Raw genomic sequence first — 66254 nt, 5'->3', positions numbered from 1 at the left:
AATAGGTCATGTATATAATTTGATCTCATGATTTTATATCTCATTCATAAGTCATTAATTTATTTGTTTTTTAACTTAGTATGATATTTTCCTATTTGTTTATACTTGATCTCATATATTTGTATTTTCATGATTAAAAGATCACTAAGTACCAATAGCCAATCATTTTTCTTCTTATATTTATGCGAGTCTTGGTTCATTTCCACAATTTATGATCAATCCTTCGATGATGTAGAATTCAGGTTATTTTAACTTTTGGGTCTTTTTCACACGGGATTTGAAATATTAAGAGTAGAACCATGATAATGTAAATTAGGTAGGAAGCAATGTGGACTGCAACCAAGCCATAAAATGTCCAATACGTTTCTAAAATTTTTAATTTTATGCCCCTACAAGTTTTGTTTTGTTTTATTTTCAAAGTAACGTGATGTGTAAGCTTCAAAGTGCTCATGCTCACCTATCTCATTCATATTCACAAATTATTATTATTATTATTATTGCAAAATCTTTGAAGAAGTCACTTCTCTTCATGTTGGAGAATTGTAGAAGAAGCCATTGACAACAAAATCATGAATGTTCTTAAGCTACAAATTAAACTTGACACCATTGGCACTTTTCTAATACAATTTCGCGGCTCCCACACAAAAATAGTCTTAGGGGAGTGGTCAATTATGTGGCTACAATGATGAACTCAGGGAAAATTATTGAGACATATAAGATCAAAGGTGTATCAAATTAAAGCCTTAGTTATGACTAGTGATGTATAATCAACTATAATATATAATATTAATTTTAATTGGAGTTGTAGAACCGATGGTTACGATTTGAAAAATATTATAATTAATATAGGGAGACATGATGCCATGGGTGGTCCAATCCGATCGGTTATATAAAATATCATTTGATGAAAAGACTAATATGTGATATAACATAAGAATCTCCTTAAATATTTTTCTATTTTTAAATAAAATTATAATTTATTGATAGGCTCAATTTCAATTGCAAAGTCAAAAACAAATTACCCATGAAAAAAAGTGTTTTAATCATGACTTTTAATACTAATTTGTTAAAAAAGTTGTTCATCATAACTTTTAAGACTAATTTGTGCATGGCAATCAAATGCTTAAAAGAAAAGTTGTCTAACCTTTTATAAGATTCATGTGAGTTTGAAAAGTGAAGTTGATGCCTTTTTTTGTAAAATTCATGTATCTTGATTAAAAAAAGTTGCTAAAAGATTAATGGAGTTGGTTAAGATAAAAACAAAAAAGAATAAACAATTAAAAATTAACATATTTCTTAATTTACCTTTACTACTTTGTATTTGTGGAAAATCTTATTCGATAATTTTTTTAATTCTTAGGCATCAGAAGTGTGGATAATATTGAATAACTAATTTTCCTAAAAGCTTAGAATTGCCCCATACCCATACATGAGAATTTGGATTCATATTCAATAAAGAATTACAAAGAGTGAGATGAAAACAAATGTGAGAAACAAACATACAAATTACAAATAGATGACTTGAATCACAATCTTTTGTCAAATCAAGTTCTGATACTACGTTAAATAACCAATTTTCCTAAAAGTTTAATCTTATAGGATTTAAGTTCAATATGCATATTATGCCTCCTTATCAGATAATATATTTTTTAAAAAAAAATAGCGGTATGTGATATGACGTGCATAAATTTCAATGGAAGTTATTAAGAAAATGCAATGAAACATCAAATACAAACAGGTGTAGAGCTTCATATATAGTCATCAACTGAAAAAAGAACTGAAAATGTGGGTGTACCCTTGATGCTCTTTTTGCTGTCTTTGAACTGAAAATGTGTCTATGACCATCCCAAATAATTGTCAAGAACATACACCAACACCAAGGATAATGGGTAAAGCAGGAAGGCCATCAAGCTTGTCCAAAGAGGGAAAGTTGTACGGGTACCAGCAAAGACTCCCATCAGTATGCATACTATCAGAATAATCAGCACCTCAGATGCGAAGTCCCATGTCAACTGGCGAAAGTAGATGAGACCCAAGAAGACAGACAAGCTAAGGATGTTGCCCATTGTCACTGACCCATAAATCTGCAGAAAGGAACTCAATGGTTATGGAGTAGGCCATTATTACGCCTAATTTTAAGGTTGAGAAGAGGAGAAGCAAACCTCAGAAAATGTTAAAGAAGCAGTCCTCAACTTCTTTCTGCTGGCAAAGATCATGGCTGATACTGCTTCACTGGAGCTAGCAAAAGGAAGAACAACAAATGAGACAAAGAAAGAAGGGATGCTTGTAGCAGTGGAGAAGTTGTCAACAGCATCAACAAGGGGATCGGCAAATATAGCAGCAACAACTGTGCCCAAAAGCAAAATGGCTACTGCTTTAGAGGCATTCCACTTGGGATTTTTAATGCTCTCCACTTCCTCCTCTTCATTCTGATCCTCCAACTTCTCCTGCTCCTCTCTTGTTCGCTGCATATGCATTTTAAGGATGTCATAATACTAAGTTACAAACATTCGGGACTGGATAAAGAAAAACTTGACCCTTGACCATGACATACCAGATTGAAGTCATTTATATATCTTGTTGACAGGGAATTACTGCCATCACTTCCAGCATGAATTGCTGAACGCTTAGCCTTAGTAAGCCATCTTGACATTCCTCTGACAAACTCATTCATATCAATTTGGGAATCCCCCGTTGTATCAAAATCTTTCATTACACTTCTCACAGTTTCATCAATATCCAAATCCGCTGCATCAAACTGGATCCCTATTATCAGGGCTCTTATATCAGTAACAGAGAGGTACCCATTCGAATTTACATCAATTGTCTCAAATAACCTGCCATCATATCCATGAATTAAAGGGTATATTGAGAGAATCAAGGTTGATTAATTTTCAAGATTCCAGTCATGATTTTGTTAAGTATTTGTGCTTCCCTTCAGGCCTAAGTAGTTTGTTAATAAGATCTCATTCAGTTAATTTATGTGCAGATTCCCATAGTGCCTAATTCAGTGAAGTGGCCAAGAGACAGATTCAACTCAAAAGTGCAACAAAGACTGACTTTTTTATAGCTTCTGTATTAGGTTCACCGTTATTAGTGAAGAGCCTTCCCAGGATATGGGACTTCAAATGTTTTAAAATTCCCGACATTAGATGTTTATGCTTTGCATATGCAAGTCTTCTCTTCTGAATCCTAGGCTGAAAGACCTGCAATGGTGTTGATTGGAAAAACGCAAAGAAGCTCAGACAACAAAGGATTTGGTTACTGAAAAAATAGACATCTTTCAACAAGAAGCAACAAGGGAATGTATATAAATCCAAGTAGATGAACATATACCTGATAAAGGCAATATGAAAGCAATAACGAAAGAGATACAATGAGTGAAATCAAGACTGTTAATCGAGCTTGCGAAGTTGTATGGAGAAGTTGTGATATTTGGACTATAATGAAAGGAATAACAGATATAACCATGATCCGAGCCGCATAGCTGGCCCAGATATCAGTACTAACACCTGAACCTGAAAAGACCAGATAAAAAATAAAAAAAAAACACACACACACACACATTATGTATCAGGATCATTATCAGAAAATTTTGTATTAACTTCTGTAATTCTGAAGTCTTGTTTAATTACTCTTTCAATTGAAAAGTTCATCCAGTAAATAGTTCATGACTGATCAATAAATGGCCAAATGCAGAGGCTTATAAGTGAATGAAGTTGAGGGAATTACCAGTTAAGCTGAATCCTCTGGTGTCTTTCAAATCAGTAGCCACTGAATTTTCAATGTCACACTTGCCAACTATGATGCAAGATCCCCATAGTATTGTCAGAAGCATAACAGTTGATCCAGCTAGCAAGCCCATACCAATTGAGACCTGACTTTGAGCTGTTTCTTTGCTTCCAGATAGCCCAGATGCTTCAGAAACACAAAAGTTTCACAACAAAAAAGTCAATAGAAGTATGATTAATTAGACTACATAATGATAGTCATCGACTGTGTGCAAACACGTTGTTGAATTTATTGAATAGTATGAAGAAAGTCTATGAAAATTAACAATTGGCAATAACAATTGTGAATTAACCGAAAACCTGGACTTGGGGTAGCAGCTATTTTGGATCTGTTTTGTTTTTAGTTCCAGTTAAGTTTGCCCTCAGATGGATCATTGAGTCTTTTATCAATATCCTCACACTATTTCACGCCATTTGGCCATTTGTAAACAACTGATTTTTTCCTACTAATACAGACTGCTAAAGGTATTAATACTATTAGCTTTATTTGGTTGCATAGAATTGGAATCCAATTCCCCTAAACCCCACAATCCAAAAATAAACAACTGAATAAAAGAAAATAGAAGGAAAACCCATGGTAAAAACAAGGATTTGAATTCCAAATTGTCCGAATCTGCAGAACCAAGAACAACCCAAATCTTCCAAAAATCTAGGAGATGTGTAGCCCTTAGTCCTAGCTGATATCATTGTAGGCAACTTGAATCAGTTTTGGAAAAAAAAAAATTCATCTATCACATGTGACCAGTCCATTTTGTGCATTAAGACTTACAGAGGGTAGATATTTATATATTAAGAAATCAAATATTCCAATCGTATTTACTTGCTTACTATTAATAATTGCACCCATCAGGATAATTGACTAAGGAATAAGAAGAATAAGTTTATTGAAGTTATCTTAGATCTGATAATGGAGTTAGTAAGGTTGAACTTTCTTTGTTGGCAATAAAAAATAAAAGAGATAAGCACATGCCCATGGAATATTTTTCTTATATTTGCTGACATCTTTGTAAACTTTTGCCAGTTGTATCGTGATGTCCATGCATTAATACTTTTCATACATGTGTTTTTCTTGACAACTTGGAACTTATGTCAATGGTTTTAGGTATAGAAAAGTTGCAGAAAGAGAGCAAGTGGGATTATATATATATATAGATATGTCTTGGGCCCTCTTGCCATGGTTCCAAAAATCAGAACTCAAGTTAGACAAGGTACCCAAATTGAATTGAGAAAAAATAATGTTTACAATTCAACCTATTGGTCAAGAACACAGACCAGAATGAAGAGAAAAGCAAATGAGATCAGTTTTATCAATTTGGGCGGGAAAAGTGAATGATGAATCAAAAGGGTATGATGGATTTCAAGCTTACCAAGGATGATAACAGCATCAGGAAAAGCACTGAGCACAGGCAGGAAAAGCCCACCAATAATTCCAGGACCAAGAATTCCCAGCAGAATCTCACTTCCATCAGACAAAAACTTGGCTGCAATAAACATCAAGTAACCATACACAAGGATTAGGAAGATGTTTCCCAGCACAGTGGTCGTGCATGGCAGGAATCCATATGTCTGGTGACAGCTATCTGATGAAGCCCAATTCTTAAAAACAACAAATGCTGATTGCTGAACCTCTCCAACTCCATCAGAGACCAGACCATAGGCAGAGTTATCTGCAACCCCCTGACCCTTTCCGCCATTGATCAGCATCATGAGAAAGAGAAAAGCTAGAAGAAAGAGAGTATGCTTCTTTGCCATGGCTGAACTTGGCTTTGTGATCAGAAGCTAATATGTTAGGTGTCTTCTTGTTCTTTTCCACATTGCCTTAAAACATGCCTCATGCTTGGAGAACTTGTAGGTGAGGAAGAACAGGTGGTATTGGGAAATTTAAAATGGGAGGCTTGAGTCAAGTCAATGGAAGAGGTTTTACAGATATGGGGAAAAAATATCAATAGAGAAAAGAACAAAAAATTACACAAAACAAAGTCAATCCTAGGTATGGTATCACATCATGTGGTGAATGAGTTAATGACACACCAATATATCATACCATATCAAATCTATAGTACCATTTGTCATATGGTTGTTTAGCCCAGATTTCATGTGCCTTTGAATTTTACCAATTACATTTATATGACACTCATGCAATATTTTTGTTATTCTTTTATTTTTATAAAATTGTATGTTCATGAAATAATGAGTAAGAGATAGAGAGGGGGTGTTTTCAAATATAGGGCGTTGTTTAGCTCTACTCGAAATAAATTTGATACTATTTATTTAAAAGTCAAAATCAATTAGTTACTTAGTACGGTATCAATTAGGAGCGATTTCATGTAATTCTAAGTTGTTAATTAACATTTGTGTGATTTTATTTTTTTTAAAAGCATGACATTGTTGAGCTTTAGTCGAGGTAAACTTGATGTTAAATTTTGATTAAGATTAATCGTGTTTATATCATGTTAATCCCCTTAACCCATTCTCAATTGAATCCTTTTAACTCAAACACAACTTATGAATTTAATTCATCGGGTCTATTTTAACATGATTATAACTCAACCAATAATATAGTACTATTATGATTCAACCCATCACCCATTTATTCTTATATATGGTAATAAATTTTAAGATTAAAAATAAGGTTGTTATTAATAAGTTATATTAATTTTATTAATTTTTTAGAAACCATTTAAAAAATAAATTAATTTACAAATTATCTAAATTTAGAGTTTGAATGAGTTGCATGAGTCAAAATCATATTAATTGTATCATACTTATATTTGGATTATTAGTTTTGTATCAAGCTAATATAGTTTAATTTAACCTTGTCAAATAATTTGTCCTACCTATGTAATAAATAATTCATATTTGTGTTTAAAAAAAACTAATATTATTATTAACTGAATTAATTAAAAAAAATTAATTTGATATAAAATTTGCAACATGACTTAGAATTTGTTTAATAGTATTTTTAAAAAATATTTTAACATAAAAAATAAAGTATTTTTGGAGAAAAATCATATAGTTTTCAAAAATTAGAAAATCACTTATAATAGCTTATTGATGATTCACCCAAAAACACTTCTAAAGAAGGCATTTTAACTAAAAACACCTCAAATATAAATGTTTTCAAAGACACCCTTAATTACCATTCTTCCTATTAGTGCCAAGTTTTGTAAGAAGGCATGAATTTAAATATTTGTTCTTATTTATTTATTTTCCTATTTATTAATGAAACTTACATGTGAGCCAAAAATAAAGAGCACATGGAATCCATAATCTATCGGTTTCTGATTTTTTATAGTGTTTTACTATATAACTCTTATACGAATAATAATATTGTCAAAAATATAAACTTAAATACTATTTAATTATTAAACATGTAATGCATCGTATATCTTATTGAACCCATTTAATAATCAAGTCATTCTATTTAATAATTAGGTTAAGTTAGGTCTTATATATGTTTATATGATTAATGTCTCAATTAAATATGTGTTATGATTTATTATACTTATTTTTAAAAAAAATCAAATATAGGTTAAATAATTTAAAAATATAATTAAGTTAATAGTAAGATTATTATATGGATCAATTCTCAATGAGATTGATTTAAAAATTACTTATTTATTAAACAAGTGATGTAAATTAATTTGAATTTAATTTAAACTCATTTATATTCAATCTAAATTCACGAAAAGCTTGTCATGTTAAACTTTGCCACCCCTAATCAATAGAGAAGATATCTTTTTATCCATGGCTCCTTAAGTATTTAATGGCTTACGAAATTAAGGAGGAAAATTAATACCAATAAATGACATAACAAAATAAAAATAATAGGAAGTTAGATATGGTACAATGAAAGTGGAAATTGGAAACAAAAATTGTAAATTGACCATCTTGACCCTCCTACAAAAAGAGCAGAGATACTAGAACTGGGAAGGCCAATCGCTGGTAGGCTCTTGCTCACTTCCTTTGATGGTGAATTTCAGAGTGGGGAAACCAACGGTAAAACCATCACGCCAATCACCATGTCCTCTCCTTCCGATTCTCAGGGTCCAGAAGAGGCTCTCATCACCCAAAACCCTAACATGCCCGCTGAACAACATCCACAATCTCAAGCTCAAGCTCTCTCCCCTAAAACCCTAACCCTAGAAATCGCCGATCCCCAAAACCCTGAACCAACTGAACAGCCACACCCTCAACACCAGCAAATCTCTATCGAAGATGATCAAGATGACCCAGAAGGTACGTCTCCTTCTTCTTCATCAATTTCCGTTTCACACATCACCATCACCATCCCCGACTCATCTACCCCTCAAAATCCTCCTCTCACCACGCCCACCAATGCTCGCCGTTCACTCAAGCGCAAGAAGGGAGCTCAGCACAAGCGACGTACTGCTCTTGAAAAATTTCAGCAGCAGAAACTTGGTGCACTTATTAAAACCCTAAATCCGATCCCCTTTGTGCCTAATAAAACCCTAGATTTTTCCAAGCACGAGTCGCTGCTTAATCGTCTTGGGTTGTGGGAATTTGTTCATATTGAGTTTGATCAGACCATTCGCACAGATCTTCTTGCGCAGTTGATTGCAAATTATACGCAGAGTGCGAGAGGCAGTGTTGTTAATGGGGTTAAGATTAAGGTCAATAGGGCTGATCTTGCTCGGGCGATGAAGTTGCCGGTGAAGAAGGAGAAGGTCAGTGCATCGTCGGAGGGTGTCTTGGAGGCTCCGGCGGCAGAGGAGGCGATTGGGTTTATTGAGGATTTGGTCTCAAATTGGGTGCTTTTACACGAGGATACGTGGATGATGCCAACGGAGGTTTTGACTTGGACGCGGGTGATTAAGGAGGGGCACCCGGAGAAGGTAGATTGGGCGGGGTTGATATGGTTTATGGTGGAGAAGGAGTTGCATGCAGAAGAATTGGTGAATTGTTACTATGCTTCACATTTGCAGTGTTTGATAAGAGCACAAAAGGAGGAGCTTTTGAGGACAGAGGCTAAGGATGAGGTTGAAGTGAAGGAGGAAGAGGATGGTGGTGATGTGGAGATGGGTGAGGAGGGTGATTTTCCAGATCGTGAAGCAGATGATGAAGATGTGAAGATGGATGAAGATGTGAAGTTGGATGAAGAGGTGAAGATGGATGAAAATGTGAAAATGGATGAAGATGTGAAGATGGATAAAGATGTGAAGGTGGATGAGTATGTGAAGTTGGGTGAGGATGTGCAGGTGGATGAAGATGTGAAGGTGGATGAAGATGTGAAGGTGGGTGAGGATGTGAAGGTGGATGAAGATGTGAAGGTGGATGAAGATGTGAAGGTGGATGAAGATTTGAAGACTGTGGGCTTGGATGATATTCAAGGACATGAATTGGAGGAACATAATATTGAATTACGTTTGGGTCAAGATGGTGTTGGGAAGGAAAAGGTAAAGGATGAGGACAATATGGATTTTGAAGAGTGCAAGGAGCAAGAACCTGGGCAGTGGTTCTTGGACGGGAAGAATGATGATAATGAACCATATTTGCGTCATTGTACTCTTGATGACCTTAAGGGTTCAGTTTGTGATGAGGAAAGGAAACACGAAGTAGATGAAGAAGAAGGAGAAGGAGAAGAGGAAGAAGAGCAGGATCGTGGTTTTAATCTTTCACCAAAATGTGACAATTTAGCTGGTCTACCCTCGGAGAACCTTATTCACACAATGGAAGCATCACAAGTTCCTTTTAATTCATCAATGCAGCTTCGTGATCATTCTTCCATGGAGCTTCTCTCATCAAGGGCTGAAGCAAATATGATTCCAGGGGGTCCATCCATTTTCAGTAACTCTAGCAAGAGAGATATCAGCCATGAACATGATATTTCTCATCAATCTCTAAATAGTAGTCATAAGAGGTTGAGGAGTGACTTTGACATGTGTATGGAGCAAATAGAGCATTGGATGGGAAAGGCCAAGATGCTTCATCAGGCAAAAGAACAAGCTTTTGCTGAATCAAGTATGAATCAGCAATTCTTAATGGGTGAGCTGCAACAGCGAGACCACCTGATTGAACTTTTGCAGAAAGCCAAGTTTGAGGAGTTTCAGAAAAGAGAAGTGGAAACATACCGGCGGGATCGTGAACTTTTTGTGATGGGAAATCTCTTAGAGAGCTATAGGAAGGCTTTAAGAGAAACACAGCGGGCATTTTCTGAATATAGAGCACACTGTCCACTGCCTGATGAGCCACTTTACAGTGATGTTGGTGAGACAGGGGGTGTTGTTCTGAGCACCATGGAATTGGAAAAACAACATCGGAGGCAGGAAGAAGAATATAGGATGAACTGTTTGCTGGTGGAACAAAAGATTAAGGACTTTGAGGTTGTGTGGTTCAACAAATTGGAATTGCATCTGAATGTGGTTCATATGCTTGATAGCAGGTTGATGGATGCTGAGAAGAATGTAAAACTTCTCAAGGAATCATATGCTAAACGGAAGGTTTCAGAAACATCAGAACCTGCTCCAAAAGAATGATAAATCGTCTAAAAGGTTTTTCCTTTTGGAAGTTATCAAAATGTCAGTGAAGGACAAATCATAATTGTAAGTCCTCTTTAGATTTTGGTGTAGCTTTTTGTATCCTTGTATAATATATGTGATGCTGCATTCAAAATATTGCTGAACTACAGACCAACACGTAACTGTACTACTAACTGGAAATTTGGTTTATGGTCTCTGCTGATCTTTTGTCTTTTATCAGTCATATTTCCTTTCCTGGACCATATTATCATATACATTTGAAACTGAAATGCAAGTGTGCCTTGGCCTCCTCTGTGTGTCTGTGGATTATGGTCAACTTGTGGATTCTATTAGGAGTCCATTTGGTCATTTACTGATTGGAATATTATGGAGAGCAAATATCTTTCAACTTTATATTAAGTTCTCTAAAAGCTAATCCAAGTGTATAGTACAGATTCAGATTCCAATAAAAAAAAAATAGTACAGATTCAGATGGTGCAGGAAATGGATATGCCAACATGGAAAATTCTGGAGTGATAGTACATGGACATGAGAGGGCACTATCCACAATGTTTTAATATATATACCTTTGCATAAGTTAGACTTGAATTTCTTTTCCTTTGTTTTGATCATGTTTGTAATTAGGGAAGCATTGCTCATCCTTCTCTTGTTTACTCCTTTTTAATGGAAATGTTTTTATCTTTGATCCAACAAAAAAAAAATGAAAAATCTTTGCACAAGTTTGGTTAAGTTTGTTAAAGTTTTTTTATGATTTTTCTTTGGAACTATATTTTTTTTTTTATATGCAAAGAAAAGATTAATTCTATTAAAAGCGCTTATCCAAAGAGTACACAAAAGTATGCACAATGTATACAAAGATGCTTAAAAGCTAAACAAAGCAAAGAGAGACACAAAAAACAATATTTTCTCCATACTTAGAGCTCAATCAACCAATGAAGTCCAATATGGACATTGAGTAATAACCTATATAAACTCCTATCCACCCCAAGAAATTATACATAAAGATTGTTTGATTGCTTGATCCCCATTTTCAATATTTTCAAAAGCTGTCCAATTTCTCTCATTCCATATTGTCTAAAATAAGCACAAAGAAGTTGTTGTCTAAGCTTTCTTCCTCCTTTTTTCTGATAAAGGATACAAGCAACCCAAAAGGACACTTCTAACTAAGGATTGCATCATCTGCTTTATACCAAAAAGGGCATAAATGAGTTCCTGCAAAATAACTGCCCATGAAACTATACTCTTTTTTCTTATGTGGAATGTTGTTTCATTTGCTAGCATTCCACCAAGTGTTTGGCTTGCATAGACCGTGCACAAAATACACTGTCAACAAGGCTTCTTTTGTCCAAACCTTTGAAGCTCCTAAAGTCCTAATAGCAAGGAAAATGATAAAACATTTATTTGAATGTTATGTAGATTTCAGACTTTTGAACCTCCTAAAGTCCCTAATAGTGAGTTCTTGTGCCATTTTCTATTTGGCTCTAGGTTCATGCTGAGCATTTTCTAACTTTTAATGATTGTTTTCCTTTCTTATTCTATATTGATGTTTTTCATTTCATCCAATTCAGCCACAATAGTCAGAAACTTAAAATACATATAGAATCATATGATCTCCTTGTGGACTTAAGGTGTGCCCCCTTTTTCTAGACTCCTTCAATTTGAATTGTGGTGTGGCTATCCAAAAAAAAAATTATATATACATAGATAAATAGATAGATAGATAGGTATCAAACAAAGACATTGATCCTTTACTTATGTACATGCTAACCCAAGCTGAAAAATTACAAAGGAATGTAAGTTTTATTTTTTGATCAGTTTGCCCCTTATTTTCAAAAGCTTTTTAATTTCATCCCTGCCAAATTGTCCAAAATATGCAAAGGGGGGCAGTTTTCCACACATTTTTCCTTTCCTTCCCTACAAAGAAACCATGCCAACTAAACAAGATATCTTTCACCAAAGAAGGGATCGCCCAAACTACATCGAATAAGGAGAACAAGAGATGTCATAGAATCTTTGCTTTAGTGCAATGAAGTAGATTATGGTCAATAGACTCCCCCTCAAGTTTGCAAAGAAATCATCTATTCGCTATCAGTCGCCATCTTTTGGAGATTATCTAAAGCCAACTTTTGCCCCAATTGGCTTCCCCCCAAAAAAAGTTTACTTTGGATGGGACCCATGAATTCCAAATAATGTTTGTTGGAAAGTGGATTACCTTCCTCATTTCCTAGACTGAATAGAAAGGTTTGATTGAAAATAGACCCTTTTTAGCATCCTTCTAGATCACCTTGTTATTATCTTCCCTTCTAAATGTGTTCATTAGCAAGTGGCAGTGTGGAGAAAAAGGTCTCAACAACGTCCAACTTGTAATCATTAAAGTGCTTGGTGAAACACGTAATCCAATGACCCCCCGCTCCTAAGTCTTCCCATAAATTCATTGCCCAAGCCTCCTTTGACAAACCTAACATGGGTGCATGCACATATGCATAGATATGGCATACACACTCACTCACACACACACGGACACACACACATTATAGGGAGCCCTTTCATTTTGAATTAAAGAATTAAGAATGAATCAAATCTCCCCAAGTAGGTTTGGAACCTACAACCAATCTGTTAATAGTTGACTACTCTGCCATTGAGCTACTGAGGAACAACGAAAAGATTATAGGAAGTACTAGTTTTAGAATCTAATTGAACCAAAAGGGTGTGGCATTTGGGTGTTTGTTCTTTTGAAGGAAAGAGATTGCAACTGAGGTGGCCTTGAAGTTGGTTGTTTCCAAGAATGGGCTTGTGCAAAAGATTTTGGGTGAGACCGGTTGGATTGTCATTGCCCTTGTGGGGTAAGGACTTCTTCAAGAGAGTGGGTGATACTCGTGGAGCTTTTGCAGCTATGGATGTGGATAGCCAAGAGATGCCATTTACAATGGGCTAGAATTCTAGTAAGCTCCAATAGGAGGGTCCCTAGTCCTTATGATCTTGCATGTGGTGGTAGGGTTTTTAGTCTTCATTGTTCAGTTATGGTGGGAGATCCCACCATGGGAGTTGGTGTTTGTTTCAAAGGAGGGTTGTAGGGTAATGGAGGTCAAGGATGACAGCAAGGGCATAGTTTTAAAAGGTGTGCTTTAAGTGCGCCTAGGCTCAAGGCACAACCACTCCCTAGTTATAATGCCTCTCTTGCCAAGACATGTGCCTTATTGAAGAGGCATGCCTTATCAACTTTGCTATTCCTTTTTAAATGCTAGTCTAGAAATTTCTAGTTGTATATTGAAACTTATATAATTTTATTTTTTTTATTAAATACTTCTTTTAAATGTTTGGAATCTTAAATTTTTTATTGATTAGATTAGATTTTAATCATATTTTATAAGATTGATATGCATCCCAGGTCGCATTTCACTTCACTTAAACGCACACCTTGTGTTGCACCTTGTTCCTAAGCTATAAGAGACTTTTGTGCCTTAGGTGCACCTTGTGCCTTTTAAAACTATGGGTGAGGGAAGGGCACACACAGAGTGAAGTGGAGTTTGAGGTTGGGAAGCGTGCAAAAAGTTTGGGGCAGCCTAAGGTGATTTTGCGTGCAACCCAAGTTGCTTTTACATGTTGCCCAAGTTTCAGATGGTGCAATTTTTTCTATCTACACTAAAGCTTTGGAGGCTAGTAGACAGGTTGTGAGGATAGTCTCTAAGCCTCCTTGTTTGGCTTGAGTTGGGCTGGTAGGCCAAGCAGGTTCAAGGCCTCTTTCTCCGATAGGTTGTGAGTTGGAAGGCCTTGAGTGCTTTAGGCCTTGCTCTTTGTCTATTGACCTAGACCAACCCGTGTACTTATGTTGTGCTTCCTTTTGTTAAGTACTTGTTAAGCTCCTGTTAGATTCAATTCTTGTTTGCCTATAAAATGCAGCACAGAATATAGAGTACATGCATATTTTGACCCTTTTTTTTGGCTATTTTGAGAAAATCAATTTTATATTTCATTTTTATTTGAAGGATTCTTTTACTACCATATGGGGAGATGTTATTACATGGTTAAAAAAAGCGTTTAAATTTTGTTTCTTTCTTCTGCCTCCCCTGATAAAAATCTTCCATGGCATGATATTTATTTGTGATCTCTGCATTGAGGAAAGTTTGATCGTCACATCTTTTCTTCCTTATATTTGTCAGTTCATGGAGAATTCTCTGTTGAAAAGTTGGAAATTAGGAACAAGTTGTAGCAACACATCAAGCATGATGTGACACACAATGACAACTATAACCTGATGTCCTCATATTTGCTATACCTTTGGGTGCATTGTTTCTTACTATCCAATATGCTGTAGTAGAAAGTGTTGACTGGCTAGCATTTTGTTTCTTACTATCCAGTATGTTCATGTTTGAACAAAAGTTATTTGTTTGGAGCCTGGTGTTGGTTTTACTAATTTATATGTTAATTTTATGAAAATTGAACAATAATAGAACTTCCATTAATAACCTCATGTGAGTGTTATTATTACCTTCCATTTCTTGCTTGGACTGGTGAATTATGAAATAAGTGATAAAAACCAAAATAGTTTTTGTTTGTTGTGTTTTGTTTAATCTACTGGAACAATTTCCAGTTATCTACATAGTGGGGCCAAACTAGCTGTGGCTGAGTGTTTTTTGCAGGCTAATAATGGGTGAGACCCAGGATAGACTCTGAGATCACAAGCCCTTGAGGTAGATTAGTGTGGTTGTCAATAAAAGCTGTTATGCAATGTTGCTCTTATGTTTAAACAAAACAAATTGCAACCCCATTTTCCCCTCCACCTCTCTCCCTCCCCTTGCAAAACTCAATTAGGGATCTCAGACTCTGTTCCTGTCACCAGTTCAATCTGGGGTTTTAGCTTATGCTGGAATCTACTCAACATTCATTATACTTGGATTATATTTATGCTATATATAACCTTTATTGTGGCCTGACCTGCTCTGTAATTTGGTACTTGTGGGGCAAGAAAGGACTTTGAATTTCTTTGAATTTTTATGATGTTGGACAACCTAACTCTTCATAGTTATCTTATGAGCATGTGCCACTGGAGGAAATAGGTATTTGTTTTAGGACCTAGACAATTTTTGCATATGTTGAGCTACTCTTTGTTTATAAGATTTACCATGATTTAGCATGTTATCTGGGTCTTTGGAGAGTGTTTAATCACAATATTATGCCATCATGTGCCAGTGATTTCGTTTTAGAAGATTGTTCCCTCAAAAGAGTTTTTCCTTCCATCATGCAGGTTAGCATTAGTATTTTATGAATCAGCCATTCACCCCTTCTGTGCTGCCAAGCTTTCAAGTTAATGGCCTTTTGGGCCTGCTGACCTCGCAGGGTTTTGGAGTGGTCGATGATAATCATGTCACAGCAATTTGTGTTCCGAATGGAAGATGGATGAGCATACTTGCCACTCAGTTGATCATTGCTACTAGCAGATTAAATATGTTGTATAGACCTCGATGTAGAATTCTGTCTTGGATGACCGACTTTAATCTTAAAAAGGTTATTTCTTATATATTTTGTATGTGCTTCTTCATCCTGCAGCAATATTTGTCTCCTTTTTTCCTCCATTTCTATCCTTAAAACGCAAGAAACAAGTTGTTTAATGGTGGAGGTCCAATAAAAAAATAAAAAAATAAAATCAATTTTAATATTAAAACATCTGGCATGAGCAAGAAAGAAAGAATCATACATAACTGATAAGAATTTCAAAACTCATCCCCCAGATGTTCTTGGGATCCATCACAAATACGGTTGGCTGTCAAAATTCTTACTTTCTTTTTCCCACGCCTCGGCAATCAAACGAGGATGAATTTTCCCGGAAATTTAATGGGGGATGGAGACCCCTAGAACATCAAATGAGGATGAATTTTCCCGGAAATCAAATGGGGGATGGATACCCCTAGAACATATAAAAAGAAAAAAAAAAAGTAATTTTTTTGGTTTTCTTTGAGGGTTTTGCATGGATTTTCTCGGAAACCAAATGAGGATGAATTTTCCCGGAAATCGAATTGGGGGGGGGGGGGGCGGGGGCGGCGGTGAGAACGTATCCAGAAAGCATAGGGAGCAAAAAAAAAAAGCAATTTTTTTGGTTTTCCTTGAGGGTTTTGCATGGATTTTCTCGGAAACCAAGCGAGATTTAATTTTCCCTGAAATTGAATAGGGGCGGCAGCACCGCGGCAAGAATAGATCCAGAAAGTGCAGGAAGCAAAAAAAAAAAGCAAATTTTTTGGTTTTCTTTGGGGGTTTTGCATGGCTTTTCTCGGCAATCAAACAAGGATGAATTTTCCAGGAAATCGAATGGGGGGTGGAGACCCCTAGAATAGATCCAGAAAGCACAGGGAGCAAAAAAAAAAAAAAAAAAAAAAAAAAAAAGCAATTTTTCTGGTTTTCCTTGGGGGTTTTGTATGAATTTTCTCGAAAATCAAACGAGAATGAATTTTCCTAGAAATCGAATGGGAGATGGATTTTCTTGGGGATCAAACGGGGATTTTATTTTGCTTCCTCCGTCGCCACCCCCATTCAATTTTCGGGAAAATTCATTCCCGTTTGATTGCCGAGAAAATCCATGCAAAGCCTCCAAGGAAAACCTTTGCTTGCTGATAGAAAGACTAAAGGATAATTTCGAAAATAAAATTTTAAATAGTAAATAGTGTATGAAACCTATAATATTTTTCTTATTATTAGACATATCTCATATTTCACTTATATGGGTTTCCAAAATCATATATTTCCCGTATATACCTATAAACACAACTTTCCCAAAATAAAACACGAGGTAGCAGAAATAAATTGTTCTGGGCTTTAATTCCTATTGGCCCATTTAGGAAAGGAGGAACGCATAAAAAATGTGGTTGTCGGGTTGAGGGTGGCTGGAAATTCATTCCCGTTTGATTGCCGAGAAAATCCATGCAAAGCCTCCAAGGAAAACCTTTGCTTGCTGATAGAAAGACTAAAGGATAATTTCGAAAATAAAATTTTAAATAGTAAATAGTGTATGAAACCTATAATATTTTTCTTATTATTAGACATATCTCATATTTCACTTATATGGGTTTCCAAAATCATATATTTCCCGTATATACCTATAAACACAACTTTCCCAAAATAAAACACGAGGTAGCAGAAATAAATTGTTCTGGGCTTTAATTCCTATTGGCCCATTTAGGAAAGGAGGAACGCATAAAAAATGTGGTTGTCGGGTTGAGGGTGGCTGGAAATTCATTCCCGTTTGATTGCCGAGAAAATCCATGCAAAGCCTCCAAGGAAAACCTTTGCTTGCTGATAGAAAGACTAAAGGATAATTTCGAAAATAAAATTTTAAATAGTAAATAGTGTATGAAACCTATAATATTTTTCTTATTATTAGACATATCTCATATTTCACTTATATGGGTTTCCAAAATCATATATTTCCCGTATATACCTATAAACACAACTTTCCCAAAATAAAACACGAGGTAGCAGAAATAAATTGTTCTGGGCTTTAATTCCTATTGGCCCATTTAGGAAAGGAGGAACGCATAAAAAATGTGGTTGTCGGGTTGAGGGTGGCTGGAAATTCATTCCCGTTTGATTGCCGAGAAAATCCATGCAAAGCCTCCAAGGAAAACCTTTGCTTGCTGATAGAAAGACTAAAGGATAATTTCGAAAATAAAATTTTAAATAGTAAATAGTGTATGAAACCTATAATATTTTTCTTATTATTAGACATATCTCATATTTCACTTATATGGGTTTCCAAAATCATATATTTCCCGTATATACCTATAAACACAACTTTCCCAAAATAAAACACGAGGTAGCAGAAATAAATTGTTCTGGGCTTTAATTCCTATTGGCCCATTTAGGAAAGGAGGAACGCATAAAAAATGTGGTTGTCGGGTTGAGGGTGGCTGGAAATTCATTCCCGTTTGATTGCCGAGAAAATCCATGCAAAGCCTCCAAGGAAAACCTTTGCTTGCTGATAGAAAGACTAAAGGATAATTTCGAAAATAAAATTTTAAATAGTAAATAGTGTATGAAACCTATAATATTTTTCTTATTATTAGACATATCTCATATTTCACTTATATGGGTTTCCAAAATCATATATTTCCCGTATATACCTATAAACACAACTTTCCCAAAATAAAACACGAGGTAGCAGAAATAAATTGTTCTGGGCTTTAATTCCTATTGGCCCATTTAGGAAAGGAGGAACGCATAAAAAATGTGGTTGTCGGGTTGAGGGTGGCTGGAAATTCATTCCCGTTTGATTGCCGAGAAAATCCATGCAAAGCCTCCAAGGAAAACCTTTGCTTGCTGATAGAAAGACTAAAGGATAATTTCGAAAATAAAATTTTAAATAGTAAATAGTGTATGAAACCTATAATATTTTTCTTATTATTAGACATATCTCATATTTCACTTATATGGGTTTCCAAAATCATATATTTCCCGTATATACCTATAAACACAACTTTCCCAAAATAAAACACGAGGTAGCAGAAATAAATTGTTCTGGGCTTTAATTCCTATTGGCCCATTTAGGAAAGGAGGAACGCATAAAAAATGTGGTTGTCGGGTTGAGGGTGGCTGGAAATTCATTCCCGTTTGATTGCCGAGAAAATCCATGCAAAGCCTCCAAGGAAAACCTTTGCTTGCTGATAGAAAGACTAAAGGATAATTTCGAAAATAAAATTTTAAATAGTAAATAGTGTATGAAACCTATAATATTTTTCTTATTATTAGACATATCTCATATTTCACTTATATGGGTTTCCAAAATCATATATTTCCCGTATATACCTATAAACACAACTTTCCCAAAATAAAACACGAGGTAGCAGAAATAAATTGTTCTGGGCTTTAATTCCTATTGGCCCATTTAGGAAAGGAGGAACGCATAAAAAATGTGGTTGTCGGGTTGAGGGTGGCTGGAAATTCATTCCCGTTTGATTGCCGAGAAAATCCATGCAAAGCCTCCAAGGAAAACCTTTGCTTGCTGATAGAAAGACTAAAGGATAATTTCGAAAATAAAATTTTAAATAGTAAATAGTGTATGAAACCTATAATATTTTTCTTATTATTAGACATATCTCATATTTCACTTATATGGGTTTCCAAAATCATATATTTCCCGTATATACCTATAAACACAACTTTCCCAAAATAAAACACGAGGTAGCAGAAATAAATTGTTCTGGGCTTTAATTCCTATTGGCCCATTTAGGAAAGGAGGAACGCATAAAAAATGTGGTTGTCGGGTTGAGGGTGGCTGGAAATTCATTCCCGTTTGATTGCCGAGAAAATCCATGCAAAGCCTCCAAGGAAAACCTTTGCTTGCTGATAGAAAGACTAAAGGATAATTTCGAAAATAAAATTTTAAATAGTAAATAGTGTATGAAACCTATAATATTTTTCTTATTATTAGACATATCTCATATTTCACTTATATGGGTTTCCAAAATCATATATTTCCCGTATATACCTATAAACACAACTTTCCCAAAATAAAACACGAGGTAGCAGAAATAAATTGTTCTGGGCTTTAATTCCTATTGGCCCATTTAGGAAAGGAGGAACGCATAAAAAATGTGGTTGTCGGGTTGAGGGTGGCTGGAAATTCATTCCCGTTTGATTGCCGAGAAAATCCATGCAAAGCCTCCAAGGAAAACCTTTGCTTGCTGATAGAAAGACTAAAGGATAATTTCGAAAATAAAATTTTAAATAGTAAATAGTGTATGAAACCTATAATATTTTTCTTATTATTAGACATATCTCATATTTCACTTATATGGGTTTCCAAAATCATATATTTCCCGTATATACCTATAAACACAACTTTCCCAAAATAAAACACGAGGTAGCAGAAATAAATTGTTCTGGGCTTTAATTCCTATTGGCCCATTTAGGAAAGGAGGAACGCATAAAAAATGTGGTTGTCGGGTTGAGGGTGGCTGGAAATTCATTCCCGTTTGATTGCCGAGAAAATCCATGCAAAGCCTCCAAGGAAAACCTTTGCTTGCTGATAGAAAGACTAAAGGATAATTTCGAAAATAAAATTTTAAATAGTAAATAGTGTATGAAACCTATAATATTTTTCTTATTATTAGACATATCTCATATTTCACTTATATGGGTTTCCAAAATCATATATTTCCCGTATATACCTATAAACACAACTTTCCCAAAATAAAACACGAGGTAGCAGAAATAAATTGTTCTGGGCTTTAATTCCTATTGGCCCATTTAGGAAAGGAGGAACGCATAAAAAATGTGGTTGTCGGGTTGAGGGTGGCTGGAAATTCATTCCCGTTTGATTGCCGAGAAAATCCATGCAAAGCCTCCAAGGAAAACCTTTGCTTGCTGATAGAAAGACTAAAGGATAATTTCGAAAATAAAATTTTAAATAGTAAATAGTGTATGAAACCTATAATATTTTTCTTATTATTAGACATATCTCATATTTCACTTATATGGGTTTCCAAAATCATATATTTCCCGTATATACCTATAAACACAACTTTCCCAAAATAAAACACGAGGTAGCAGAAATAAATTGTTCTGGGCTTTAATTCCTATTGGCCCATTTAGGAAAGGAGGAACGCATAAAAAATGTGGTTGTCGGGTTGAGGGTGGCTGGGTAGGCGTTGTTGGGTCTTCGGAGCCCCGGCCCGTTATCCTTCCACCGAAGAGAGCGGGAAGTGAACGCTGCTCTGTGAAACCAGCCTCACGCGGTGCCCTCCATCTCTAAGAACCCTAAGACCCAGGCTTTCGCCCGGATCTCGGGGCTCAACTCCCCACTTGGAATGGGCGAACCAGGTGAATTACCCCATCAGGCCCTACCAACCCAGCCAAACCAATCTCCAACCACACTGATGCCCTCGCTTGAGTCACAAACTCGCGCTACTGAGTTTGGCGGTTTAATCTCTACACCACAGATATTTTAAAGACTTCTTTTCTTATATTTCTTTTCGATGTGGGACGACCTAGAGAATTGCTGACTCATTCTTCACCACACATATAGGGAAAGCCAAAAAGGGGTATGATATGCTGCCTTTCTTGAACTTTGCTTACAAGATCGAAAGTAATGTTTCTTCGACATGTGTGGCCTGTATCAAAGAATAGGAATTATGGTGAAGGAGTCTGTGCGGATTGCCAGAGGCCACATTGCCAATCTACATTCATTCCTCTTAATTAACGCATCCTTCATCCCCTCAATGCAAGGTGTTTTGGTAGTCAAAACCTACTACTCCAATACTGGGAAAATATTTAAACATATCTATTCCTGATTTTAGGTTAAGTGTGGCTTCATTATTCTCATAATTCACTTGGAGAAACCAGGGATCTCTCGTTACCTTCCAGCCTATGAATGCTTTGTGGTTCTCTCAATGGGGACATTAACCACCATTAGGAATTTATCACAAAACAATGCTCCTAATTCCTATGGTGGCCTCTATCAGTGGGCAACAGTTGCTAGATTTTGAGGGCTTAACCAGTAGCTTCAATTTTAAAGAGGAGACATTTTGCTCCACAACTCATTTACTGGTCCTTATTGTGGTTGGGAAGATTTACAGAGATCAGAGGTCAGAAGAATTGGGCTTCTTCTTTGTGAAGGGAGTAACTCTAACAAATCCTCGACTACATTTAGAATTTGTAAATATCTGAGATATAATCATCTGGGATGATCCAATTGCTTGTGGAATTACCCCTTTAGTAGGACTGTTTGTGGAATTAGTCATTTCATCAAGTTATACAGTCTGTCTCACCAGCTTACTCAACCAGGAATGCCTTCATCCACAGACAAAGTTGAAACGCTGAAGAGCGCGGAGAACACGAGTTGGGATGATGGGAATTCCTTTCTTGTGAAATACTTGGAGGTGATTTTTTATGTTTTCACCCAAAAAACATCCAGAGAGTGTATTGAGGGGATGACTATCCTCGAGCCAGTCAAGCTCTCATGAGCAGGGAGATACTGGTGGACCTTCTTGAAGTTCCATGTTTTAAAAATTGCAATGATTTTGATACTTCAGACAATCATTCAAATTTGGAGGTCTCGGATGTGAAGCAAATTCAGGCTCTTCCATTCATCTCTGTATGGTTTTTCCAAGGGTGCTCTGGGGCTTCATTTCATTTTCTAAGTGGTTCTAAAAACATCTGAGTGAAAATTTGTGAGAGCTAGAGAATCCAGTGGTCTCCTCTGCCTGCATGAAGATATATAGTTTGAGGATGGATGGCTTCAGGGGGGTTCTCTTTTGTGATCATCCATTTTTTTCTCTAAATATTCCACCATGTTTACTAAAACTGAGCTGTTTTGAGGTCCAGTCCATCATTTTTGTCACCACAACAATTCCTCTCGGGGCTCATTTAATTCATCATACATAACCGCTATAAGAGAGACTTAACTCATACAAACAAAGGTAGTTGGGAGTCTCCTGATCACACCCCTTCAACAATGAAGGTTAGACAACTAACTGTTTTCTCTATTATACCAAAATATTAAACCTTTTTATATAACAACTTTTGTTAAGAAAAATAAGAGTAAGTTTCACTACAACTTTTATAGTACTTCGAGTAAGTCTGGACACCTGAAAATTATCAAAACTAAGCCAAAGTGGATTGCGTGTTGCCTATATAAATGAAATTATTGAGGAGACTGATTTTTGCTACTACAAATTATTAAATTAATAAAACAAATCTAAATAACTTGGCAGAATACTCAAAAGGCTTTTTACTTTATCAATTCGAGACTTGGGGTTTCACGATCCAACTTTAGGAATAGAACCCTAGAGTGAACAATAGTTTTTCCTTTATGATGATCTTAAGGTTTTAATGTATAATGATGGATTGAAATCAATCTAAGTTCTATAACTTAGAGTTGCATTCCAACCCTAATTTATGGTTCAATCCCGATACCTAATTATCATCAAATAAATGAAACTTTACTACTCTTGTAGATTTATTGTACAATAAGTGATGGGAGAAATAATATAAATAACTATGGATCAAGAATTTCAAGTTTTCATATTGATATACTGTATCATCTCCTAATTCAAATTAACTTAAAGAGTTTCTTGTTTTCAATATTTTGACTTTAAATTTTTAATAAAGTCATTATTAATTCATTTTCCCTATTGTTTCTCTTTTAGATTTCTAACCTTAGATTTTCATATTTCACATCCCAATATGGCATTTACCCTCTCATAGTGGTATTGTCACTCACACAATTTATAGAAAAAGTTAAAACATTATTCTTGAATTGATGCAAACCTCAAGAATCTTCAATGCTCTCTCCAAAACCGTAAAGAATGAACTAAAATCCCTGCTAACCCTAAAATGTAAAAAGACAAACTAGTCACACGGCATAGCCATGTATTGGCCAAAATATTAGAAAAAAAAAAAAAAAAGGTCCATGAATTTTCTAAAAAGAACATTATATCTTTGAATCTTGAATCATTGAAATTCTTCTTGGGTATATAGTAGATGCTTGGGAGGTCTAAAGATTGAAAAGTTTGTAGGATTTGAAGGACATTTTTCAGAGTTGGGGGAGCCAAGTTCGGTTTCAAAATGTGGAGTTCAAAATATTAGAACTAAAAAATATATATTTTGGAGGAGTTCATAGTTGAGTTTGAATTTTGGGTGATTTTCAAATTTCAACTTTGATGGATTCCATATTGATATATCATTTAATTCCTATTGGCGGCCCATTTGAAAAAGAGCAGTAAAAATGTGGTTGTCGGGTTGAGAGAGGCTGGGTAGGCGTTGTTGGGCTTGAGGGGTCCCGGCCCGTTATCCTTCCACCGAAGAGAGCGGGAGGTGAACGCTGCTCTGTGAAACCAGCCTCACGCGGTGCCCTCCAGCTTTAGGAACCCAAACACCCAGGCCTTCGCCCGGATCCCGGGGCTCAACTCCCTACTTGGAACGGGCAAGCCAGTTAAATCACCCCATCACGCCCTACCAACCCAGCCAGGCCAATCTCCAACCACACTAATGCCCTCGCTTGAGTTACAAGCTCACGCTACTGAGCTCGGCGATTTAATGTTTACACCACAAGTACTTTAAAGACTTGTTTTTTTATGTTTATTTCCGATGTGGGACGGCTTAGAGAATTGCTGACTCATTCACTCATTCCTAAATCCTCACCACAATAGGGAAGCCAAAAGAGGGTAAGATATGCTACCTTTCTTTAACTTTGCTTACAAGATTGAAAGCAATTATCTTCCGACATGTGTGGTCTATATTAGGAATTATGGGGAAGAGTCTGTGTGGATTGCCAATCTACAGTCATTCCTCTTGATTAAAGCATCCTCCATCCCCTCGATGCAAGGTGTTTTGGTAATCAAAACGTACTTATCCAATACTGGGAAAATATTTAAACAAATTTATTCCTTATTTTAGGTTATGTTTGGCTTCATTATTCTCATAATTCACTTGGAGAAACCAGGGATCTCTCGTTACCTTCCAGGCCTATGAATGCAATGGGGACAAGAACAATGCTCCTGATCCTAAGTCCTATGGTTTCAATAGTTGGGCAACAGTAGCTAGATTTTGACGGCTTAACCACTGACTTCAATTTTTAAAACTTCTTTTTCTTTTTCTTTTTTTTTTTTCCTCTCCTTTTTGGATTCTTTTATAGAATAAAAATTTTCTACTAAAATTATATAAATTGGAATGAAAATTAATAAATGAATGATATATATTTGAATAGAATTTGGTTTTAGATGTTTCCTCATAAAATAAGGAAATAAGCTAGAAATATCTCTTTAAAATATTATAAATCATGTGAAAAAAATTAGAAATTGTAAGATGGAGACTGCATATAAAGTGTATATTGAATGGATAAAGATACCTGAAAAAGTGAAAGACATCTAACAAAGCTAAAACTTATGATTCAAGGTATAGATATATATTAGGGACACATGCATGAAATTTTTCCATGACTCAAGAATTGTATTTATTTATCATTCCTTTGTAATTTCTCTATAGTATATTTAATTATTTAATTATCTTCGATTTATAAATGTAAGTATGGTTAGTTAAACTACGTGAAAATCTAGTATATCTTTGTAATACATTGATTTTATCTTTACATTATTACATTAGAAAATGATATTGAACATTTTGTTAGCGTTGTCTCAACATTTACCCACACAAGAAGTGATGTTACAGTTTTTCACAACACAATAGAGTGACAATAGAGCATGGTGGAGATTTATAGGAGAGCGGGCAAAATGTCCAAGGTTGAAGATTTTAAAAGTACAATTTTAACATAAAAATTGTTAGATAATTTAGAACTTAGAAAAGGATTACAAAATGAATTTTGGATGAAGACAGAACTAGTAAAGATTTGTTCACTAGTAAAGATTTGAGGTAGAATATATTGGGTGATTGCCTTAATTATGGTTTATTATAGGATTATGTATACTAGTAAAGATTTGTTCACTAAAATCAAGTATACAATGTAGGATGTATCATAAAGAGATGGAAAGATTTACTTAATGGAATTTGAACTACCATGGAAATTGTTAAAAAAATAATATATACATTTTGGTAAAAGGGTATTTTGAAGAAAAGTCTTATGAAATTTTTATAAATATTCCAAGTCCAAAGAAAAAAAGTTATGAAACAAAAATGGACATGTAAAAATTATAACGGTTAGATAGAGGCATAAGGAAGTATGAGAGATATTTGGTAGAGTAAAAGCTCATGGTTCAGAATGTAAATTCTAGAAGTAAGAAAATATAGAATTATGTTGTGACCAAAAAGTTGTATATATTTCTCGTTCCTTTATATTTAATTGATTCTCTCATTTTTTTTTATATAAGCCCGATTGACTGAACTACATAAAACATTACATAACTTTATATATATATTGATTTTATTTTCATAATATTATATTAGTAAGTGAATTGAAGCTTCCATCGACATGATAAGTGGTTTCAAAGTTTTCATTTGTAGAACCGATAATTTTTCTTTCCAATCTTAAAAGTGAAGAATCCCACCTTAAACTCACCACTCCTTATTTTCCCAATGATCCATAATTATATCTTTAAAATTATCAATAACTTCCTAGATGTTAACGGCATAGGATTTTGAAAGATTCTATATCACCATCTTAAAAATTACAATTGTCATCTTATAGCTGCTTAACCATTACCATTTTTTAAATAATTAGTAAGAATAATTTTCATGAAATATCCTTCAAGATGCTTGATGTGGGGATTATAACAAAGAAGAAAAAGGATTGTCTTATTTAATGAAGAGGGAATCAAATAGATGCAATCCACAAGAAAAATTAAGAACTTAACAAATTTCCTTATTAATTTAAGACAATTTTGCATTGAGGAAAAATTAGAATCTTTTCATAGGATCCACTTTTCAATATTTGTCCAACTATCATTACCAAATATCACATTAATGGTCCACAAAAGCCTGCTTCTCATCTCCTTTTGTCGAAAGTGACTTAAAGTTCTCTTAAACCCCATACTTCCTCTTTGCTCTTCCTATGGCCCTCTAATTAGGTAGGAAAATTGCTTTTTTTTTCCCCTTTTGTTTGTAGTATAAAAAAAATAAAAACCCTCAAGATTACAACTTTTTAAGGCACTTACACATCCATAATACCAAAATAAATAATTGTTAAATTGAATATTAACCCGTTTATTTGAAAATCAATTGAAGCCCAATAATGATATATTGGAATTTTCATAATATTGGACATCACATCTCCTCGATATGACTAATCCTCGAGTCTAAAAATAATACTATTACACCCTAATTTAAGTCTTTAAACTATTTTAGAAAAAGAAAATAATATTAGGTATGAATTTAGTAATAAAAATAATGATAAATACAAGCATAAAATTAGCATTTTTCTTGATTTTGTATCACATTGAAATATGTATAACACATGGAAATGATGATGAACCTAATCGTCAAAAATTTTCTATATTTACAACCAAAAATCATATGACCATGAACCCAATTTTCACAAATTTTCACTATTTACAACCACAAATCATATTTACATTTTTTTTTTTCTTGGAATCGAATTATTACAACCAGGAAAGACACTGAAAAGGGTACAACAATGAGACATTAAAGTATGAGACAGCCCTGACAACCCCTCCTTTCATACATCCCAATACAAAACCCACCCACTATTCACTGACCTCCACCATATAATTCAATAGAAATTAAAAACTAAACCCACCCAAAAAAAAAAAAATGTTAATCCATACAAAGCCCTAAAACAATCACCACCAACCAGAACCATCCCTCCCTTCCCCCTCCCTAATTAGGACAATCTTCTCATCATTCTAAGCATTTTTTTTCCTCCTAAGTATGGGTGGTGCATGTGTCCTTTTCTTGCCCTCCAATCATGTGATTTTGATGGGGTCCAACCTTGAGGGGAACATATCATGTGAATTCACAGGTCATCTGCAGAAACCACCACAGCCTCTCAATCCCTAGCTAGCCCCCCTTGCCCTAGTCAATTTCTCTATGGTTTCCATGTTTGCATTGAAAAAAAATTGAGTACAACCCGCTCAATCTTTCTTTCTTTCTTTCTTTCCGAATTCATGGTACACAACCCTTTTCTGGTTTTTTTTTCGTTAATGTCGACGTGATAAAATCTAATCTATGACTTCCTCGGAGGAAAAGGGTCAATGGTTTAGAACATCCTCCTCCTTAAAATCCTTAACATCGGAGGCCGTGGGTGGCGCCGCGTTCTCCGTAGTCTTGAGGTTCTGCTGGTGATAGACTTGCCTTAGTCTCTCTATTTCCCTCTTCAACGCATCTTGATGGGCTGCAATTTGGATTCAAAATCACGGGGTTCAATCAATCAGACAGAAATATCATCGAGATAATTTCACTTTCGTGGGACATCCAAATTATATCCACTACTTTTTGCTTAAATTGAGAAGTAATTAATCTTGCTTAAGTAAATATAATTAAGCCTCAAAAGCACTTATCTCACCATCTTTGAAAATCTTATCTTGCGCCAGAGCCGCGATTCTTTGCTTGAGAGCGCTGTTGTCGACGTTTAGAAGCAACCGCTGATGGTCCAGAAACGCCACCCGCGGCGACAACACCGAGACTTCGGTCTTCGTTAAGCAATAATTCACAGAAAGAAGAAGAAAAAAATGTTTAGAGCCAAACCATGCAATAAGCTTCATAATTTTGTAAACTTAAAGACGAAGAATTCACATACTTGTAATGAGGTGACGCTGCGTTCCAGCTCTGATATGTATTGTAGCTTCCTAACTCGTGATCTTTGCGCGGATTGCCTGTTTGCCAGAATTCTGATGGAAAGAAGATGGAAAATGAGATATCACTTTTGGGTACATTATCATAAGAAAACAAGGATTAGAATTGAGTAGACGAGAGAAGCAAGGAAAATCCAACCTTTTCACTCTTTTGGGGTCTACGATCCGATCATTGGAGGTGGTCATTGAAGGTTGTGGTGGGGTTTGTGACTCCAATTTGCAAGAGCTTTGCACCTCCTCCGATTCGTTCTTGAGCTGCTGCTGCTGCTGTTGCTGCTCAATTGTTGTAGTTTTCTCTTCATTAAAGCTGTAATGGTCGGAAGGCGTGGAGGGGTTGGAGGAGGAGATGGTGGGGGCCATGGCGTCGGTGAACATGGACATGAACTGCTCGTCGTCGAATTGATCAAACTCATTGCCAGCCCCCGGCGGCCGGGGGGCCGCCCCCGAGTTGCGGCAATCGTCCGGGGCCTCGAAGAAGGCAATGGAGTCGCTGACGGATCTCCGGTGAGTGCCCCGCTTGGCGGAGGAGAAGTCGAGGAATTCATCGACCCAGGAGGGGTTCTGCGTGGCGGGAGGCGCCAAGTTCCCCATGGAAGGGATCTTCTGGTGAGGAAAACTAGGCCAGTTGGCAGCCATGGCTGGGACCTTTGGAGGCAGTTGCGCCATAACGTGAGAAGAAACAATGAACCCAAACTGTTCCAACCTTCAAACCAAAAACCAAAACCCTCCCAAACAATGGTTTTTATAGTTTGAAAAAACACTGGGAATGTTTCAAGGAAACAAAAGCCAGAAGAACATCATCATCATCATCAGCATCAGCATCACCCATAAGGGCATAACCTTCTTATTTTATTTTTATTAAATTATTATAATTTAAAAATAAATAAATAAATATGAATGTGATTTTTCTTGGATGTAAGAGGGTGGGGTCACATGGAGGGATTGAGACAGCTATCAACAGCTGTTAGGAGGTTGGGTCTCAACGGTATTACTGGAAAGTCGCAGTAGTTTAATAACTAGCGGAATCAGAGACCACGTGCCCTTGTGACCTTCCCTTTAGGCTTTATCCCCCCTCACTTATAAATAATACTCCTATTATTATTATTTTACATTCACATGTGTATGCCCCCTCCTTCATCTTTCATCCATCACCGTCTGATCCACTCACCATTCTTCATCAACCCTCCTCTTCAACCATCTCTTAATTATTGGTTTTGGCACATTGAAATGGGACGATGATGGAAATAAATGACCATATGTACCACATGAAAAATGGGAATCAAAACCTATTTTGTTGTATTCTACTTTTATTTTTTACGTGTAATTTCATGATTTAAATGGCTTATTGAATTTTTTATCCACCCACCTAACCCTCTCATTAATTATTTCTGTTGTAGTTCATATTTGTCTTATCCCGATCTACTTCATCTGGATTATACATATATGATTTAGTTTTTTTTTTTTCAAATTTTCTAACATATTACCCATAAAAATAAATTATTAAAATTTGTATTTATATGAATATAATTAAAATTTTTCTTTAAAAGTTGAATGGAAATGATAAGTCTGAATTGATTTAAATAATCGATTGGCTTTGGGATAGATAATCCCAAAACCCATGATGATCATCTGATGTAAAGATTTGGGCACCATTGTGAATGTAGTAGGAATATAGGGGAGATGTACCCATTAAAGAATAAAAAGGAAAAAAAATTAAGGAAAGAGGATAATAATAAGAAAAGTGGGAAGAGGGAGGTGTGGGATTTAGGGGCATGAGCTGTGAAGGGAAAGGAACTCCCAAAAAAGAATTTTAAAATAAATAAAAAAAAAAGGAAGGAAGATGGGCATGGCCATGTGAATTGTTTGCACGCTCTAAGTTATCTTTGCTTTGTCCCCAAACCATACCCACATGTAGGGCATGTGTCCCTATTCCCCTCTCCATCACTGTTTCTTGCTGCCTTCCACCTTCCTCCCTCCCTCCCTCCAACTTGCCCCTTATCCTCCTTTCTTATTTCTTGTGTAAGGAAGCCACTAATCATCATCACCCGCAAACCTTTTATAATTATATACTTCTTCCGCGTTTCCCCATTACAAAGTGCTTACCAATTAAGCCTTGTCTTGATTCTTCATTAAGCCAAAATGTTGAAAATGAGAAGTATGTTATCTTTACAAGCTTTGCATTAATCACGTGCAAAGAAAAGACAAAAAAAAAAGTTTAAAAATGGTTCTTGATTAATTTCATTAATTTCCGATACCTCAAAAACTCGTTTTAAACTCGATAAACATATTTCAATATGTCTGAATAATTTTGTTAAAAGGGCTTCTAACTTAAAAGAAAAAGTTTAAGATATATATAAAATTGCTTCTTGTAGAAATTAATATTTTGGCTTCTAATTTTAGTTTGTCAAAGTTAAGAAGTTACACCAAGTATAAGTATTTTATCTCATTTAAGTGCTTGGCAATTAAGTAAGCATTTTGTTATCTAATTTATGACTTTGATTAAGGTTTAGTCATATAACAAAACTCAATTATGTTCATAATTTTATTATTCTATTCAAACTAGAATTCGTTCAACCTCAACGTTACATCTGGATATCGGTAAGTATTAAAGAAAGAAAAAAAATTAAGTTTATAAAATACAAGTTTTAAATAATTATATAAAACATATTAACATTTCATACTACTTTTTAATGATATTGGTATTACATTTGATCATCCTAAATATTATTTTTGAACGGTGAACACATGAAATTTGAATTATTTTTAGAGAATTCTTATTGTATAATTATTTTTATACAAATATATGAAAATACATTTCTTCCTAATTCAAATCAAATCACATGCTAACTTGGATTTTTATTATTATTATTATTATTTTTTGGCACATTGTATTATGATTCACATTCATTCTATTCATATTCACGAGTGGATTCTAGTAGGTGAAGGCAACACTCATTCCATGCTTTTTGCCGTTGCATGATGCATCAAGTACATTGTAAGAGGTCAAGCCAACACTTATTTGATTAATATTGATTTGAAAAACAATTATTTGAAGGACATGATATTCAAATTATTTCCGATTAGGGTTCCCAATTTTGTTTGAGCTTGCAGTTGATATAATTACAAGCACGTCCATTAACATGGGGTGGGGTCCTCTATACTAATTAACATGATTATGCCCATTTGGTTTTATTCAAATATTGAATTTATTTTTATGGCTAACTCTCCACAATAGGTAGAGTGGCTCTCTTCATAGATTGGATGTCTTATTTTATAGAACTTAAAACTTAAAAAGGAGGTATTTTAAAACATTTGAAGGGGATTAAGGATGGCAATAAGGGGCGAGTTTGATCCGTCACGTTAAATTTTTAAAAATTTGAAAAATCACTTATAATGTTGAAAAATCAATCACTTACAGTACATTTTTTAAAAATACTTTATATGTAATTCTTCTAAATGCTTTCAAAGAAAACACTTCTATTAAAAATACTTCAAATAAAAACATTGTCAAACACATTTTTAGAATCTATTTAATAATGATTTTACGAAGTATTTTTACTCTAAAAAGTATTTTTGAATAAAAATTAGGTATTAAGCAAAATTTAAGAAACACTTTTAGAAAATCTTTTACCCTAAAAGTGTTTTCAAATAAAAATTAGGCTTTTGGAAAATTTTTGAAAAAAGCTTTTAAAAACATCTGAAAAATCACTTATAATATTGAAAAAAAATTCTTATAGTATTTTTTTAGAGAAACACTTGATAGATGATTCCCCAAAAAACACTTCTAAAGAAAACACTGTCAAACGCACTTTTACTCAACTTTCAGATGAATTTGGAATTTTATTTTTAAATTTGGGATGGGATTATATAACCTAAGGAAAATGTAAGGGAAAAAAAGTAAATAAAAAAAATTGAAGAAAAAAATAAAGATTTCCAATCAATTAATTACCTTAATATCCTACTTTGAACTTTTTTCATTGATTTAATTTTTTTATATAAAGATCAAATAATTTTAAAAAATACATATATATATATATATATATATATATACTAATTTTAATATTTAATTTTCTTTCATATTTTTTTATAATAAAAACAAACGTAAGAAAATAATTTTTTTTAATATTTTTATTCTTTCTTGAGTACTTTTTTCTCCACCATGCAAGGGATTTTAAAATTTTTGGATCTTAGAGGAATGCTCTAATAGTAAAAGTTATCATGGCACTGTTCCATTGTTGAAGGTACTGAATCTATTATGCAATGTGGCACAGCTCTATTATTCCCTTCAATCGAATCGGACAAGACCATATACTATATTGGAGATGAGACAAAAGCTAATGACCCAACAGCCATATGTACGCAACACAAGATTTTTATCAACACAGAGCGTCCTAGTTAACAAACTTGAATGGAATGGCTTCCTGCATTTTGTATTGAACTCATTTCGTGTTGGGTGCGTTCATCTGTCCATGACATTTGTGTGAGCATCATCCTGGTGAGATTTAGGAGTCCAACCCGACCCAAAGTCAAGAATTCCAAACTGTGTTTGTGATACCCCATATCAGTTGGATGAAAAAGTTTTTGACTTAACATAAATAATGGACTGTTCTTAATCATGTAGACACCTTTTAAAGTCCCCAAGCAAATAATATCTATGATAGAGGAAGCAGGTAGAAAATCTAACATAACAATCAACTCACCTGCACGTCTATTGCCCGCAGCTGCAAAAGCCATGGACGAAACGACATAAACCACAAACCAAAAATGAAACATAGAAGACTTCACAGACTGAAACTCACAAGCACAAAAAGCATGAGCAACATAAACGAAACAAGAAACCTAAAGAGACTGAAAAGGATAAATCAGTACAGCAACATGTAGCTGATACAACCAATAGTTTATGTAAAATTTCTCATGCTCTAATCTGCATTAATAGTCACTCAGAGGCATAAGCTTTCATTCTCCATCTACATCCAAACTAACTATGAAGACAGCTATGTTCTGCAGGAATGTTTACTTCGCTCTTCTAATTATGTGGACTGTTGGAGTATCTTGGAGTGCATTTTCTGAGGAACATGAGCCTATGGAGTCTGAAATGAGCGACATGGAGAAAAGGTATGAAAGGTGGCTGGTACAACATGGCCGAAGGTACAAGAACAGAGATGAATGGCAACAGCATTTTGGGATTTACCAATCCAATGTTCAGTTCATCAACTACATCAATGCTCAAAACTTCTCATTTACACTCACTGACAACCAATTTGCAGATATGACAAATGAAGAGTATAAAGCTCTCTACATGGGTCTTGGAACATCAGAGACCTCAAGGAAGAACCAAAGCAGCTTCAAACGTGAGAGAAGTGAGGTTTTGCCAAGAAGTGTGGATTGGAGGAAAATGGGTGCTGTAACTCCAGTCAAGAATCAAGGGGAATGTGGTACAACTTTTTCCTTGGTTTTTAAAACCGAAGAATGACTTCTAGTTATCTATTTAACTCCACAACTAGATATTTGCTTAGGTTTCTAATTCAGATCCACCTAAATGACTTCAGGCCATTACAATTTTTCCTACAAGATGGTCTATCACCTGCTTCTGGGACAAACTGGCCTTCTTGAGTTAGAAATAGATAACCAAACCCTTTACAAATGAAACCAGAAATATGCCATTGAGATCATTGGCGTAATCACTAGAAGTGATTCTCCAATGAAGTTCAACTCCAAACACATTTTTAGGTGACAGGAGAAAGCCGAAATCCTAAGCTGAATATGATCTTAGACACTCCAGACTAGTTGAAATTTCAGTTATTGTTGTGGAAGTCTTAATGCTATGGTTTTACTTGAGGGAGATCTGATGGCACCTACCTTTTGATACAGGAAGTTGCTGGGCATTCTCTACTGTGGCAGCCGTGGAAGGCATCAACAAGATCAGAACAGGGAAATTGGTGTCTCTGTCCGAACAAGAGCTCTTAGACTGCGATATTGACAGTGGGAATGAAGGCTGCAATGGTGGATACATGGTGAACGCATTTAAATTCATAAAACAAAATGACGGCATCACCACTGCAAGAAATTATCCTTACATAGGAGAACAAGGCATTTGTAACAAAGACAAAGCTGCAAACCATGTGGTGAAAATCAGTGGCTATGAGACAGTTCCTCCCAATAATGAGAAGATATTACAAGCTGCAGTAGCTAAACAACCTGTATCTGTCGCAATTGATGCTGGTGGTTATGAATTCCAGCTCTATTCCAAAGGGATCTTCAATGGCTTTTGTGGGAAGCAACTAAACCATGCAGTAACAGTAATTGGCTATGGAGAAGATAATGGTAAAAAATATTGGCTAGTGAAGAATTCATGGGGCACAGGTTGGGGGGAAGCTGGCTATGCAAGGATGATACGCGACTCCAGAGATGATGAAGGCATTTGTGGCATTGCCATGGAGGCCAGCTACCCCATCAAGGCCGTAAGTCTGGTAGGTGAAGCTGGTTCCTCCTCATAGTTATTTATGTAAAATAGAAGTAAAATATGAAAAGGGAATTGGATACAGACAAGCTTATCATAAGATCAAGTGTTATTTCTCAAGCAGATGATAAATAACTAAATAAATAATTGCTTGATAAACATTAGTTCTTTGATACACAATATTCATCTTTTTTCTTAATTTTCTTTTTACAATTCCTGCAAAACATTTTCTGATACAACATAAAAACTAGTAAATGAGGAGGAAAAGAATGCAAACATCAACCTTTCTTTCTGGTAGTACCTCTTAGCTATTATATATGTGATCATTAGAGTGGCAACATGGTTATGGTTGGATCAATTTGACATTACCCTAGACCAACTCAATCATTTGCATTGGACTTTCTGACCCAGTATTGAAAAGGTAACATTGATGTGGCCAGAATGAAGTTCAGAGTCTTCAGGAAACAATTCACATAAGCCATTTTTGTTATGCTGGACAAGAGCTTGGGTAGGATATTTTTCATAATGTGTCGAGGATTAGATTGGATATGTGGGAAGAATAACTTATCCAATCTCTTTTTCTGTATCCCTTGTACATGGAATTTAGATATCTCATTGAAGATAGGGGATTTAGATATCTTTTGAAAAGACAGGATTTAGATGTTCATGAATTATAGATCTCATTAATTTCAAGCTCTCCCATTTATTTTGATCTCAAAAACACTGTTTTTATAGGGGCCATAAAATATGAATGTTAATATTCATCTTTGATATATTTTCTCCCAAAAGAACCTTAATTAGAGATGAAAGTGATTTTATTGAGGAAAAGAAAAAATCAATTGAGTTAGATTTTATTGAGACAATTTAAAAAAGGAAATGGTAAATTATCTATATATATTTGATTGGCTTAGGAGTAATGATACATTACCATATACATTAGGTTTCTGTTTCTATAATTTTTCAAGTTTGAGTTTCTTGAAACCTATAAATAAGGATATTTGATCTTAACCAAGACATTAATGAATGAATGATTAATAATATGAATTTTTATGCAAACCTTGAAATTTCCAATGATGAGAGTCCATTGTTTTTCTTCTGGGTGAGAGTACTAGGGCCTTAGTACTAAGGTTTTCTACCTTTTCTTCTTTATCTTTTCTTTTGCTACCTTTTATTTTCCTTTTTCTGTTGTCATAATTTTATTCCTTGCTCCTCTTTTTACATCCTAAAAGATTTAAGCCTTAGCCCACTTCATTTGCTTGTAAGGAACCACCATGGGGTTGTTGGTTGTCCTACACCAGTATGGTTACAACAATGTGTTGTAGTACAGAGATAGAAAACTCCCAATACCATGCTAATTAGAACTATCTTGGTTATGTGACGTTAAGTGAAAGACTCATGACTCTCTAACATTGGCTACGCCACTATGATACTTGCTGTTGATGTATTAGTATTAGGTTGACAATTTTATTCCAATTCTTATTGAATCTGATGCATCATACTTCCAAGGGTATTATCAGTTCCCATTCAACTTTGAGCTATTTCAAAGTTGATATTTCTTGAGGTATTTATGTATTTGGGATTATTGAAGTATAAGAAATGGCTATGAAAGATAAATGGGTGTTAATGTTGAAGAAAAGCATGAGAAAGAAATTTTTGAACACAAATATGGGGTAAGGCATTCGAATATCAAGTAGGAGCAATCAAATGTTCTACAGGGCATTCAAACACTAAGTTCGGGAACATTCAAATGTTCCATACAATGTTCAAATGTTCCCTTCAGGTCATTCGAACATTGGACTTATTTTTTGCGATTTTATTCTGTTGGACATTTTTGTAAAATTAACATTAGAATGGTTTTCCAAATCTATGCTCTAAGTTTTTGGTATAAATACTTAGATTCATTCCATTGAACATGATGCATAAGAGATTAGCCATCCCCTGTAGCCTCAATACTCCAACTCTTAACCTTTCAAAAGCAATCTTGAAAAATCTTTTTGACAATAAAAGGTATTCGATCCACTAGTCTCAGCATGGTGTTGAGGTTTTTGCTAAGAAGCATAAGGTGCTGCATCGACAACATGAAGAAAGAGTGTAGGTGTTGAATGGTATAAAACTATGGTAAGTAGGTACATTCGAATCAGGTAAAGTTGTATTCATTTGTTTCAGATTTAGAGGATTATTTGTGGTTGATCAACCATCCATAGCTTTTTATATCAATAGAGTTTCAGACAACTGAATAGGTGGGTATTCCACGCTAAATCCTGTATTCAATGTATGATTAATTATATTTGTGTGTGGGATTGATCAACTTTTACTGAGACAAAAATTATTAAATTGGAGATATCTCACTTCAAAAGTGCTTAGATGGGTTGAAGAGAGAAAATGGTAGAGATATTTGGTGAAGTGGATACAAAAAATTCCCAGACATCATATGTGGTGAATTTAAGAATTTTGGAATCAGGGGGACAAGGTCCTCTAACCAACTCATTGGAGGTAAATCGAGGGGTCTAATCCTTCCATAAACAATCTGGATTACCTTTGATTGGAAACTTAGAGTACTTGAACCAAACCATAGACAAAACATAAAAATGAATAATAAATAGTGACCAAATTCTTACTTGTAATGGTGGCAAGGTGCAAGCTTTAAGTCCCACCATTCCCAGCTGAATAGTTGGTTACACAAACTCCCTGATCGGTCAAAGACGAACCTGACAGAATAGCTGCACAAGAAGAATTAAAGGAAGTGACAATTACAAAGACCTGATGTAACAGAATAGTTATGAAGATGATAAAGAACAGAACAACCTGGAAGGCTGTGCAAACAAAAAAGAAAGAAAATCACCGGACATGCTAGCAAATGAGAAATCCTGGCTACATGATCCCAAGCCAGCAATGTTCAACTCAAATTTCTGTATAATTGAGCAAATCTGACCCTTTTTTCTCCTACCAATTCATCATGTTGTTACAAATAGTATATAACAACAAAAAGAATACACAAAACTGTCTGTCAAGCTGTAATGGAATTTGGCAACAGATTCATCCCAACTCCCTCTTGACCAATTTATGGAAAAGCAGGACCAGTAATCAATGACCTCAGACTACTGCACAGCCAACTAAGGATAGATCATCTTATAAATGAAGTCAGGATACCAATGTCTCCTAGTCATTGCAGTATGTATTCATTCCCTTCTCTCTTTGGAATGTTAAGGACTTAAGATCTCAAATCTGCAAATCTTTGCCTCACAGCCAAAGCAAGTTTCCACTCACCAAGATTAGCCAGCCCCTCAACCACCTTCTGTCTGGCCCCAATATATGGAATAAATCCTCTTGCTGTCATCCCCATCACAACCTTTCCAGCCAAGACAAACTCACGACATGCCAAGCACCCCTCTAGCACCGACTCATAGCTTGCAAACCCAGCATTGAAATCCTCTCCCTCCAAGAACTCAATCATCTCAACTGCTTTCCAAATCTCTTTCTTTGCCCGCAAAGCTGCCACCAGATTCAACACTGTTCCTTGCCTTGGTGTCAATCCAATTTTTGCCACCATTTCCTTCATCAATTCTGTCGCATCGGTGGTCCTCCCCATTGCACACATTGCACCAATTACAGACCCATAACCCTCTAAATCAGGGATACATCCCACCTGACCCATGCTCTTCAAAACTATTACAGCTTCCACCAACTGATCAATAGCACAGAGGGATAAAATAAGGTAATTGCAGGTGCCACAATCAGGGTAATATCCAATTGATTGCATTTCTGATAGGATATTAGAGACAGAATGAGATTGTCGTCGTCGGCTAAGCCATGCAGAGGAGAGAAGAAGGTGGGTTTGGGGGACAGGAATGCAGCCAGAGCGAAGAGTACGTTGGAGAATTGCAAGAGCAAGAGGGAGGGGATTGGGGCTTTGGAGTGTGAAAGAGAGGAGGCAGGCATATGCAATCTGGGAGCGAGAGCGTGGTCTGAGAGGGATAAAAGATTGTAAAATTTCATCAACAACCTGGGTTCTGAGGTTCTGGGAGAAGGTAGAGAGGAATGAGAAGGGATTCGGGTTTAGGCAAGTTTGTTCTGAGATGAGAAGGTCAGGAATTTTCTGGTAGGTTTTGGATTCAACTGCAGCTTTAATAGATTCTTCGAGTGTTTGTGATGAAGTGATTGAATGAATTGAAGAAATTTGGCGGAGAGAATAATGAAAATGAAAGAGAGATCTGCATAGTTTTGTTGCTCCAATTGCCATTTTTGAGTGTGTAAGACATTAATTTGCCAGTGAGCAAGCATGTATGTCAAAACATGGAACCTGCAGAGGTTTATATGCTTCCATAAAAGTTGGTAGCTGGAAAAAATGAACCAGAAACAATGGCATATGTTAAGCAATTACTTAGCAAAATGAATATTTTAATAAAAACATGTTATGATAGATCTAAAGATTTCCTGCAGAGTGACCATACATGTCAAGGAATATTATGGTCTTGGAAACTATTAGAATTTGAACATAAGTGAAATTTAAAATTGTAGAAAGCTGCATCTCTGCACTTTTTAAGGACCACAAAAATCTGGTTGCCTCATTTCCTCAAGGTTAGAATTTGCAAGATATATTATTTGTATGGAAAGAAAATTTCCATAAGAAACCCGCTTAACAAGAAGGAGAAGAAAAGAAAGAAAATGCCTATAAGCAATTCAGAAAAGAAAGTAAAAACAAATAATAATAATAACCAACAAGTGAAATAATGAGTTATTGAACAACTTCTTTCCTGCACTGAATCAAAATTAAAGATTATTGTCTTAATGCCACTACCCATGTCAAGCTAATCAACCAAAGGCCCCATGCTTAGAAGCTAGTCAATACTTGCATAGCCTACAGATTTTCAAGAATTTAGTATGCAACCTCCTTCTGAATTACACATATATGAAGACTTTTGAAGCAGGTATAGAGATCACACACACACACACACAAGTATACAAAAATAAAAACAAAAATGTTCAAAAGCCCCCAGAAAAAAGGTTCTCCATAGTTGTTAAAAAAAAAAAAAAAAAAATCCACTTCAAAGTGATCATCCTTTTTTCTTAAAAAAAAATAATATATATATATATATATATATATGGTTCATTTAAAAGCTGAAATTTACATTGTCAAGAGAAAGATACACCATACATGTCTTCATTATAGATACAACAAAAATCAGACACAAAGTTCTTAGATCAAATCTTCCTGTAACGAAACAAATGTTGTTTAACTAGTTAATACATTTAGCCAACCTTTTAGCTCGCTGGTAAACATGCTTACAATAAATAAAAAAATAAAAATAAAAATAAAAAACCCTCAAGTCCTTGAAGTGATCTTTATAGAAGTTAGTTGGAACTGGAATGAAAAGGGTTTCTCAATTCCATTTTGTTTACTGCATCCAGCATATATGCCAAGCATACCAAAGGTGGAAGAGAGGGTAATGGGCAATAACAATGACAAGTTCTTATGCATCAGCTCAATAACTAGCATGTTAAAAATTTTGAGCGGATGCTACATTAATATATCATGCATCAAATGGTGGGTTTCAATTCTTTTTCTGAATAGTTGGCTCGTGCCCACTCCATTCCCTCTCTGCCTTAAGCGAAAACCCAGATGTCACAGAGGAAAAGTATCGAACAGGTGATGCTCAACACATGAAACAGAAACCATACTATGATTCATAGCAAGAAAATGAACTTCAAAGAGAGTACCCTCATGGATTAGACCCAAATAGAATTGTGGATTCCTGGGTCTAGATTTGATTGCATGCCCAACGGTCTCTGAGGCTAAGAATAATGAGCACTTCCCAATTCAACTTTAGCCGAATCCTAACCTCCGATCTTTGGAACCAATAACATGGCTGGTTAGGAGTGTAAATGGCCTGGTCTGGGCAAAGGCCCTCATGGTTTTTGTTGGGCCCAAAGGTTTTGGGCCGAGCTTGGACCTATGGGTATGGGTGACATCTTGAAAAAGACATTTTACACTCTGATTTCCCCGGATATTTATACAACGCAGAAGCCAATGACACTCATCAATTAATTTGTACTAAAAAACGAGGTGGTAAGGATAACAAATAAGATTGAATGAAATTTTGGGTTGTGGTAAATTCATTATTAGACTGGTTTATGGCTATACATAGGGTCCGTTTGGGATAACTTCAATTTTTGGCTTAAAGTTCAAACCAACGTTACAATCTTTAAAAGACAATATTAACATTGTAATTTTTTTATTTTTTTTTTATATCCATGGATGTCTAGGCTAGGCGAGCTTATAGGTACCTCGACTAATCCCACAGGATTCTGAAGTTAACAATCGGATAAAACTCTAATGGCCCTAAAGGGACTCGAATTGGTGACCATCGAAGAGCAAAACAATATTAATATTATAACATTTTTATCAAACATGAAAAAACTTCTTGCATAAATCAAATAAAACTTCTATCAAAAGAAACATGACAAACTCCTTGAACAAAATTAAAATTAGTTAAACAACATAGGAAGTCTTGTTGAACTTAAAAAAGAACTTTCGACTTTGCAAAAGTCGCTCCAACACAGGGTAACAAGCTTGAAAGACAAATCAGCAGACCCTTACATTCTCAATCTATGAGGTACAAGCACAGAACCAGAAAGGCAAAGAAATTCATTACTAAAAGATCATTTCGAATTCCTCAAATGCAAATAGACAATCCATAACTCTAATAATATAGTTTGTTTCCAGGGGTGCAGAATGTACATCTGTTGTTCTGCTCCTTGCCAGATCATGTACTGTTTCTAAAAACTAATGTAGTCGGCTTCTAAATCAATTCCGGATTGGATCATGCCACAAGAAATCAGAATGGTTGCACTCAAAAAAGCAGTGGCTTGGAAGATCAGCTGATCTGCATGTAAGACTTGAAGCCTCATAGCTCAAGGTGGGTTTTCTCAACGATAACGCCTTCTAGACCTGGCACGCCGACGGAAGAGGCAAAAACCCAGCACACAACCAATAAGAACCACCTGTAGAATTATCACTATCTTCAACCCTGCAATCACCAAAGCCCAACTTATGAGAGACAGTTTTCAGTTGCACCAAAACTACCACAAATGAAATACAATACCTGTAAGTTTATGAATCTGATCCTCTAAATTAAGCTTAGTCTTAGCTTCTTTCACATCAATAGGATCCACTTCACCGATCGCTGAAACATGACTTTTAGTCTGGTATTCAACATCCCCACCCATGACGCATGTGTTGGGACAATTGATGCTACCACTGTACTCATCACTCCCATCGCAGCAATCTACAAAGAAATGAATTGGCAACTAAAAATTAAATTGAAGTCATAAGAACATATCTAAGTTTCACTGATCACAAAAAAAAAATTTGGAAACAAATCTTGAATGTCAGGCTATACAGGTAGCAGTATAAAGATAAATCGGGTTAACTGCTAAAGAATTCTGTGCTACTAACACAGACTATGTCCACCAGGTCAACTCAAAAAGGGTGATATATCAGATGCTAATATCTTAGATCAACTACGAGGCAGCAAAACATGCAAAACATAGACATTTTCAAAACCTTAGGAGTCATCTCTTGGCTATTCCATTTTTTTTCCCTATTCAGAGTAAGCCATTCAATCTTTAATTCTAAATGGTCTTTCATTGGAATGTAACAAATGATGCATGTGATTCCAGGAAGAAGCCATTTGAAACTAAGATGAAATGAAGCTTGTAATGGCCAATGAGTATGAATATAGAAAAATTGAATTTGAGGGCAAGATGTTGGCACCTAGGCTGCGGCCCACTTGACTATACATCTAATTACCCATACAAAAGGAAGTAATCAAAGATGTCTCAACTAGTTATGCTTATAAAGAGAAGTAACCTAACAAGTAACACTTACCACAAAAATGGTCATTCACTTGAGAAGAAAACAAAAACTTTGGTGTACTTCCCACATTCTTACAATAAAATTTTCCAGCAGGGCAAGCCGATGTTCCTACAAAAATAAGAATGCCAAAAAATTCACTGAGACATGAACAATTCGAAAATAATATCAATCCAGAATTTAAAAATAATAATAATCCTTGATTTTCAATAGATTTAAGTTGCAGCGCATGATAGATACAAAGGAAAATATGATAAACCCTATCTTGTTAAAATCTGTACACTAAACTAAAATAGGAAGACTATTAAAAGCAATATTGTTTTGAGATTGAACTTTAGCTGTACACTTATGATATGAGCACTCAGGTTGTCAGAAAGGGCCAAAATTATGAGGAAATGGAGTTCTTTATACATACATTTTCTCTCAACATGACAGATGAATAGATATTTGAATCTCATAGGTTCTGAAACTTCCAGGGCCAAATTTCAACAGGTGCAAAGACACATCGAAAGACAGAAGCTAAAGTATAGCATACTTTAAACCCAACAAAAAATGAATTGATGCCTCTTGGATTTCAAATAAAGATTGTTTTCTTATTGTACTGTCGCTTTTTCCTACCAAAATTTTGAACCAACAAAATGAATTTTTTACATCTAACTGAAAAAAAAATAAATAAAAATAAAAAAAATAAAAAATAAAACATTGGAAGAGCTTTCCAAAACACATGCAAGAGATGAACTTCTAATGAGTTTTCTACATCATTTCCGTCCAGTGTTGCCAAAAAATGAAAACATTATTATGCAAGGCAAAACAAATAGATTCCAAAATTTCCAAATTCTCTGTCTCATCCTATTTGATTCTCACAAATGATTTCTCAAGTTTCTAAAGTTTACAAAAGCATGTATATGCCCAAGAAATTTCTTTTTCCTCCTTAGAAAGGATTAATCATTTGTTGCCACAGGCTGCACAACAGAAATTCATAATTCTGCAGTTAAGATTCCACATTTGTTGCAAAATTTCTCCATGAGAAACCAATAGAATTGTAGTTTTTGAATGATACCAGGCTCATCCGTTCCATCAATGCAGTCACAGAAATTGTCATTGATTCGGGCTTTGTTAAAGAACTTCGACCCATCCTTGCACTTGATCGCCTGTGAGGCATAGTACTTCTCATCTGGAACAACATAAACTATCTCAATTCAATCAAACAAACAAAAATCCAAGGTAACAAGCAATTGGAAACCCGGATATGCCCTATTATCTCTAAAACCCCAATTTTTTTAGTCTAAGGAGAGAGTAGCATAAACATGCCATGTGGGGATCCGGGTATGTTCTATTCTCCCCTAAAATACCCAATTATTTGGGTTTAAGAAGAGAGAAGAAAGGCAGGCAGAAACATGCAATTAGGAGATCTGGGTATGCCTGGTTATCTGAAAAAACCAATTGTTAGGGTTTAAGAAGAGAAACAGATTGTGTAACATGAAATTCGGAGATATGGGCATGTTCCACTATGTCCAAAAACCCCAATTATTAGGGTTTGAGAAGAGAGTAGTAACTTGCAATATGGAGATCTAGGTATGCTCTATTATCTTTCAGAAAAACCCGATTGATACGGTTTAAGGAGAGTGATAGTAATATTTCATTTCCAAATCAGGGCATGCTCTTTTATAAGGGTTCAAGCAGAGAGAGTGAGATTCGCATCCATGTGAATTGCTTAGAGAGAGACCCAGATGATATGTCATACACCTGAAAATTTCCAAAGAATTTAGAGGAAGGAAGAGAGAACCTAACGGGTGAATTCCAAGTATAGGTAAAGCCGAAGAATAGGTGATGAGGAAGAAAGCGGAGATGAGAGCAATCAAGAAGAAACAAAGACTTGGCTCCATGGCAATTGCAGAATCGTAGAGGTTGTCTCTGACTTTTTACAGCATCCTCCCTTCATTGCAGAAGACGAGTCAACCCAGTGAACCCCAGTCAAGAATCAAGATCATCGTAGTCTTCGTAGACGAACTCAATTTTAGCTTAGCGGAATTTGAATTGAGCTTGGAGAGAAATAACAAAAAAAAATAATAAATAATAATATACGATCCTTTGACAGGTTTCCAAAATTGTCACCTTTGGGAAGTTTGTAGAAATAAATAATTTTTGAAAAAGATTAGGGATGGAAATTTGGCAACTTCAATTATAAGACTCGGGAATGTTTGGTAAAATTTAATATTTATTATTTAATGATTAAATTAAATTATAATTAAATTACATATTTAAAGCTTATTACTTAATTTGTACTTTAAATATTAAGATTATTTAATAAAATTAATTTAAAATTTATCATAAATCATCAAATTAAAATTTTTATTCTTATAAATTATAATTAAGAAAAAAAAAGTCGAGTAATAATGGAGGTCATGGAATAACAAAAGAGATCGTATAAGTAACTAAAACAAATAAGGGTAAAATGAAAATATGAATTTAAGAATAAGTTAATTATTTTTATTTATTACTTGAAGTTGTTTTTAACTTTAAATCTTATCATTTAAGTTATTTTACTAAATATATTTAATTTACTTAATAACTTAAATTTAGTTAGTAAGTCACTTTAAGTTATTAAGGTTGTTTGATAAAATTAACATAGAATTTATTTTAAATCACTAAATTGACATATTTATTCTCATAAATTATAACTATAGCAAATGAGATCAAATAACAATAAAGGTTGTAGAGTAGTAAAAAAGATCATAGAGATAACTATGACAAATAAGGTTAAAAAAAGTAAAACGAATAAATAAACTTAAAAATAAGTTAATTGTTTTTACTAATTACTTAAAATTATTTTTGACTTTAAGTAATACCATTAAATTATTTTATAAAACATCTTTAATTTACTTAATGACTTAAATTAAGTTATTAAATCATTTTAAGTTATTAAATTAGTTTATTAAACACTCATTAAGGTTATTTTATAGATTTTCTTTTTTATAAAATATGTCGGGTTCATTGTAAAAACATGTCATATCTACTAAAACTTGTTGAGATGAAAATGTGAGATGATTGTTTCCTCGGAGGTGAGAGGAGGTTTGAAAGGTGGAAAGTGTTGGTTTGCAGTAGAATCCAAGACCTTTGAAATCTCCATTGAAGTGGTCCGAGGTAAGCCAATAGGGATTATTTTAGAAAGGAGTAAAGGCTTTTCTTCTTGGATAAGATTTGGATAAAAGAGTTTGAGCTATCTGTTGGAAGGTGTGAAAGCTTGGTGTAGAGGATAGTCAAGTTCGAGGTGTCTAAAAGTTTGAGAAGATAGAGGAAGAAAGTTTAGGTTAGAGTGTCGTTCAAATGAAACTGGTAGGTTTTTACTCTATTCGGTGTGAGATGTGGAAGTTAAGAAGTATTGTCTTGTATTTCCAAAGGTAAAAGGTTTAGTAGGGGCGTGGTTCCTGTAGTCTAAGAAGTTAAGGGCCCTAGGAGTCTCCACTCTAGCTCTGAGCAATACTTGTCCGAGTGTTTTCCACCTCCTGAAAATGGTGGGTGTGGTTTCAAAGGGAAAGAGAAAGGAAAATGAACGTATGCAGAAGTCACGAGAGTGAAGAAGACATGGGAGTTAGGAGAGTCTTTATGGGTGCATTTAGGGGACCTATAACTTCTTTGTAGAGAATAGCAGTTAAGTCGTTGCTTGGTTGGCTGTTTTGGTGACAGTTTTGAATCAGTTCCTCCTTTATCATCCTTAAAGGGATGGACGCTTGCAAGTTGATTTCTAAGGGGAGGTTTAAAAATATCCAGGTTGGGTGGGGCCCTTGTGCTATTTGAGTTTGAAAATAAATGTGAAGTTGATTGGGTGCTTTTAAGGGGCAACAGACGATTTAAAGAGAGTTCCTCTTGCAAAGATGGAGACCTGAAGTGGGGTGTTTTTGGAATGAGAGCCATGCCAAGGAAGTATGGGTGAGGGTTGTAGGACTTCCTCTTACCTTTGGAGTGGAAAGGTGTTCAAGAGAATTGGAGAGAGCTATGGGGGTTTTATAGTAGTTGATGAGGAAAAAACTTTTTTTTTTCTCAGTTACAATGGGCTCGCATCCTGGTGAGAGCCTCTAGGAAGAATATGCCAGGGTCATTGTAGGTGGTGGTCGGTCATACTTGTTGGGTAGTTCGTCTATGGTGGGAAACACCTCCTTGGGTTTCTCAGGTAATGTCAAGGTCTATTTTTCACAAAAGAGTTGGGCGTGAGGTTAGGAATGAAAGTGTGGGTGATGCACACGCTGGTGAAAGCGTGCAAGAGACTCAAATTCGTGATCAGAATTGGGGGTCAAAAGAGCAGGTTGAGTGTGGTAGAAGGATTAGGGATGCAACTGGTGTAGTAAGTAAGTCAGTTAAAGGCTCTGAATTGGACTTAGCTTTAAGTGGGCTTGGGTCTAGGACAACAGGCTGGAAGCAATTTAAAGAAAGAGAAATGTTAGACTCAAGTGGTGGAGCGGGTTAGGCTTTGGGCTCAAAACCCTTCAGCCCTGTGGGAGCAGGCTTGGTTGAGAGATCTAAGGGGCCTTTTGGGCCCATTTTAAAAAAGGCCCATCTGTGCCTTTTTGGGCAGCTATTCTCTTCTAGGGCTCTTCCTAAGTCCATCGTGGGAGCTTTGGGGCTTGAGCAGGTGGAGCTAATCGATGAAGATTTCAACACCGGGGGGTCGTTTCCTGGTTGTTCGACGCTCACTGACGAGGCACTGATGGATGAAGCATCCAGGTATCCCGTTTATCACAACCACTATTTTTTTTCTTTGGGGCTTCGAGGTTATTCCTCTTCTACTCCTTTCTTGGGGCCCGACGAAGCTTTGTTGGTGTCGGAGGGAGCTTGCAGTGGATCGAAAGGCTCAGCAGCAGGAGTAATGGACTGGGATCCTCTACGAGTAATGCCGATTGAAGATTTATTGGTCCTCAATGGTCGAAAAGAACCTCCTTAGGGTTCGACTAACAATGTTAGTGCGATTGAGCTAGTGATTGTCCCGATTGTTTTAGGTTATATGAGTCCAATAGTGGAAATGACTGACTTTCAACTGGAATAGGAGAGACGGGATGAAAGGTGGAACTCTAGTTGTCTTGCGAAGTTTAGTCGGTGCCTTGGTATGCCGATGGAAGGGTTTGAGGAGGAAATTTTGTATTTCTTGAGGAGGATGAAGGGGAGAATTGACCAAAATGGGTAGGATGGGGCGTTTAGAAAGATGAAATTAATGTCTTCAAAATCTAGTAGGGAATTCAAGAAGTTGGAGTGGACAGTAAGTTATAAAAAAACTAGGGTTGATACCAGTTTGGGTATTTCTGGAGGGGATTTTGTATCGGGGTGCAAATGAAGATAAGAATTTTATCCTAGAATGTGAAAGGGGTAAATGACAGAGATAAAAGAAATATCATTAAGTCAGTGATAAAATCTCAAAGAGTGGTTGTGGTTTGTTTACAAGAAACCAAAACTAAATAAATGACTACAGGATTTGTTCGTAGTCTTAGGGTGGGAAGACATCTAGACTAGAGTGCAATCAATTCAAGGGGTGCAGTTGGAGGCATCATGGTATTTTGAGATAACAAAGTATTTGAGTTGGTTGATTTGGAAAAATGAGAATACGCAATTTTGTGTCGCTTTAAGAACTATGTGGATGGGGTTGTGTGGGTGTTTACTGGTGTGTATGGTCCGGTGTGCAGTAGAAATAGAGAGGGCTTTTGGGAAGAGCTTGGGTCAATAAGAAGTTTATGGAGTAACCCTTAGTGTGTGGGAGAGGATTTCATTATGATCAGATTTCCAGATGAACATAGTAGGGGAGATGGGTTTTTTGCATCAATGAGGAGATTTTCAGAAGTGGTAGAGGATATGGAGCTAAGGGACTTTCCTTTGCAGTGAAGTCCTTTTATTTAAAGGGGCAGGTTGAATAACTAATCCCATTCTAGGCTTGATCGATTTTTAGTGACAGAAAATTGGGACAACTTGTTTAATAGGGTTGTGCAGGGTGTTCTACCTAGACCAGTTTCTAATCACTTTCCCATTTTGCTTGAAGAAAGATGCATGAAGAAAGGACCTTCTCCTTTCAGGTTTGAGAATATGTGGTTGGAGGAGGAGGGGTTCAAAGATCAGATGAAGACATGGTGGGGGAGCTTAAGTTTTACTGGGACCTCCAGCTTTGTTTTAGACGCAAAATTGAAAGTCTTAGAAGATATTTTGAAGACTTGGAATAAAGAAGTGTTTGGTCTCATTAAAATTAAAAAGAGATAAACTCTTAGATAGGTTGTGTATTTGGATGAAAATGAGAAATGATCAGCTTTGAATCTGAAAGATTATGAAGCTAGAAAGGAGGGTAGGGAGTCTTATAAGACTTGGGTGTTGAGGAAAGAAATCTCTTGGAGACAGAAGTCTAGGGAAGTGTGGTTGAAGGAGGGGGACAATAACACTAGATTCTTTCATAGGATGGCGAATGCTCATAGTAGAAGAAACTGGTTGTCCAAACTGAAAGTGAATGGTTGTTGGCATACCAAGGAGAATGATTTAAAAGATAGTGTGGTGGGGGGTTTTCATAACTTGTTTTTAGAAGAAAGGAGGTGACGTCCTTGTATTGATGGGTTATCTTTTATGGGGCTAGCTAGCAGTGAGGCAGAAAGACTGGAGATTCTTTTTTCAAAAGAAGAAGTATTTGCAACACTCTTAGATCTAGACATGGACAAAGCCCCTGGTCTAGATGGCTTCACCATGGCTTTTTGGTTTTTTTTTGTTGGGATGTTGTGAATGTAGAGATTATGGGTTTTTTTAAGAGACTTTCATGAGCAGGGCAAATTTGTAAAATCTTTGAATGTCATTTTCCTGGTTTTAGTCCCAAAGAAGGGATATGCAAAAGATCTAAAAGATTTTAGGTCGATTAGCCTTGTGGGCAGCCTCTATAAGGTGTTGGCTAAGATGTTGGCTAATAGAATTAAAAAAGTAATGGGGAAAGTGATTACGGAGTCCTAAAATGCCTTTGTGGATGGTAGACATATTTTAGACATAGTTTTGATTCCAAATGAGGTCGTAGACTCAAGGTTGAAAAGCAATGAAAGGGGTATGTTGTGTAAGTCAGACATAGAGAAGGCATATGATCATGTCAATTGGAAGTTCTTGATGGCAGTGCTTAGAAAGATGGGTTTTAGGGAGAAATGGATAAAGTGGATAAACCGGTGCATCTCTATTATGAAATTTTATGTTTTAATAAATGGTTCTTCTTCCGGTTTTTTCCAAAGTTCGAGGAGATTGAGACAATGAGACTCTTTCTCCCCTTATTTGTTTGTGATAGTCATGGAGGTGTCTAGTTGTTTATTGAGGAGGGTTATTAGTGAGGGCTACTTATCTGGTTGGAGGGTGAAAAGTATGAGTGGCGAGGGGATTCTAATCTCGCACTTGTTAATTGTGGATGATACTTTGGTGTTTTGTGAGGCGTCTCGAGACCAGATGACTTATCTTAGCTAACTTCTCATGTGGTTTGAGGCTTGTTCAGGGTTGAGAATCAATCTGGAGAAGAGCGAGTTAATCCTGGTGAGCAGGGTGCATGATATAGAGGACTTAACCTTGGAGTTGGGGTGTAAAGTGGGTGGTCTCCCTTCCTACTATTTGGGTTTGCTTTTGGGGGCCACTTTCAAATCAATGGCTGTGTGGAATGGAGTTGAAGAGCGTTTTCGAAAAAGGTTTACAATGTGGAAGATACATTATATTTCAAAAGGAGGAAGACTCACTCTAATCTAAAACACTTTATCTAGCATGCCTATCTATTTCATGTCACTTTTTTACTTGCCAAGAAAAGTGAGGTTGAGATCGGAGAAGATTCAAAGAGATTTTCTAAGGGGTGGTGAAGGTCTTATGTAGAAACCGCATCTTGTTAGGTGGAACATGGTTTGCTTGGAAAAGAAAGGTGATTTGGGTGTGAAAAATCTAGCTCTGATGGATATAGCTCTCTTAACTAAGTGGAATTGGCATTTTGCCAATGAAAGATAGGCTTTTTGGAAGCAAGTCATCAATCACAAGTATAGTGAAGAGAATGAGGGATGGTGCTCCTGTGCAGTAAGTAAGAGGTATGGTGTGGGGCTGTGGAAAACAATTAGGAAAGAGTGAATGTGTGGTAGGTTAGCCTACCAAGTGAGTAATGGGTAGAGAGTGAGATTCTGGATGGACAAATGGTGTGGAAATGAGCCACTATATGAGTCATTCCCTTCATTATTTTCCATTTCTTTGTCTAAGAAAACTTGGGTGTCGGATGTTTGGAACCCTAATGGAGATGGGGGTGGTTGGACCCCTTTTTTCTCAAGGGCGTTTAATGGTTGGAAGATTGAGTTGGTGGAGCATTTTTTGCAAAAGATCCAAGCCTTTAAGGTGCAAAAAGAGGAGGAAGATAGAGTGATTTAGATAGATTCAAAGTGTGACACCTTTACAGTTAAGTCTCTTTATTATATTTTGGAGCCTAAATATTCTCTTTTGTTCCCTAGTAGTAGTATTTGGAGGGCAAGTGTGCCTCCTAAAGTGGTTTTTTTTTTACTTGGGAGGCTTTTTGGGGTAAAGTCTTAACTTTGGATCAACTTTAAAGAAGGGGACACTCTTTGGCAAATAGGTGTTTTTTATGCCTCTCTGAAGTAGAGATGGTGGATTACTTTTTACTTCATTGTGCAAAGACTCAAGTTCTGTGAAATCTTCTTTTCTCCTTCTTTGGTGTGGCTTGGATTCTCTCTTGTTCAGTGAAGGAAACTCTTCTTGGGTGGCATAGGGCGTTTGTGGGGAAAGCTCGTAAAAAGGCTTGGAAAATGGCCCCCTTATGTATATTTTGGTCAGTCTAGAAGGAAATGAATTTGTTAGCATTTGGTAATGAGGAGCTTTCGCTCCAAAGATTGAAAAATTCTTTTGTACATCTCTGGTCTTGGGTTAAGGTGTCTATAATTTTAATTTCTTCTTCTCTTGTAAGTTTCTTTGATTGGTTAGGCTCTAAGTAATGGCAGGTGATGTTTTTTGCTTTTATCCCTTCCTATTCAATTTGAGCCTTTGGATTTCTTTTGTATACTCCATGTATACTTTGAGGGCACTGCTTTTGGTGCTTCCTTTTATCGTTATATATACATCTTTTATCTATATATATATATATATATATATATATATATATATATAAACACTCATTAAGTTTTTTTTTTTTTTAATTTCTATTAAAAAATATTATTATATTTATTAAATTCTTAAACTTAGAGGGTCAAACATAGACTACAATTTCAATTTTCATTTTGGCTTGAGGCTTCATTTATTTATTTTCAAAAATAATAAATAAAGCTTAAAAAAATGAGAATAGGACTGAAAGAAGTTTTTCTTAATGTCTTGAATTCAAAGCCCGCTAGACCAAATCTAAATTTATGTACGTATCTTTTATATTGAAAATAACCTATATTGCCACAATGGATTCTCATATTGTATGCTCTAATCTTGTTCTAGATTTCATGTACTAAACATTAATTCTCAACTTCTAAGATCTTCTTTCTATTAAGTATGATGGTTTATTGTTATCGAAATTATTTTAAAATTTTGTTTCTTTCATAGAGAAAATATGGGATCCAAAAACCATAAATGAATGCATTTTCTTACTATTTTTTTCCTTCTCCACTTGAATAGTCTTTTTTATCATTTCTCTCCTTAACAATGATGAATTTTTAGAATATGTGGAAGATTATATTGAGTTTAGAACATGTAAGGTACTTTTGATTTGCAAATAAGACACTTATTTGACAATTGTTTTAAAGAATAGCTTTTTGCTTTTCAAATATATATATATATATATATTACCTTTTTAAGTTAAAAAAATATGTTTCAAAAAAAGATGTTATTCTTAAGTTCACATCTTCATTTTACCTTTTTACCTTTATTTACCTTAATTTCCTCCACGATCTACCTTTGTTGTTATTCGACCATCTTTACCTTAATCATAATTTATGAGAATAAATATATTAATTTGATGATTTAGAATGAATTTTAAGTTAATTTTATCAAATAACCTCGATTCTTAAAAATAAGAATTAGGTAATAAGTTTTAAATTAATAATTTTAGTATGATTTAACTTAAAATCAACTTAAATAATAAGTAATGAGTATTAAGTTTTACAAAGCACCATCGTGAATAAAAGAAGATATATATATAATCGCATAATTTTTTTTTTCTAAAATTTTTGTATGATAATTCTTATATTTCAAAAAATTGCCCAAAAATTCAAACCACCAATTAATGTTTCCAATTTTCAATATATTCATGCTAGAATAATAATCTTTATACAAATGTGCCTAATTCCATGGAAATCTCATTCCAATGCTGGCAATATAAAATGCTCCATCATGATATCATATTCCTTTTTCTTTGTTTCTAACTAATAAGAAGACACAATATATAGTGTAGACTCTAGCAATACATTAGAAAATGAAACAACAATGAAAAAAGAGGGTGATTCATGGAGCATATGGACTATGATCCACCTTCCCATATTACACTATCCATTGTTCTACCATTCACTGAACTCAACTCACCTGCAATAAATTAAAACACACCTCATTAGATTTCTGAATATATCATTAGTTAAGACTTAAAGAGGGTGTTGGCTAAATTAACATAATGGCTTAACAACTTAATTTAATTTAAGTCATTCAATCAATTAAATATGTTTGATAAAATAATTTAATATTATAAGTTAAAGTTAAAGTATTAAATCAAAATAGTTAACTTATTCTTAATCTCAAACTCTTTTTCTTTTATGTGCCTTAACAAAAATCACAGTATATTTTAAAATTATAAATTATAATTTCATATCTATAACTCATTTTTTGTAATAGATATTTTTTTTTGGTTATTTTATGTATTCTCAAGACTTTAAATATGGATGTTTTATAAATAAATTGATTGCTTAAAATTAATAAAAATAAATATAAGTTAAAATTAATGAGATAAGCATTAGTTAAAAGTAACGAAGGTAAACATGTTAGTTTTATCAAACAACCTTAATGCTTAAAGTAAAAGATAAATAATAAATTTTAAGATGATAACTTAATAACAATTCAACTTAAAATCAATTTTAAGTTATTAAGTAAATAAGTATTAAATTTTACCGAGACAAGATTAAACTTATCTTTGATTTGAAATCATCAGTGTGATTTAACCTACATTCCAATAATTGTACCTATGAGAAACAATTTTGACTAGCTTCTTCTCAATTAATGCGGCTGACTTGACTCATTAAAGTTGTGGAAATTGTAGTAGACATTCTAGAATCATAGAAAACTTGATGAATAGACATTCTAGAATCATAGAAAACTTGATGAAAAATTATGGATAAAAAGATAAAGCCATGCAATTTTAGAATTGTGGATGTTAATAGAAATTTTTGTAGCCGCCTCTATCTTCCTATCTTTTGATTGTTCCTTATATGCCCCATGTGACATCAATCAATTCTGAATTCTATATGAGAAATTTAGATGTAATTCTCAGCCCAAAAAAAATAAGTAAAAACTAAAAAATAAAAAATAAAAAAAAAAACTGCCTTTTCCACGATTTGATTTTGGTTGCGAAGAAATTAAGAAAGGTATTGATTAGATTTCCGAAGAAAAAATAATACCTTTTTGCCAGGGAAATTGGATGGCAACATACCTGGAAAGCAGTATTGCTGTGTGAAGCCATTGGTGGAGTGTTGCTGGGGCACCACAAGTACTGCAGAAGCGGCATCTCTTTCTGCCCTTACTTCCTCTTGGATTTGGACCTGCCTTGGATAACCATAAGCACTAATCGAATCTAACTTCGAATTCCGATTATTGTTCACGTAATTCAATCCATTATTCAGGCAGCCACTGGCGCCAGCAGCGGCGGTGTTCATCCCATTACTAGATCTGTTCCACCCGATCAACTCCGATGCCCTTGCGTAAGCCTCTTGCAACTGTTGATTTTGGTTTTTGTAAAACTTAAGCTCTTCTACCACCTTCTTAAACTCCCCATACGAACCCAACACAGGATTCGTTTGCCTGCAAAACGCTTCCCACACAAGCGAATCAGCCGCCCTCCTCCGCTCGTCTTCGCTCTCAATACTCCGTAATATCTTTATAACATTACTCATCCCGTACACCTTGTGTACCGCCTGGAATTCTCGGGTTTTACTCGCAGGGAAGTAGGGAGACAAGGCGCAGTTTTCGTCGCACCTCTTCCTCTGATGCTTGCATGCTGCGCATGCTGCTGGACTGCCATTGCCCCTCTGCATTCTACAATATCAAATAAACTAAACCCGACCCCCCACGAAAAGTTTCGAAATTGTTTTATTTTTGAAAGCAAGATATTGCATAGAAAGATTCACAAAAATTAACAAGAATTAAACCATTTTAGGAAACGGAAACAAAAGAAGTATTGCAAGTAACAGACATACCTTGTATATGTATAGTAGTTTGATAAGAATGGAAAGAGAATGAATTGTGAGTATATAAACAACACAAGTTATTTCAAGTGAAAGATGATGGAGATGGAGATAGTGTTTGTATAGAGACCATGAAAAGATGGCCACTGTCAAAAAACAATGGATCTTTCAGTGGGGTTGATTAGGGTTTAGGTTGCTCACAGGAAGAATAAGACATCCAAGTCATAACTACTGCCACCGGATTGGGCTTTAATATCACATAATCTAGTCTACTATGGAAACACTATTATAATCTTACGTGATGTGCCTTCCACGCGCCTCTCGGACTCGTGGAGGTTTCTGATTGGTCGGTGTACATCACGCGCTTCACGGGATGTGGGTTAGGGTTTTCCATGTTTGTTTAGTTAGTGTCAGTGCATACGTGGCAAGCCACCACCATTGGCTACGAAGCCATGAGCATGATCCAATTGGGTTTGTGCTGTTTTTGATTTTAGTGGATCATGCTTGAAACGTAATGGGACCCACTTGCAGGACCTGCCACGTGGCGAGATGGAAAAATTGAACCCCCTTTTCCCCATTATTTCCTAAGTTATTTTTTGGCATTATCTATTTCCAAATAATTCTTAATCATGAAAATATAGATATAAAATAAAAACAAGGCTACAGTGTAATTTTACTATGCGTTTCTACCATTTCTAATATTTGTAAAATAAAAAAATTTATTATTAAAAAGAGAAAAACTATTTTCTAAAATTACTATCGGTATTCTAAATTTTGATATATTATAAATTAAATATATGAGTAGATATAATTATTTTTATTTTTAAATCCAATATATGTGGGTGCTCAAAAGGAATTTGAAAATCTATCAAATACTTTTCTTTTTATTTTTGCATGGAGGATAGATTTTATGGATTCTTTACTTTAAAAATATAAGAGGAGGGGGAGAAAATCATATTTGAATTAATTTCTATAGGAAAATTCAGAAATTAAAAAAAAAAAAAAAAGATAATATCCATAATGCCACAACCCTTAAGGATCCATTATTTAGGTACAATTTGGATATACTTTTTATTTTTATTTTTAAAAATAAAAAATAAGAAATTTATATAAAATTTATTAATATTTTAGTTAACTTTCAGAAATTAAATCACAATTTTAATATTTAGAAGCTTTCCAAAATAAACTTTAACTTTCTAGTATATCTTTTATATTCGGTTTGTAACTTCAAGTAGTATTCTTAATCTATTAAAATTTCGAAACTTGAGTAAACTGGTGAGACTTTGTAAAAATATGAGCAATTTAATCATTTAATTGTACTCTTCCCCATGGCAGGCTCTTTAATAAAATGATATTTTATATCGGCATGATTATTTGGATAAAGAAAAATTGGACTTTTTGATAATGTAATAATCAATGATATCTATTTCATATCATAAATGTGTTGTTGTTTTTTATAACCTTTAATTGTCCATCTAACTTTGTATCTTTCTACTACTCTTTTTTATATTCTTCTCTATCTTGTTTATCACATATTATTTGTTTTTCTTATTGTTTTTATTTCCTCATCCATGACATTTTTCAATTGTTTTAATCATTTGTTCATAACTTAAAAATAGAGAGAAAAGAATAAGAAAATGAAAACAAAACATATAAAATACAACGATTTATGTGGTTCGGCCTCAAACTTATATCTACAAGTGACAAAGAATAATAATAGGGAGAAAATAACAAGAGAACGAAAAAAAATATGCAAAAACACAATAATTTACATGGTTCGATCTCAAACTTATGTCTACATGTGAAGACGAAAAATTTCTACTAGTATGCCCAAAAAGATATTTTTTATTTTTTATTTGTCGAAATCTCTTCCTATATTTTTTTCTAATTACTAAGGAAGATTTTATATAGGAAACTAAGTGTATAATTATCAAAAATGTCTTTTATTAAAAAAAGATCTCATAATATGATATTTTCTTTATAATAATAGGAAACTCACTTACAATAATATTTTCTATTAGAAAGCTATAATAACTTTCCAATTGAATCAAAAATAGATTCTAAGACACTTTCCAATGCTATTGATTCACAATTTATAAAAAGATGTTAACAATTTACAAAAAGATAAAAAAAAAGTTAAATCGCTTTTTATTTTCTATTACCTCATAATTAGCTTGTAAATTCCTAAAATGGTATATCTTTTCGTTTGAATTTTCTAATGCAGTTGTTAGAACTTCATGAGTTGATAGAAGTGATGATAAAGGTGCATTAATAGTAATATCTTGTAAGGTTTCTCTTATTCATTCTTCTTTTTCACAAAAAGGAGTATCATAGTTGCTATTTTGAACACCTTAATCTTCTCCTTCGTTAAACTTGATATCTCTACTAACAACGATGTTTCCATTATTTGAATTGTATAGTTTGTAGCCTTTGCAACTTGAGTCATAACGAGTGAAAATATATTTTGCCTTCTACTCATCTAACTTTGATTGCTTTTGATCTAGCATACAATGTATGCAATGCTTTCAAACACTCTCAAATATGAAATATTTGGAACTATCCCATAAGATAATTAATGGTTATAAAATCAATATATTTTTTTATTCTTCTTTTTAATCTCTCTTCATGGACTTGCAACTATCCCATAAATTAATTAATGATTATAAAATCTAAATCTTTAGATTCTTCAATGCCCATAACAGTATAATTAAACTTCAAATCTAACATTTAAAGCATTTGTTCAATCACACAAGTGTCATTCAAACTTTAACCATTTTTTTTAGTAATTTACAATTGTTAGTACTTTAAAAAAATAATTGGAGATTGATTTTGATATTTGTATATTCAAACTTTTATATTCTTTTCCAAGACTTTGAAGATAAACTCTACGTATTTTATCAACTATCCTTTTTCCTTTTTTTTTTTTATATATATATATTTTATTATATCTCTCATGGTTCCTTGGTGATAGTTGCATTTGAAATCTTTTGGAAAGTATCTTCAATCATTGCTTGGTAGATTATGGTAAGAGTATTTTTGTCTTTTTTCCTTATATATATTTTTTTTAATCTCTTTAACTTTGAAATAGAGTGGTTTCATCTCATGACTCTTTGTAGCCTTCTCTACAAGCTTTCATGCATCTTGTGAACTAAGCAAAGTATTCATTTTGATACTCCAATTATCATAATTGTCTTTATTGAGATGGGGGACTTGCAATGAATATATCATACTCATCATATTTTTGGTATGCTTTTTATACCAATCTGTTGGAGTAATAAGGTTGAAAACACACACAAACAATTACACAAAAGAAGATAAATAATTAACAAGAATTAAAAAAAAAAAAAACTTGTAGAAGCTAAATCAATCATTCAAAACAAAATATTCCAATCAATTTTAAGAAACTAAATTAGATTCTAACATTGTGGAACTTCCTAAGACCAAGTTTAACCTTCCAACAATGAACTCATGAAAGTAGCAATATAAACATCACACGATAAATAAGGCAAATGAAATGTGTTCCTTAGTGATTTTTATGGAGGGGGTGCAAACTAAGAAATTGTCAATCCCGCAAAGTAAGAAGCAAATGAAGTGTGTTCATGATTTGTTACTTGGGCAAGGAAGAAATTCTTTGGATGAAGTTGGAGCATGAGAGGTTCAATCTCAACAGGCTCATATGGTTATATTTTGTTGTGTATGACAAAGGAAAATGTCTGACTTCAAAGCCATTGCCTTGAAGACTGGCGATAGCACAAATGTCCAAAATGGAAGGGGACCATGTTGTCGAAACAAAAGGAGTAGGTAGAACAATTCTAGAAGTAGAGGGCGACGAGTATAACAACTGGGGTTTTAGGGCATGTTGAAGCAAGAAAGTTGGAGAGTGTGATATATATTGATATTAATGTTGATAAAAGATTCTATTTTATTGGTTAATTGCAATTTTAGATTGAATCAAATAAGATGTACAATGTGTCATCCTATGTTTTAGAAAGAGTTCTCTCTACATGTTTGTGTTAGTGGGTTAGTGGTTAATTTATTTAGGAGTTTGATTTTCTATTTGGGCTAGTGTGTTAATGGGCATTATTTATTTATTTTTTTTAAATATTTCTCTCTTTCTTACATTTGTAAAGAAATCTTCTTTGTGAATTATCATTTGGTATCAAAGCCAAATTGATAAGATGACAAATAACATTGGTCTTACCCTAACCCAACCTACCATCCCACTTTTTCAAAGAAGCAACCATGATGTCTAGAGTACGAACATGAGGACTCTTTTTATCCCCTAAGATTTGTGGATGCTTGTGGATAAGGGTTATGCTGATAAGGAGATTCCTTCAAAGATATTGGAGAAATATGAAAGAAAGAAGCTAAGATGTTTTTTTTTATTTTTTATTAGCAATTTCAAAAACTATCTTTCCTCAAATTTCTACAGCAACAAAGTCCAAAAGTCACTCATGAAAAATGGTGATTGTTTACATGATTTTTTTTTTTAATATGTTGGAAATTATGAACCAAATTTAGAAATATGGCAAACAATTATTTGATCAAAAATTTAGTCGAAATTTTTTTAAAAAGCTTAGTTAAGAATTATGATAATGTGGTTGCAACAATAGAATAGTCCAAAGATTTAAATATACTAACCATTGATGAGTTACATAGTTCCCTTCAATCTCATGAAGATAGGTTGAAATTAAAGATATGAAGAAACATCTGTTGAAAATATTCTTGTTGTGGTAGAATAGGTGGAAAAAGTGGTGGATTTTCCGGTAACCACGACTACTACTTAATCCAATTTAGTGAAAAAGATGAAAGTTACAATTGTAAGTCTAACTCAATGTTATTATTGTAGACGGAAATAAAAACATGTCAAATTTGTTGAGGAGAAGGAGAACGACAATGAAGAATTTAAAACTTTATTTCTTATTTGTTATTTTACTAACGAGTGTGTTCCAAATGTTTGACACAAGAATAGTGGTTGTAGTAATCACATAACAGCAAACTTGGAGCTTTTACACATTTGGATAAATCAATGACCATTAAGGTGAAGATGAGTGATGCAACAATTATAAGGTACAAGGTAGAGGCATTGTAAAGATAAAATAAGGTGAAATAAGTGGTATGAAAAAGGTTTTAAATGTTTCTAATTTAGATACAAGTTTGCTAACTGTGGGTAGGAATGGCAACGGAATGGGTTCGGAACGGGTCGCCCTCATCCCAACCCTGCCCCGTTTATTCAAAACAATTCTCATTCCCGTCTCATTTAAAAAATTAAATGGGCGGGGTAGGTATGATAAATTTTCATACATGCCCCGCCCCGTTTAACTCTTTTTTTAATTTTAATTTTTTTAAAATCATTTTTAAAATTTTGAATTACATTAAAATAAATATATTTTATAAATAATTAAATTATTCTAACTTTTATAACTTATTTTATTAAAAATATTTTATTATTATCTATATATTAAAAATAGCATAATAAAATTTAAATTAAATTTATTTTAAAATTTAAATTAAATTTATTTTAAAATTTAAATTAAATTTAATTTTATATATAATTGGGGCGGGACGGGTCAATACCCGAACCCACCCTGAATTTTTTTTAAAAAATCCCAAACCTGTTTATTAAAATTGAATCGCGTCCCTTTAGGGGTGGAGCGGGTACCCGAAAAAATCCGCCCTATTATCATCCCTAAGTGTGGGGCAAATTTTATGAAAATACTATATATTCATTTGTTTTTAGATCTGAAACCTCATAAAAAAGAGTCACAATTATCCATTATGATAATCAATCCAGGAGAACTCGATATTTCATGGGCACATACGGCACAAAGAGATATGTCCTCATCTTGTCATAGAGTTGGTAGACAAAGGAACCACTAAAATGTCATATTGTAGCACCAATGAGCAACTTACAGATATATTTATGAGATCTTTATCTTTAGAGTTGTTGAAATTTCATTGTCTATTTAAAGACATATTTGACGAACACTTCACTCTAATTAGACTTGCAGTAAAATTAGTAGCTCTAACTGTTTTCACTTCAAAATAAATCCATTTAGGCGAAGCTAAACGCATGTGGCTCAAGCCAAACTAGAAAATAAATTGTCCAAACGTATGATCATAAGAATGGGAGAAGCAACAAAAAGGATCTAGACAGAAAATATGATCAATCTCTTACAAAGACATAAGAGGAACTACGGGAAGTCCTCCTCCATACCTTATAGGCCTTATCAGTGCCCGATACAAATCCAGAACGCAGAGCACGAACTATGGTCATCTCCTTCAATGCTGTTGCACGAATTTGTACGTCATTGATGATTTTGAAATCATGCATAGCATGCTCCCTGCCAATCTCAATCTCAATCTCCTTCAATTCACTAAAAAACTTCAAATTTGGAGGTCTCCAAGGTTTTGTCTTAAGGCTAGTTTCTTCAAATTCATCCCATTTTCCTATAACCATCTCGCAGCATATCTCCAATACTTCTAAAACAAACTCCTTCCCTACTTCGTCCCCTTCACCACACAATTCCCTCCAGATATCTAAGCATCTTCCTTTCCAACCTTCCAAAAATCTTTCATAAGATCTTTCATCCTCAAACTTACTGGTCATAGGTTTTCCTGACTGAGAAAACAAGAGATGTTAATTAGTAAGCTTAAAAATTTGGAGTAACAAAACAAATATTGTATTTATTACATTATTTCCTGTCGAATCGCTGTGATATAATCGTAAGTACTGCACTGGATATTGCAAATTTAGTTCCTGCAATTACATGAAAAGAAATATTTTAATATGCCCATAAAGAATTTAAATTCAAAGTCGTGTTTATTTGTTTTTTTATTTTGTTTAATTCTAAATATAATTTAAATTTATATAGTGTTTAATAGTGTTAAATATTAAGTTATTTGTTTCTATAATATTTTATTTTAAGTATTCATTTCAATGAAAAATACGAGCAATTTATATATCTGCACAAAAAGTTTGATTTGGAAATTCAACTTCTACGGTAAGTTAATATTAATTTTTATTTTTAAAATAAAAAACAAAAAAATGTATCATCTAGAATTTTAAAAAATAAAAAATCTAACTCCATGGAAATCATGTTTATCTTAAAATTTCAATAATATATTTGAAAAAATTATAAAATTATAATTACAAAAACCTTAAATTCTTATAGAAATTTATAAAATGAAATAAATAATTGGTATAATAATTTTTTTTTTGTCACAACATGAAGCAAAATAGTAAAAGAAGTAAAAGAAGATTAAAAATATGAAAAATTATAAAATTTGTACCAAACAAGGGAGACAAAAAATGAAACAATTTAAATAAATTGATTAACCAACTATTTTCCATAATTGTTTGCTTTTAAACCTTAAAAAAAAAAAAAAAAACAAAAATTGAGAATCCTTTATCCATGATGCTCCAAGTATTTTTAATGAAAGTATTACATTTGAAAGTGTTTTTAGTGATTTTTAAAAGTATTTCCTAAATTTTATAGAATACCTAAATTTTTTTCAAAAACAGTTTTTAAACTAAAATCATTTTCTAAAATTATTTTAGTAAGCTAAAAAATTGCTTCTTTACAAAAAATAAAAAATAAAAAGGTTGGATAGATGAACAACCCTTTGGTGAAGATCACATATAGGGTTTTATGGGCGTTATTACAAAGCTTAAGGCGAAAAGAAAATGGAGAGATAAGTACCCGCAATTTAGAGGAGGCGCCATAGATGTCGAAAGCCTGAAGGTCTAGGTTTAAGAATGGCAAGGATAAGCATACTTGTCTCCATCTTCTGGAGAGGGTGCTAACCCTAGCTATACCTCTCAAACCCAGCTTTGAGAGTATATGCCGAATCATGTCATCTGGAAGGCAATTCACCGGATCCTGATTCTTCGATCGATGTCGCTTTCGCTCTCTCCTGACCATCGCTGGAGCTTTCCCTTTCCCCAGAAAACAACAAGGAAAGAGACTTGAATTTAATGTTTGTGACTGGTTGTTGAAATCTATATACAACTTTTCTTTCTTTCTTTGCTTCCACAGTCGTGTCCTAGAATTCTAAGCTTGTTTTCGTAATACACAGAGCACTGGCGTATTCAATTCTAAACTCTTGTCACAGTAGGAACGATGGAGTTGAGTTTTTAGATGGTGGGTTTAGAGTTTAAGGTGGAGACGTGGAGAAAGATGGTAAGGTTTATTATGGCTTTGTAGGTCTACAGTCTCTCCGACAAACCAGCTGGAACTGTTTAAATTTAAATATCAAAAAGTTGTTAAAATTGATTTAATATTTGAAACTAATCCGATAAATTTTAGAAAACGTTTTTAATCTTTTCAAGACTTGAAAATAATTTTTAATAAAAAATTGAAAATATTTTTTTAAATAATTTTTTTTAAGTATTAAAAAGATTAGAAAGTTTGCTAAATTAATTGGTTGTATGTATAGTTTTACCTTATTAAATGCATTACTCCCTAGGCGTTACACAGTCGATACCTGCACTCTTTTTTACATCTACAGTGCAATACTCCCTTATGCTTCTAAGTGAGTTCCTAGAAGCCTTTATTGAAGTTTCCCAGATAAATATATAATTTTATTGTAACAAAAATTACTCTTAAAATTTTTTTTGAAAGTTTGAGAGTTAGAGAATCAAGGTTTTATGAATAACTATATTCTCCACGAGTTCATGAAAATCCACCACTCCTTTTAAATAAAATATCTCAATTTATATTTATAAAAGGGAAAAGTGGATTTTAACTCAATACTATGAAAATATATAGAAAAAAAATCCCAAAAATTTTAAATTAATATTATCTTTATTAACTTAAAAACCATTTGGAATATATGCATTTTTTCACGAGTCATATAATTATTTCCTAAAATGTTTTTCCTTTCTTCTAGATATTATTATTATTATTATTATTATTATTATTATTATTATTATTATTTCTCCAAAAACAAACACTTTTTTTTTCTCCCTATCAACAAACATTTCATAAGTCACTCAAACTCATCTACCTTTTATAAACAACAAAATATATATATATATTATTGGTATCTCTATCTCTTGAATTGAAAATGAAGGTAAAAACAAGGAAAATGTTTCAAACAACCAGAATCATTGAAATTAACCTCAACTTGCCCTCATTTTAGGACTAAGAAAAACCATAAATCTTATTTCTAACAAAACTCAAACTCATATGTAGTCCACCAAAGTTTCACTGCTTCTAATATCACACTCTTCAAACTATCTCACATTTATTATGGGATGCTTGTTTATGAAAAAAAAAATCTCAAACCTTTTTTGCGATGTGTTTGTTTTTGGAGAAAAAAAATCTCAAATAATAATAATAATAATAAAGAACATATCTAAAAGGAAGATAAACATTTACATGTTGTTGATAACATAACTAATAAAATAAGCATTTTAGGGAATAATTATAGGACTTATTAAAATATGCATATATTTCAAATTATTTATAAATAGATGAAGATAATACTAATTTAAAAAAAAAAATGAGTTCTTTTCCATATATTTTCATATTAGTGAGTCAAAATTCATTTTTCCCTTTGTAGAATCCTTTTTAGAATTGTCTACAATCCTTTTTAGAATTGTGGAGAATTTCCTAATTTTAAAATATTCTAAAGATCCTTTTTAAAATCAAATACCAATTTTGAGATAATCACAATTTTAAAACTTAATAAAAAATATCCAAAAAATTCTTTTTAGAATCAAACACAAATTTCGAGATAAACATAATTTCAAATATAGTAATCAAATTAGAAAATAGAAACTATTCTCTTTCTATATTTCCTGGATTAGTCATTTCAAAAGTTATAACAACCATAAATACATATTTCCCTTAAATTTTACAATTCCAAATAATCCCAAATAATTTCTTATCTGACATGTTTATGACCTATATTTAAAATTAAATTTTAAATGAGTTAAATATTAATTAAATAAGTTATAATTATAATGAAGTTCATCAATATGAATATTAAATAGCTCAATTCAAGTCAAATTCATGTTATACAAGTTAACCCAAAAATAACATGTTAATTAAATGATTTATGTAGATGTGCGTGATTCTCTCTTGAACCAAAATACTAAGAACAATTACATAGCACATATAGCCAAGAAAAACTAGTAAAAGAGTTATTATGGCTTTTATAGTATTCAAGTATCATTCTCGGGATTGACCTATGAGATTTGACAAAACTAGGTTCAAATGATTTGCTTTCATCTAAATTTTAAAATAAAAATATATGAATTGATTTTATGAAATGGAATTAATTAAATAAAATAATAATAACTAAGTAAATATTGATTTTTAATTCAAATGATTCAAGTTTAGGGTTCAAGAATAAAATTTGAGTGAACAAGGGTTTTTTTACTTATGGTGATCTTAAAGTTTTTAAGATCATTAGTTATTTGTTTATAAAATTGCATCTGAAACTTAATTTGTCTTTTACTTCAAGTTTTTAACTATCATTATATGAATGAAATTGATTTTAGGTCTAAGTCTTGGTTTTTCGATCCTTTCTACTCCTTGTAGTTTTGTCTTACACTAGATATCGATAGGAAAAATCAAGATAATTAGTGATTAAGAGGTGACAAAAATCAATAATATCATATAATGTACTACCATATCATCTCCTAATCCAATAAACATGAAGAGAACCAAAGATTCATGATTTATAACCTAAACCATTCATTAATCTCATTGTTATTATTTACCCACTATTTCTCTTAATTCCTAACCTAGGTTTTCACACTTCATCCCTAGGATGGTTTTTTAGCCTCTCATAGGAGTGATATTACAATCACAATTCATAATATAGCAAATAGTCACCTATTGGACTAATTAAAACAATTTATTAAGTCCAAATGAAAGGAAAATAAACCCAAGTGTTGTCTTCTTCCTCCCAAACTTCAAAACTTCTCTCTAAAATCTCTAAATACCCTAAAACTAAAAGAGTTTATATC

At 34.1% G+C, this 66254-nt stretch overlaps 8 protein-coding genes across 10 annotated transcripts; 2 read left to right on the top strand and 6 right to left on the bottom strand.

Moving 5' to 3' along the window:
* Positions 1-1684: 1684 nt before the first annotated feature.
* On the bottom strand, positions 1685-5633 carry LOC117926504 (sodium/calcium exchanger NCL1-like). The gene is made up of 7 exons (XM_034845607.1): positions 5159-5633; positions 3733-3918; positions 3337-3518; positions 3061-3206; positions 2555-2837; positions 2163-2465; positions 1685-2084 (listed from the first exon to the last, which is right to left on the bottom strand). The coding sequence occupies exons 1-7, from the start codon at positions 5541-5543 to the stop codon at positions 1836-1838; spliced, it is 1734 nt and encodes a 577-aa protein (XP_034701498.1). The 5' UTR covers positions 5544-5633; the 3' UTR covers positions 1685-1835.
* A 2076-nt stretch (positions 5634-7709) lies between these two features.
* Positions 7710-15837, top strand: LOC117926503. Its single transcript, XM_034845606.1, has 2 exons — positions 7710-10354; positions 15537-15837. Exon 1 carries the CDS (start codon positions 7814-7816, stop codon positions 10286-10288), a length of 2475 nt encoding a protein of 824 aa, XP_034701497.1. The 5' UTR covers positions 7710-7813; the 3' UTR covers positions 10289-10354; positions 15537-15837.
* An 11423-nt stretch (positions 15838-27260) lies between these two features.
* Positions 27261-29380, bottom strand: LOC117926255 (basic leucine zipper 61-like). The gene is made up of 4 exons (XM_034845338.1): positions 28682-29380; positions 28488-28578; positions 28254-28380; positions 27261-28082 (listed from the first exon to the last, which is right to left on the bottom strand). Exons 1-4 carry the CDS (start codon positions 29206-29208, stop codon positions 27940-27942), a joined length of 888 nt encoding a protein of 295 aa, XP_034701229.1. The 5' UTR covers positions 29209-29380; the 3' UTR covers positions 27261-27939.
* A 3363-nt stretch (positions 29381-32743) lies between these two features.
* On the bottom strand, positions 32744-40890 carry LOC117926145 (pentatricopeptide repeat-containing protein At1g06270). 3 transcript variants are annotated; one of them, XR_004653065.1, is made up of 4 exons: positions 40721-40890; positions 37845-39338; positions 37621-37722; positions 32744-33330 (listed from the first exon to the last, which is right to left on the bottom strand). XR_004653065.1 is itself a non-coding variant. In XM_034845224.1 (2 exons), the coding sequence occupies exon 2, from the start codon at positions 39240-39242 to the stop codon at positions 38214-38216; it is 1029 nt and encodes a 342-aa protein (XP_034701115.1). In that variant the 5' UTR covers positions 39243-39338; positions 40721-40890; the 3' UTR covers positions 37737-38213. The 3 variants fall into 3 exon arrangements, 2 of the variants coding, with proteins under 2 accessions (XP_034701115.1, XP_034701116.1); XM_034845224.1 differs by lacking the exons at positions 32744-33330; positions 37621-37722 and having other exon boundaries at positions 37737-39338; XM_034845225.1 differs by lacking the exons at positions 32744-33330; positions 37621-37722 and having other exon boundaries at positions 37737-39302.
* Positions 33611-35102, top strand: LOC117926144 (zingipain-2). Its single transcript, XM_034845223.1, has 2 exons — positions 33611-33977; positions 34414-35102. Exons 1-2 carry the CDS (start codon positions 33626-33628, stop codon positions 35037-35039), a joined length of 978 nt encoding a protein of 325 aa, XP_034701114.1. The 5' UTR covers positions 33611-33625; the 3' UTR covers positions 35040-35102.
* A 561-nt stretch (positions 40891-41451) lies between the features above and the next one.
* LOC117925863 (glucosidase 2 subunit beta) lies at positions 41452-44915 on the bottom strand. The gene is made up of 5 exons (XM_034844971.1): positions 44662-44915; positions 43936-44049; positions 42891-42986; positions 42106-42288; positions 41452-42030 (listed from the first exon to the last, which is right to left on the bottom strand). The coding sequence occupies exons 1-5, from the start codon at positions 44759-44761 to the stop codon at positions 41930-41932; spliced, it is 594 nt and encodes a 197-aa protein (XP_034700862.1). The 5' UTR covers positions 44762-44915; the 3' UTR covers positions 41452-41929.
* A 9800-nt stretch (positions 44916-54715) lies between these two features.
* Positions 54716-55196, bottom strand: LOC117926079 (LOB domain-containing protein 2-like; the record flags this gene model as incomplete). The annotated part of the gene is made up of 1 exon (XM_034845164.1): positions 54716-55196. A coding segment is annotated over exon 1 (408 nt), but the record flags the coding sequence as incomplete, so codon positions are not given.
* Positions 55197-61439: 6243 nt separating this feature from the next.
* Positions 61440-63407, bottom strand: LOC117926078. The gene is made up of 3 exons (XM_034845163.1): positions 62977-63407; positions 61968-62033; positions 61440-61895 (listed from the first exon to the last, which is right to left on the bottom strand). Exons 1-3 carry the CDS (start codon positions 63196-63198, stop codon positions 61440-61442), a joined length of 744 nt encoding a protein of 247 aa, XP_034701054.1. The 5' UTR covers positions 63199-63407.
* Positions 63408-66254: the final 2847 nt, after the last annotated feature.

Source organism: Vitis riparia, chromosome 12 (genome assembly GCF_004353265.1).
Source record: "Vitis riparia cultivar Riparia Gloire de Montpellier isolate 1030 chromosome 12, EGFV_Vit.rip_1.0, whole genome shotgun sequence".
NCBI classification, from domain to species: domain Eukaryota; kingdom Viridiplantae; phylum Streptophyta; class Magnoliopsida; order Vitales; family Vitaceae; genus Vitis; species Vitis riparia.
This window is presented reverse-complemented; position numbering and strand designations above follow the sequence as displayed.

Bases quoted from the DNA above. Each gene is read 5' to 3' on its own strand.
- LOC117926504 (XM_034845607.1), bottom strand. From the start codon at position 5,543: ATGGCAAAGAAGCATACTCTCTTTCTTCTAGCTTTTCTCTTTCTCATG. The intron at 3,919-5,158 runs GTAAGCTTGAAA...GTGTTTCTGAAG, and splicing joins TGATGCTGTTATCATCCTTG to CATCTGGGCTATCTGGAAGC. The intron at 2,466-2,554 runs GTATGTCATGGT...ATGCATATGCAG, and splicing joins ATATAAATGACTTCAATCTG to CGAACAAGAGAGGAGCAGGA.
- LOC117926503 (XM_034845606.1), top strand. From the start codon at position 7,814: ATGTCCTCTCCTTCCGATTCTCAGGGTCCAGAAGAGGCTCTCATCACC.
- LOC117926255 (XM_034845338.1), bottom strand. From the start codon at position 29,208: ATGGCGCAACTGCCTCCAAAGGTCCCAGCCATGGCTGCCAACTGGCCT. The intron at 28,579-28,681 runs GTTGGATTTTCC...TCTTTCCATCAG, and splicing joins GACCCCAAAAGAGTGAAAAG to AATTCTGGCAAACAGGCAAT. The intron at 28,083-28,253 runs GTGAGATAAGTG...TCCAAATTGCAG, and splicing joins AGATAAGATTTTCAAAGATG to CCCATCAAGATGCGTTGAAG.
- LOC117926144 (XM_034845223.1), top strand. From the start codon at position 33,626: ATGGAGTCTGAAATGAGCGACATGGAGAAAAGGTATGAAAGGTGGCTG. The intron at 33,978-34,413 runs GTACAACTTTTT...CTTTTGATACAG, and splicing joins CAAGAATCAAGGGGAATGTG to GAAGTTGCTGGGCATTCTCT.
- LOC117926145 (XM_034845224.1), bottom strand. From the start codon at position 39,242: ATGGCAATTGGAGCAACAAAACTATGCAGATCTCTCTTTCATTTTCAT.
- LOC117925863 (XM_034844971.1), bottom strand. From the start codon at position 44,761: ATGGAGCCAAGTCTTTGTTTCTTCTTGATTGCTCTCATCTCCGCTTTC. The intron at 42,987-43,935 runs GTATCATTCAAA...TTATTTTTGTAG, and splicing joins TGATGGAACGGATGAGCCTG to GAACATCGGCTTGCCCTGCT. The intron at 42,031-42,105 runs GTATTGTATTTC...TGGTGATTGCAG, and splicing joins TCAGATTCATAAACTTACAG to GGTTGAAGATAGTGATAATT.
- LOC117926078 (XM_034845163.1), bottom strand. From the start codon at position 63,198: ATGGTCAGGAGAGAGCGAAAGCGACATCGATCGAAGAATCAGGATCCG. The intron at 62,034-62,976 runs GTACTTATCTCT...ATGTAATTGCAG, and splicing joins GCGCCTCCTCTAAATTGCGG to GAACTAAATTTGCAATATCC. The intron at 61,896-61,967 runs GTAATAAATACA...TTGTTTTCTCAG, and splicing joins GCGATTCGACAGGAAATAAT to TCAGGAAAACCTATGACCAG.